Genomic DNA, 71,674 nt, shown 5'->3' on the forward strand with positions numbered 1-71,674 from the left:
TTGTCATTGACTTGTTTTCTTAGGATGAATCTCCAGATTTAGGTTTCCTGTGTTGACGGGTGTAAACACGTTTATTGCTCTTGCTGTATGAGGCTGCATTACTTTCTGAAGGATATACAGATTCCTTATCACTCCTTATCTCAAAAGTCAGCCACTGAGATTATAATTGGTGACTCTGGCTTCAGTAGAAGGGAGCCAGGAGGAGGCCAGTTCTGGATCCCATTAGGGAGGAATCTGAAACTCTAAATACCAACAATGCCTGCTCTCTTGGTATATGATGCTTTTGATTGCAAATGACAGAAGCTGCTGTAGGCAGACATGGAGATTATTGCAGGCAATTAGGCAATCCATGAATTCCTGGGTGGGTTTGCAGCTCTGCAGCAGGAACAGAACTCAAATCCCCCCTGCCCCTGGGCCCAGGCACTTCGGCTCACACCTCCGTGCACTGGAGGTTCAGCCAACATTTGGATCTGTTCCCAAATCCCCCAAGCGGACTTCCCCTCACATCTCATTGGCCACCCCAAGATTTCAGTGGGCTCACTTTCTATGAGATTCAGTGCTCTCCACTCAATTCTGGAACACAAATCAGGGTTTTATTAGCAAGGAAGATGTGAGGGAAGGTCTTTGTGTGTGGTCAACCTCTGAGCAGTGCATATACTTGGGGAAAAACAGCTGCCCCAGCCCTGACTTCACACAATCTCTTGGCTCTTGTACCCCATACCTATTAATCAGTCTTTTGTTTCTCAAGGAATTTTTTGTCCAAATTCTGTTTTCTGGGAAAGAAGCTCTGATTTGTCTAACCTGGGTGAGGGGTTCTTGTCCAGTCAGCCATAGCAGAAAGAAGGATTTGGTGACACCACATGCCACCAACATGGAGATTAGGCCACTCGGCAGGGCTGGGCTGGAGTGGGTAGCCTTTGCTGAGTTACCCAAAGACAAAAGAAAGCAGTACCAAGGGCACCAGTGAAGTAGGGACACCCAAAAGTATTTTTTTCCCAAAACGGTTTGTTATTTCACTTGAAAAAACATTATGGCAGAAGTCAGAATCCTGTCAGGCTACCTGACCCTTATCTTATGGATCAGTACTGTTTTTATTTTCAGTGCCATAGGTGGGATGAAATACTTTACAATCTTTTCAGGCTTTAAAGTTCTCAATTTGGCCCTGGCAGTCTGAAGAAATTAAGGCTCAGAGAGGTCAACTGCCTTTCCTAAGAGCATGCAGCACATCAGTGGCAGAGCTAGGACTAGAACCTGGATATCTTAACACTTTGCCCAGTGTTCTCTCCATTATATGACTGTGCCCTCCCCTTTTTTGAGAATTATTTTCACAGTCCCTGTGGAGGGGCCATTGTGCCACCTGATAGCGGCCCCCTGGCCCTTGTTATTTTGCCAACAGTGGACATAAAATCTAGACTGGCCAAATTGGGTTCTCTTTCCTGGGAAGTTGAGATTAAGAAGACAAAGATTGATTTCTTTTAAACTGGGATCTTCCTCCAGCTTACATGCAATAACCATGATATTCATATAATTTAGCATGCTTTTGGCTGCAAGTAATGGGAATCCAGACTGGCTTAAACAATAAGAAAATGTATTAATTCCTTTAACAAGAAGTGCAGAACCAAGGTGGATTTCAGGTATGGTATGATTACAGTTCCAGCTACACTGTTCTGCAATTCTGTCTAGGCCCCTCCCTCCATAATGTGTTGGCTTTGCTCTCACATTGTCTTCCTTTATGGTTACAAGAGGGCTGCCAGCAACAATAGGGGCAACATGCTTCCTTGTTCTCATCCATGGAGCTAGAAAAAAGCATCTTTCCAGCCCTGGACTGTAAGTCCTTTCTTTCTGTCTGATTAGGCCACTGTCAGTTATGTGCCTATTCCTGGACCAGTTGCAGTCTCTAGGAGAATGCTATGCACAGATTGGTTTAAAATTAGGTTCCAGGTCCAATCACTGGCAAGGAGGATGGGATGGCTGTGATGGGCTAAGAGTAATTGAGAGCTATCCTGGAGATGTGTGTGAAAATCAATTTCTTTTGGCCATGTAGGCTGAATGGGAGAGGGATGGTTACCTGAACAAATTGGGATCTGTTGGGAAGGAGGAAGGGGGAACAGATGCTGGAGAGCCAAAAATAAAACCATTTTGAGTTATTTCCAGGTGGGTTTCTGATCCTTGTTGTCCAAAACTCACTTGGACAATCAACTTCCTGGTCTGTGGCGAAATGCCTTTGCCCAGCCCCTCTGTATTCCGATTCTAATTTTCTCCTCTGTTCTGTAGACTCAGTTGTCGTCAACATTTCCCAACACTAGCTCATCATTTTGGCAAGCTGGCATCTCACTCTGCTCCAAGCCCCGCTGATGGAGCTGAAGATCCCTTTAGCAGAATTGATTCTGGCATGTTTTAATTTACAAAGCCTTGCACTTCTCTGCATGGAGGCTGCTGAAATCTGTGGCCCTAAAAGCAGAGAGTAAATTCTTCTGAGGAAAGCCTATTTTTAACAAGTCCTGAACCTAATTGAACTTAATCATTTTTCAGTCGTTGACACTTGAAATTATGAGTCATTGGGCTATATATGGAGCTGAGGGCTAGAGCAGCCCTTTAAATACCATATAGATGGTAGATATCAGCTTCCAGAAGAACTTCTCAGGTTTGGAGCTGTGGTTTCACTAAGAATTGTGATAAAGCATGGGTCTCTAGAGACAGCCCTGGGTTCATATCCTGAATCCTCCACTTACTGAAAAAGTCACTCTATCTACTTCTCAAGCCTCAGTTTCCTCATCTGTATTGAAAACAATCTTTTTTTTTTTTTTTTTTTTTGGCCACAATGCATGGCTTGTGGGACCTTAGTTCCCTGACCAGGGATTGAACCTGTGCCCCCAGCAGTGGAAGCACAGAGTCCTAACCACCGGACTACCAGGGAATTCCCTCTTCATCTGTAAAATGAGGCTGGCAACACTTGTCCCAAAACATTTTGTGTGAATCATCAAGGCCTGACATGAAGCTGCTTATGATCATTATTTATTCTACTTTTCATTAATATTCATGTTTTCTTGCAGAAATGTTAATATGTTTGATTTTGACATGTTGCCCAAATCCCATTAGTAAAATATAATGTCCCACTAACTTCCCTCATGGTTACAACATGGCTGCCAGCAACATCAGGGGCAATATGCTTCCTTGTGCACCATATCACCTTTCTGAAATCAAAAACACATTAACTTCTAAAACACATCTTGTCCCAAGAGTTTAGGTATAAGAGAATGGAGAACTTAGTAAGACTGAGCTACAATTCACTCAAGGGGTTGGAGGTAAGGTGGAAATCACAGACATCAAAATTACCCTAGAAAACCAGTACCTCTAATCATTTCCCTTCAGGATTGTGGCTGCTTCTTGAGTTTAGCCCCAGAGGAAGTGGTTGGCATATGTTGCAGGGCCATTTGTATGAAAAAATGTCTATCTTTAAACCATCAAATGCGGTTAGCCCAGTGAAAAATGCTCACGCCAGGAGTCACAGGTGATCTGGGTCAGACTGGGGTGCCCATGTCAAGCTCACAGAGCGTGGGGTGGGTGCTCCTAAAGAAAATTGATGGACAGATTCCCCTGCACCCGTGGTTATTTGTCTCAAGTTCTTTCTTTCTTTTTTTGCAGAGCAGAAAGATCTGGGTTCTGGACTTCCCTGGTGGTACAGTGGTTAAGAACCTGCCTGCCAATGCAGGGGACACGGGTTCGAGGCCAGGTCCGGGAAGATCCCACATGCCGCGGAGCAACTAAGCCCGTGAGCCACAGCTACTGACCCTGCGCTCTAGAGCCCATGAGCCACAACTACTGAGCCCACGTGCCACAACTATTGAAGCCCGTGTGCCTACAGCCTGTGCTCCACAGCAAGAGAAGCCACCGCAATGAGAAGCCCACGCACCGCAACGAAGAGTAGCCCTCACTCGCCACAACTAGAGAAAGCCGGCGGGCAGCAACAAAGACCCAAACAGCCACAGCCAAACATAAATAAATAAATTAATTTAAAAAAAAAAAGAGAGAGAGAGAGAGATCTGGGTTCCTTTGTAGTGTATGTACCCAGCAGCATTGCTGTAAGTACGGGTGAGTGTGAGATGGGGAGTAGGGAGACAGTGAGAGGACATGCGGGTGAGTGAGAGAGGAGATGGATCGGCGATTGAATGGCAGTGTGAGTGGCCGAGTCAGGGAAAGAGAGCAGTAATTGAGTTAAGAAGTTAGTGGCGGGCTTCCCTGGTGGCGCAGTGGTTGAGAGTCCGCCAGCCGATGCAGGGGACACGGGTTTGTGCCCTGGTCCGGGAAGATCCCACATGCCGCAGAGCGGCTGGGCCCGTGAGCCATGGCCGCTGGGCCTGAGCGTCCGGAGCCTGTGCTCCACAACGGGAGAGGCCACAACAGTGAGAGGCCCGCGTACCGCAAAAAAAAAAAAAAGAAGTTAGTGGCTTGAGGGTTAGTGGCTAGTCTGGTGGGGGGTCGCCGCGGGGGAAGAGGGGTCGTTGAGGAGTCTGTCGTCCTCCCCCTCCCCCCCCCAAAAAAAACCTTTCCTCTCACCAGCTGCTCTGGTCCTCTCTTAAGGGCCCTGGACCCTCTTAGCACCTTCCAGGGGGAAACGCCCCGTCTGTGCGAGTCACAAAGGCGCCCATTCCAGGGTTCCGAGAACGCCCGGACATGAGAATGGGGGTTGGCTCAGCGCAGCCGCGCAGCAATCAGTCCTCCCGGCGCCGTCGAACACCCAGCTGCTGTGGCCGGTGGACAGGCGGTGGGAACTGTCCTGCAGGGCGTCCCTGGTAAGTTTCACCGCGCGCGCAGCCGCGCCTGCTGCTCCACAGCTCCCCCTGCTGGGGAAAGCAAAGACGTGGCGGCTGCCCCTCTCCCCTTCAGACGTTTAGCTGCCCCTAAACCTGGAGAATATCTTGGCCCCCCTCAATTAAACGTAAATAAATTACAGTGTGTAAAATAACTCCAAGGAAAGTACAACAAACTTCCATTTCCCCCCGTAACGATCCCAATTTTTAAAAATCTGTGGGTGTTTCTGCACCTCTGCTTGATTAGTGCTCCAAGCACGTTTAAACCATGTTATGCACACAGCCTTGGCTTCATTTTTTTTACAGGATCCTCCTCTCTCAGACTTGGCATTTATAATCCATGTAGTGGCCTGTCCCAGGGGCCCTGCAGAGCCCTTCAGGGGTCAGGATTTTCTTTTAAGGTCAGATTGTTAAAATTCAGCAGCAGAGGAGGATCCAGCCTCCTCTACCCCAGCTAATTAAATATTAGACAATAAAGTCTTCTCCCGCCTGCGAGGAGACTTTATTCATTTAAATTGTATTTGCTAAGAGCTTATCATGTGACCAGGACTACAGATACTGTAGCGGATAGACTGAGGTCCGGGAGCAGGAGGCATGTTTGTGATGCTCCCTGACCTGGACCTCTAGATTTCTTAGTACTTTCCAGCTCACACAAATGGGCAGCTTTGAGATTCCTCCCAAGAACTGCATACTCAAATTCCTGCTGGCTCCAGGCAGTTACAGGAAATGTGGGAATTGGGGGGAGGAGGAGTTAGGAAATGGGGAGGAATGGAGCCTGCATCCAGGAGTGTGAGTGCATGACCCATATTCACATCTTAAAACACTGCCTGCTAAAAAGAACTGAAGGCAGGTTGAATTTGCCCTGTGGGCCTCAAGTTTGAGACCCCTGACTAAGAGGGTGGTGTGCCAGGGCCCAGGACACCCTGCAGGTGCTCTCTGAAGGCCCAGCTGTGAGAATGGGGGTCCATCTGTTCCCAGGGAACAGAGTGGGTCCAGCCCACAGAGTACAGAAAGGGAAAGGCTTGTGTTGGTGTCTGGAAGCCAGAGAAAAGCTGGTATCCCAGGGGGAGCCTGGTTCTGGGTGTGTGTATGTATCAGCGAAAAGGTAAGAGTTGATGGAGCCTCTAGCTCCTGGGGAAAAACACACAACACAACCAGTTAACTCAAGGGCAAGATAAACTGACACTTGAAAATCCTAATTCACAGACATGTTACATTCATCAAACACCTGTTATGTGCTAGGCAGTGCACTAAGAGCTTTATATACATTATTTTATGCTGAGTGTGGGGGTGAGTATCCCCATTCTATAGATGAGGAGACTGAGGATCAGAGAGAGAAATCACATTGTCAGTGAATTTCAAGTATACTTCATTTAGTCATGCTTTTAGAAGGGTGCATTACAGATCCACTTAGGATCAAAAGAGCCCTTAAACATAGAGAAGCCCCTGCACCATATGAAATCGAGCTGCACAAAATTCTAGAATTGAAAAAGGTCCTAAAGTGAGTATCCTTTGCCCAAACCTTGTCAGTCTAATAAATCCTGCCATACTCTCTACCTGTACCTTGAGGGCTCTTCCAGAAATAATCAAGCTATGAAACCATAGTCTTTATTCCACTTCCCTGCCTGTGGGAATTTTCCAACATTAGATATTTTCCTTCAAATATGATTTACCAAAAATCAGTTAGTCCTCGAACCCTCTAGAAACCCTCTAGAACATATTAGGGAAACGCCAGAGGTCTTACAGTCTCAGCCACTATATTCTTATCACCCAGCAGCTTGAGAATCATTTTCAAGATAGTGGATCATGTAGGGCAGGAATGATCTAGGCTGCAATGAACAAAATACTTGATAAGGGTGCCTGAAACAATAGTGACACTTAGTTATTTCACTTAACAAGAAGCCTAGGGTAGGCGGTTCCAAGGATGGGGCAGTGGCAAACAGTGTCAGTGAGGCCCTAAATTTCCCCCCCATATTTCTTCTTTGTTCTCTTTAGTGTGACAGTGATATTTCTCCTCCTGGTCACAGGATGGTTGCTCCAGCACCAACCATTATAACCTTCACAATAATTTCCAAAAGCAAAAGAGAAGGGAACATGGACAAGCTCTTTTTATCACAAAGGAATAGGAATAGACATCTCCTTATGTCTCATTGGCTAGATCTGAGTCACATGTTCATCTTTCAACCAATCATTGACAAAGGGAAATGGGTTACTATGATTAGTGGGAACCAATCATGATTCATCCTCTGGAACTGGGCAGATTGAGGAGGGACAAGCTCAGAGTCCTGTTAGGAAAGAAGAAGTCAGAGTGTTCTTAGAGTCATACTAGCTGCTGTAGCAAAGATGCCCCCTCATTTCACTGGTTTAACACAACAGAAATTAATTTCTCTTTTTTGTAACAGTCCAATGAGGATGTTCGTGGTTGGCAGGTGACTTCTTCCATAAGTTGATTTAAGAGACCTGTCTTGTGGCTCTGCCCATCTATGGCTGCGCCTCGCATAGATGTCAGATGGGGAAGAGAGGATGGAAATGTCACATCCACTTCTTAAAAAGTCATGGTCTGGAAGTGACACACCTCTCTGCTCACATCCCATGGATGAGAATTTGTAGCTCTGCCTGGATTCAAGAGGAGCTGGGAAGTGTAACCCCTGGCCAGGCAACTACCTTGGCAACAACTCTTCATGAAGGAGAAGTGACTGTTGGGAGGCAATTAACTCGTCTCTTACAGGCTGATCTTCTTACATCCCTGCTTTTAAGGAACATCTTGGCTTTTCCAGACCTCTTGGCCAGTCACTTCCCAGTGGGTACTGCCCCTCACACTAGACCACACATCAGTCTCTGAACGCTCCTTTTATTCACTTGCTCTCAGCCTTTGCCCAGGCAGTTCTCTTTACCCCAAATTCCTTCCCCACTTTTCTTCTCTGCATGGTGAACTCCTATTAATCCTTCAAAACCCAAATTGAAAATCATCTCCTTTTTGCAGCCTTTTCCACTATTTTACCCTGGGCAGGGTTCATACCACCTTGAAGGTTAACTTATCCCTGAATTCCCTACAATGTTTAGCACATAGTAGGGGCTTAGTTTGTATGCTAAAGAGATTTAGGTACTTCAGGCATGAGAACGCATTTGGTTGCAAGCAATGGAAAACTCATCTTGGATTGCTTTAGGAGAATATGTTGGTTCATGTAATTGGACATGACCCAGAGGTATCTTCAGGCTTGGCTATATCCAGGGGTTCAGATGATTCACCTACGGTTCAATTTCTCTTGATTTTGTCTTCTGTCCTCAGTGATAGCTTTATTCTCATGCTCCCTGAAGAGGCAAGATGGCTGCCAGCCACTCCCGACCTCATTCACATAGGTTAAAGTGCAGCAGGAAACAGAGTTTCTCTCTTCCTGTGTGTGCAAGCTTAAATTCCACTATTCACTCTGCTTGGACTAGCCAAGGTCATGTGCCCATTCCTGAACTGATCACTCAGGCCAGGGGGCTGGGATTATGCAGATTGGCCAGGGATCTGGCACTCTGATTGACCCATCCAGAGTCATAGGTTGCAATCCAGAAGCTGATGGAGTGGGGTCAACCTCAGGGGCGCAAAAAATGACCAGGAGTAAGGGAGGGAGTGGCTTCCCACTGGCAATTCCAGGTATTGCTACCAGTTGACAGAGGAATGCTGGATGCCCCATAAGCCCGCATAAATATTTTTTACGCTGAACCTTCATCCTATGAAAAGACCCATATCGCACCACATTGTAACAGCCACTGTTTACCGAGGACTTACCTTGTGCCAGGCTTAGTGCCTGACATGCTGAACAACCTGTGAAGTGGCTTCTAGAATTTCTCCTATTTTCCAGATGAGGAAACCAAGGCCCAGAGAACTGAAATGACTTGCTCAAAGTTAACAAGTGGCCAAGGAGGAATTTTTGCTGAGATCTGATGGTTGACACAGCAATGCTTTAAACCACTGCACTGTAGGACCCCTCAGTGCGTGACAAAGCTAGAAGTTTCTTGTTTAAGGATCTAGCTCCTAAAGCCTGGGAATTGGGGTGCAGTGGATCTTACAGCCCCATAGGGCTCATAGGGTTAGCATTGTCCCCTTCTTTGAATACCTAATGTCTCTCAGTACTACTGGCTCCTGCTTTAAAGGGGGGGGGGCGGAGTGTCCCTACAGCTGAAGCTGGGTGAATTTCGATGTAACCCCATCAGAGGACACACTGCCCTGATGCCATCTTGCCCCTCTTCTTTGGGAACACAAGGAGCAAGAGGGTAACAGACATGCCAGAACCATCTGCCTGGCTCCTAATAATAAATCATGAGAGGAACAGGTTTCAGGCAAACATTGCTTTAAAAAAAAAAAAAAAGCCTCTTCTCACACCCGGGCAGCCATCTGCCGTGTCCTGCTCATGTGCCAAGCTGGAGGAGGAAGGTCTGCGGGGGGTGGGGAAGGGAGAGGGTGCTGCCGGGTCCTGCACCACCAGCAGGGGTGGCTCACAAGTTCTCTTCCTTTCGCCACTGTGGACAGGGTATCGCAGAGAGAAAGGAGCACTTGCTGGCTTTGACCTTCCTGGATACAGTGTCTGAGCAGAGGGAAAGCACAATTCCTTCAAGATGCTGACGGTGGGTAACAGTAGCTCCTACATACAGAGGGCTTACTGTGGGGTCAGACATTGTGCGGTCCTCTGTACACATATTAACTCATCTAATCCTGACAACAAATCTATGTGCGCCCATTTTATAGATGAGAGACTGGAGACTCAGAGATGTTAAGTGACTCACCCAAGGTCACACAGCAAGGCCACCTCTTCAGTATGCAATAATGAGGCCCAGCTTCCTCTCCACCCTGGCAACCCAGGGTGGGTTTTCCATGCAACACCTAAGCAGCTGACATCACCCAAGGGTGGTCTTCCTACTCCAGCCCTGCCGCAAGCACTCTTCTTGCCCTCCATCCTTAAGCTGAAATGTGGGCTTTTCTAGTCATCTAACCTGTTGCTTAACACTCACCCTGTCTCACTCAGAAGAAGCACAGAAGAAAAGACCCTGAAAATTCCCAGGAACCTTCGGAGAAGACCAAAGAGCAACTGGCCGAGGCAGAGCTTCGGAAGCTGAGGCAGCAGTTCCGGAAGATGGTGGACAGTCGGAAGTCCTTTAACTTCTGCTCCCAGCAAAAGATCACAAACCAGCAGTAAGTGATGCTCAGAGTTCTGTACTGAGTGAACTTGGAGAAAATTTTGGGTTTGGTTTCATGGGGCTTGCCTTCTGATGGGGCCTCTGGGGCAGGGACCCACTTGCAATAGCTTCAGTGGGGAGAGGAGATTTATTCTCAGAGTTCAGGGTGTCTCAGGGACTCCAAGGGGAGCAGGGCACCCGTGTCTCAGGGAAGGACCCAAACAAGAAAGCGATTCTGGTTCCTGTTTCTTTCAACACATGGGTTTTGTTCTTTCCTCTCTGAATCTCAGCAGTGGCTGGTGGGAGATGGCTGCCTCCAATTCTTTAGCAACCAAAGGCCACACAGAGAGACTGTCCTTAGTCAATTCCAATCCCAAAATTCCCAGGAGAGGGAGAATCTGACTGGCTTAGCTTGGGTCTGGTGTCTACTTCTGGCCCAATCAGCTGTGGCCAGGGCGGGTTGAGCCATAGGACAAAAAATAGCTATGGGTATCCCCAGCAGTTCTAGCAGTAAAGGTGGGGAGTTCCCAGAGAAGAGGAAATCACCAGTCGGTGGATACCCCAAATGACGTTTCCTGCTTGTGCATCATTATGGGATCTGCAGACCTGAATATTTGAAATTGAGTTGCCCTAGAAATTATGGTGTGTATAGTTTCTTTGGGCAACAGAAAGGTGTTCCCTGAGGTTGAATAAACAAACATTAAACAAGCATTCTTAGATTCCGTCCAAAGAAATGTGATTCCTTAACCACATCCATAATGTTTATACAGGCAGTAACTGCCTATTGTTAGAAAGAAAATTTTACTGTTAGGTGATGTGTGAAGTTCAGAGGATAGGGAAAAGGGGTGGGGTTCTTTAGATTTTCCATGGATTGGTTCACTCAGAGCCACTGCTAGTCCATATGGGATCATTACGTGAATTAGAAAAAGGCACCCTTTCTCAAAGACCCTTTACTGCCATCTGTTGGAAACATTGTCATTATGTAGGGATTTTGTTAAAACAAGACAAAGTGTCTCTCAGAAAAGTGTAGTAAATCAACAAATCAATGATATGTTTTCAAGCAGATGGTGCTCCCTTGGGCTGTGCAGTCCACAACCTGCACATCTGTGCTGGTGACCCTGATTCACAGCCTATCCTTGGTGGACTTCAGGAAATGCCTACTTCTTGGTGTGGCTTCAGTTTTTCTTGAATCTTACTTACCCTTCTGCATCTCACTCTACCCCGATCCATTTGATCTGGTTTCACTGTGGTGGAACTGAAGGGGAGGAGAGTGGAAGAGAACTGGGGTGAGGTGAGTGAGGTGCTTAGGGCGTAATATTTAAGGAGGTGCGTTTCCCCAGCGCAGGCCCTGAACCTATACCACCCTGAAAATGAAGACCTCCTTAAATTTTGGGGCACCTCACTCCCCTCACTGCAGTCCCAGCCCTGCCTAAAGATGGACAAACCTTCCTTTTGTTTTTCTGACCTCACCGCGCCCCCGAAAGCCTAACTCTGACTTACTATCCTGCTCTCTCTCTCTCTTTTCTCTGCACCTTAGCAAAGACTCCTCCCAAGAGGGGCTTAGGGGGAGAAAAGTCCCAAGGGCCAGGTTTAGAAGACAAGATGCTCTAGAACTGGGCGTGCACCCCAGTGGTTGTTAGCAACATGTGGCTATTTACATTTGCAATTAATTAAAATAAATAAAATTAGAAATTCAGTTCTTCAGTTGCACCAGCCACGTTTCAAGTGCTCAATAGCCACACGTGCCTGATGGATGCTGTTGGACAGCACAGATAGAGAACGTTTGCATCACTGCAGAATGGTCTACTGGACAGCGTGGCTTTAGAACATCAGTCAGCAAACGGTGGCCAATGGGCCAAGTCTGAGTGGCTGCCTGTTTTTGTAAATAAAGTTTTATTGGCACACAGCCACACCTCTTCATTTTTGTATTGCCTATGATTGCTTTGTTGAGTAGTTGCAACAGAGACCCTCTGGCCTGCAAAACCTAAAGTATTTACTCTTTGGCCCTTTATAGAAAACGCTTTGCAGACCCCGCCCTTGAACATTCTTTGCTGTTCTAGAGTGGCGCTTCCAAAACTTTAAAGTACGTACAGGTAACCTGAGGATCTTGTTATAAAGCAGATTCTGATTCAGTAGGTCCTGGATTGAGATCTGAGCTGCTGCATTTCTCCAAGCTTCCAAAGGGCGTTGAGGAAGCTAGTCTGCAAACCGCACTGAGCAACAGGAATATGCTGCCCAGACTTTGCCAGAAACTCGGCCTCTGTACCATTTCCTGTTACTCAGTTGCTGTGCAGTCACCTGAGTCTTCTTTTCTCTTTTAGAAATCCCTGGTTGCTCACGTCCCCGACACCCTCTCTTCTCCAGAGCAGACAGAGGAAGAGAAGGAGACTCATGTCAGCCAATTTCATAAATCAGTAGCCCCCGAGTAGAAAAGTTGGTGGGGGTTAGAGGTTCCTGTGCAGCTCTGTGTTGATGCACACTTGAAAGATCATGCCTGATGGGTTTGCCTCTTATTACCAGAGATAATTGGCTGTAAAGCCGGAAAGGAAAGTCTGCAAAATCAGACAGATGTCAGTGAGCTGCTGGCAAAAGAGAACTTGGGGGCTCTCACCATGTCTAGGTAATGGGTTTTGACAGGCACAGCTGCAAATTGTTCTGAGGAAAAAAAAAATGCCGCTCAGAGAAGGGTGGAGCAGTGGAAGTTGCAGTGAACTGGGTCAAAGGACATCTGAGTTCTGGACCTGGGTTGGAGACCTTGGGTGAGTCTCTTCCACTTGCTGGGGTGGGAAGTACCCCTCTGAGTCTCCTTTCAGGACCAGGGGTCCTGGAGTGTCTGATCCAGGCAAACTCAGGGGTTCAGGGTTAATCATATGCTGCTTTCCCAACAGCAAGGAAATCAAGACCCTGCAGGAGGAGCAGGAGGAGATCACCCTGCTTTTGAATCTCATCAAGTCCTCCAGGAACTTGGATCTGAATGAGAAAAACTACATGGAGCTGCGTTTCCTGCTGCAAACTAAGGAGGACTACGAGGGCCTGATTAAATCGATGAAAGTGCTGTTGGCTGAACTGGATGAGAAGGTGTGGTCTTTCTCTTAAAGGGTTAACAAAAACACGGAGCAAGGGGAAGGAGTGCGGGAGGTGTACTCCCCACCATACCCCCACCGTTGGCTTTTCTAAACGTGAATGTGGTCACTGTCTCCACCACCATTTTAACCCCTGATCTCTCAGCTCTATTGATCCATTTCCTCACTGTGGTCTCCACTGCCTCCCCATTACGGTAAGAATAAATGCCCCAATCCTTACTGTATCAGTCAGGAGAGGTTAGGTTATGCTGCAGTAACAAAATTCCCTCTCCCCAACTCAGTGGTTTAAAACAACAAAGATTTCTTTCCCATTCATGGTTCATGTCTATCGTGGATTGGCTAGGGGCTCTTATATCCTCTCATCCTGGGGCCAGGCTGATGGGATAGCCCCCATCTTGAACACTGCCAGGTACTGTGGTAGAGAAAAGTGAGTCCTGAGGGTCTCACACTGGCAGTTGAATGCTCCAGTGACATGTGTCACTTCTGCTCATGACTCATTGGCTCAAGATAGTCTTCCAAACCCGTAGTTTGGTAGACTATCTTGATCCAAAATAGTCAACTCTACCCATTCACAAAAGGGCCTAGGAAGTGCAACCCTCATGGATGCAGAAAGCAAAGAGCTAGAGACATTTGCTATACAGTGTTAATCCCTTACTATCGTTTGAAAGACCCTGCCTACCCATCTAGGCTCATCCCATGTCATTCCTTCCTTAACTCTTCACACTCCAGCTGCAAAAGACTTTTTTTTTCTTTCAAATAATGCTGAGCCTTTTCTCACCTCAGGGCCTTTGCACATGCTCCCCACACTGCCTTACCCTAGTTGCTTATCTTTATGTCTCAGCCTAAAAGTGACTTTCTCAGGGAGGCCTTCTCTATGCCCTCTCTCTGGTTTAAAGTATATGCCCCTGGTATTAGTTTCCTGGCCAGGAACAAATAGCACACTCTGTAGGGTGCTCGGAGGAGTAGGGCATTCTGGAACCTGGAGTAAATACCGCAACCTCTCTTTCTTCTCACCTCTGACCCCAACTACAAGGGAGCCATCGTGGATCCTTCCCGGTTAGCTTCCTGGGGCACAGAGCAGGGTGGAGAGTAGATCTCGGGGGGCAAATAGAAAATCCCAGCACACCCCCTATCCTCTTTCATGTCACCCCATGGCACCTCCTTCACAGTACCTTTCACGGTGGTAATTATGCCTTAATATGGGTGTTGTCTAATGTCTCCCTAACCTGTGACCTGCGTGAGTCTGTTTTGTTCCCTACTGTACCCCCTGTTCCTATCCCAGTGTCCAGCACCTAGCAGGTCCTCAATAAATATTTACTGACTGAATGAATCTGGAAATCTCATTACACCTTTCCTCTGCTTCAAACTCTTCAGTAATTTCCGACTCTTGCTGCGATAAGGGCCCAAGTCCCTGGTGTAATTTGCCGGCTCTGCTGCCTCAGCCCCTCCTGCCTCTTCCACCTTCTCTCCTGCCTCCTTCTCCTCTGTGCTCCATCCATACTGGCTGCCTTCATGGATCCACAGTGCTGTCTCTCACCTCCAGACCTTTGCACATGCTGTTCCCTCTTCCTGGAGTGCTGTTCCCCATTCTCTCTGCTTGGGGGAGTCTTATTCATCCTTTGCGTCTCAGCTCAAATGCTATTTCTGCAAGATAGTTGTCCCCTCATCTTTCTCTGCTACATGCCCCTACTGTGTGTGTGCAAATTATCTCCCCTCTCCTAGGGCTCATCGTGCTTCCTGGCTTGTTTCCAGTCCTAGATTGTAGGTTCCCTGAGGGCAGGGACCACTCTGTCTTGGTTACCATCATACCCCTGTTGTCTGGCACCAAGCAGGGGCTTAATAAAACTGATGAATGAGTGAATGAATGAATGAGTGATCAAACATATGAATGTATGAGAAAGGAGGCAATAAAAGTGAAGAAGAAAAATGGGGATGTGGATCCTCAGAAACATTAGAAAAGGCAACCTAGTTTTGGAATCCTCCAAAGAGTACGGCACTCACTGCCCAACACAAAAACCCTCTTGGTCTAATTCCATCTCAGCGCAGGCAGCTCCCAGAATCCCCTCCTGCTGTGTCCACCACAGAATGCCCAGAGCTTTGTCCTTTCAAGGGGTCACTGGAGGTGAGGATATCACTGGGCCCTGCTTAGCCTCACAAAATAATTAATAAGCTGATGCCTTCCTGCTGAGCATCTAGTGTAGGCAACGTATTTCTCCATCAGCCACAGCCTTGGATAATGTCTCCCATTGGGCTAAAGCCTAATTACTTTCAGCATCACAAAAGCAGCGTCTGACATAAAGGTGCCAAAGGGAATACAGCTCTGAATTTAATCACAAGAGCTGATGCCACAGCTTCCTTTGGCAAGGAGGTGGAGCCCTAGGACTCTGGGGGTCGTCAACTCAGGCTGGGGCAGGCATCCTCAGAGCATGTGATGCCACACCTAATATATGGGGGAGGATGCTGCCCTCCCATATATCAAAACAAGTCATTTGTTTTATTTCATAAGAGAGCTGGAGAGGGTTTGTGTTGAGGATGCTGCCTTGTGCATAGAACAGGAGAGGAGAACAGAGTAGAATAGGAACCTGACTTGACTTGAATCTGACTTTGTCAGTACTGATGAAGTAATTTGCTTTTGCTGTGAGGGAGTTTGTGGGGGAGTGTGTGTGTGTGTTCCAGCTAACGTCCAAAGCCTGGCTAATATCTATCATAAACAGCATTCATATACCTTACCAGTTTTGTGTGAGACCCAATGGTTCCCTTGATGTCTGATCTTTTGCTTGAGAATGTGTTGGGCTGCAAGTATTGATAATAGAATTCTTGACTGGAAGCAACTGGGAGAACAGAGGTTTGTTTTTCTCACTTAATATGATGTCTGACTAGAAATAGGCCATCCCAGGGATGGTTTAGCAGCTCTACAATGATGGGTTCTTCTTTGTCTCTATGACTCTCTTGACCGGCCTTCCCCTCATGGTCACAAGATGGCTGCCAAAGCTTAGCTAGTACAACGTCTCATATAATTGCATTCAAAAATATGAAGAAAGGATGGGAAGTTTTGTACATGATATTCTCTTCTTATGAGAGGGAGACTATTCTACAAAATTCCTCCAGCAGATTTTCTCTGATTGGCCAGGGCTAGGGTATATGCCCATTCCTTGGCCAATTACAGGCAAAGGGAAATGGAATTTCTGTAATTGCTTTGGGGTAGACCAGGGGCAGCAGATTACAGTGCAATCACCAAGTCTGGTCTCTTTGTTTATGGCCCTCCAGCAAAGAATGGTTTTTACATCTTAAATGTTTACTTTTTTTATTTTTTATTTTTTACGTTACACGGGCCTCTCACTGTTGTGGCCTCTCCCGTTGCAGAGCACAGGCTCCGGACGCACAGGCTCAGCGGCCATGGCTCACGGGCCCAGCCGCTCTGTGGCATGTGGGATCCTCCCGGACCGGGGCACGAACCCATGTCCCCTGCATCGACAGGCGGACTCTAAACAACTGTGCCACCAGGGAAGCCCTTAAATGTTTACTTTTTAAATGGTTATGTGAGTACCTACATACTAATCTCTTGGTCCTTGAAGCCTAAAATATTTACTATTTAGCCCTTTAAGAAAAAGTTTCCCAACCCCTAGTTTAGACCAATGATGATTTAGCCCTTGGGTCTGGGGGCAGAGCCCACCTTCCCTAAGTAGATTACTGGCAATAAGAAAATGTTTTTATCTCATATAACAGGAAGTATAAAGATAATGCAAGCTTCAGGGTTGGTTGATTCAGCAGCTCAATTAGGTTATCAAGGTATTTGTCTTTGTCCTTTGGGGACAAGACAGCAGCAGAAGTTCCAGGCACCACATCCAGATGGAACAATACCTTCAGGAGAAGACAGACCATCTCTTCCTATGACTCTCTTAGGAATGAGGAAACTTTTTCCAGATGCTTCCCTACCAGACAGTCAGAGGCTCCAACTGGTTTAGTCTTGCCCATCCCTGAATAAATAAATCATAAGAAGAGTGATTAGAGTTACCATGCTTGGCTTGGATCAGTCTTCTGGGGTGGGATGGGTATTCTTCCCCAGAACACCCATGATGGGTCAACCACCCACCGTGTCCACCACAGTACAGTTCTGGCTGTTGTCACCTCTGCCAGCCTCCAGGTTCTGGAACATTCTTCTGTCTTCTGTTAAGCATCTCTTGCTGCCTAAAAACCATCGTTCATCACTTTTCTGTGGGTCTTCCATGACCCTAAACGTATGAGTAGACCAGTGGCCTTCAGAACAGGCTGAGCCTGACAACATGAAGGCTTTGGCCTAACATGTTAAAAATCAGGAGATTTCATGTAAAAATTCAGATATCTGGCTTCTCTTTTAAAAAAACTGGAAGATCTGGCAATATTGGGCCTGAATTTCCTTGAAGCAACTGTAACTACATAGTGTTGTGGGTAACACTGCCAGCTGTTTACCCATTCTTTATGTTTTCCTCTCTAACAGATTCCTGACTTTATTCAAGGTGAGCATGTGCCCAGCTAAAAAGCTACATTTCCCATCTTCCCTTGCACCTAAAGGTAGACAATGAAATGTAAGGGGACATCTGTTAGGGGTGTCTGGGAAAGTTTTGCTTTCCAGATATAGGTCATACCCTTCATCCATATTGCTTCCTCTACTTTCCTCCCTGGAACATAACTGTGTGAAGCCTGGTGCAATGGCAGCCATCTTTTGAGGGAGAAGCCAGGTGAATTACAGAGATCTTGTTTTTACCTCCTTGAGTTACTGAACTTAAGCCAGCAGTGTATTATGAGAGAAAGATAAACCATAATTTGTTTAAACCACTGTTAGTTGGGCTTTCTGTAATTTGTAGTTGCATATGTTCCTAATTGATACAAGCTGCTGCCCCTGAAGGGAGGCTGCTGAGATCTGTGCCCATAAAGGCAGAGAGAGTAAATTCTTCTGAGGAAGCATATGTTTTTTAAAATGCTTCACTTTATTTTATTTTTTCTTTTTTGGCCACACTGCACAGCTTGTGGGATCTTAGTTCCTCCACCAGAGATTGAACCCGGGCCCTCAGCAGTGAAAGGGAGGAGTCCTAACCACTGACCTCCAGGGAATTCCCAAGGAAAGCATGTTTTTAACAAGACCTGAACCTAATTGAACTTAATCATTTTTAGTTGTTGACACTTGAAATTATGAGTCATTCAACTGCCAATGCCCCTTTTTTTTTTTTTTGCATTACGTGGGCTTCTCACTGCTGTGGCCTCTCCCGTTGCGGAGCACAGGCTCTGGACGCGCAGGCCCAGCAGCCATGGCTCACGGGCCTAGCCGCTCTGCGGCATGTGGGATCTTCCCAGACCGGGGCACGAACCCGTGTCCCCTGCATTGGCAGGCGGACTCTCAACCACTGCGCCACCAGGGAAGCCCAATGCCCCTTTTTAACAGCAAATATTTGGTAATACCTCCTTTACAATCCTGAAGTGAAATTCATAGATGATATAATCCTTTATCCTTCTTCTTTTAAATCAATATGATGCCATAACTATAATGCAAAGGAAAAATAAAGGAAAGCGGGGCTTCCCTCGTGGCGCAGTGGTTGAGAGTCCGCCTGCCGATACAGGGGACGTGGGTTCGTGCCCCGGTCTGGGAAGATCCCACATGCCCCGGAGCGGCTGGGCCCGTGAGCCATGGCCACTGGGCCTGCGCGTCCGGAGCCTGTGCTCCGCAACGGGAGAGGCCCCAACAGTGAGAGGCCCGCGTAACGCAAATAAGTAAATAAATAAATAAATAAAGGAAAGCTACTTACACTAAAATTATATGTATTTTGATACATGCATGTTTTGGCCTGACTTATCGAGACCGGGGCCAGCAAATTGCTCCGCAGAGGCCCTGATAGTAAATATTTTGGCTTTGTGGGCCACACTACTCCACTCTGCCTTCATAGTATGAAAGCAGCCATAGACAATGCAAAGAATAGGCATGGCTGTGTGTCAATAAAACTTTATTTATGAAAATAGGCAGTGGGGGCTTCCCTGGTGGTCCAGTGGGTAAGACTCTGTGCTCCCAATGCAGGGGGCCCGGGTTCGATCCCTGGTCGGGGAACTAGATCATGCATGCATGCCACACCTAAGAGTCTACATGCTGTAGACCAAAAAAAAAAAAAAAGGATCTTGTATGCTGCAATGAAGATCCTGTGTGCTGCAAGTAAGACCCAGTGCAACCAAAATAAATAAATAAATATTAACAAACAAACAAACAAACAATAAACAGGCAGTGGGGCAGATTTGGCCCAGGGCCTTAGTTTGCAGACCACTGGTCTAAAAGATATAGTCAGAGGCTAGTATTATTGATATGCAGAATCACTGAAGATTCCACACTGCAGACTGATTTGGGCTTGTTGTATCCACAACTCAAAGATGATGATCCAGGTTGTGCTGGTGTCATGATTTCCAAAATGGCGGCCAACTCTTGGTAAAGTTCCAAACAAATCAACGAACATTCTCTTGATTTATACAGTGACTACATTCCTGGATAATTAAGTGTCTATTAAAACCTAATGAAAAATACTGTGTGTATATGTAAAAGACAGTTTGATTCTAGGTACAGAAAATTATAGAGAGGTTCTTCACCTGCCTAACATCCAGAGGGGCACTGGAAAGTCAAAAGGGGTGGGGGACAATTCTTGGATGTTTGGTGCTGTCTTACATGTTGCAGGGTATGTGACATCTCATGACCTGCCACTAAGTGCCACTAGCATCCTCATCATTGCAAGAGCAAAAAACAAAACAAAACAAAACAAAACAAAAAACAAAGGTTACAGAAGGCTTCTTGGGGGAATAATGCCATTTCTTCTGGAAACCGTGGCTTTAGGGTCAGGTGAAATTTTTGCCCACGGGTGAGTGAAATTTACATGCACGGGTGAGAATAAAAACCCTAAGTTGCCTCATTTTGCCCCAAACTGGCTAAGGTTAAATTGAGTTGAGCACACACCCAAGAGAGAATTAAAATTCCATTCATGGGAAAAGAAAGAACATTGCAGTTTTTGTTTTACCACACCTGAGTTAGTAAACTGTCGCATTTGTACCCATACAGATGTTAACACAGCTGGGTTTTCTCTCTCTCTCTCTCTCTCTCTCTTTCTTTTCAGATCGTTCAGATGGATAAAAAAATTATAAACCAAAGACAGATCTTCTCAAAAATACAGGAGGCCAATAACCCCTGGAAACTGCAAAAACAGATCCACATTTTGGAAACCCGTTTGCATCTCGTACGTAAGGTGTTCTCTGGGGGAATTCCCTGGTGGTCCAGTGGTTAGGATTCCGTGCTTCCACTGCAGAGGGCATGGATTCTATCCCTGGTCAGGGAACTAAGATCCCACGTGCTGCAACGTGACCAAAAAACAACAACAACAACAAAAACTCTGCAAACAACTCTGCCTCCCTTTGCTAAGAGGGAAGAATGATGTCTGTGAAGCCATTAGCTGAACATACTCATCTCATTGGTTGAGTCGGGAGAAGGTGAACGATGGTGTGCACACAGGCCAGGCAGCACTCCAACCATTGTTCTGTGGGCCTGGGGTGGGAGGTGAGGGGAAGACCCTTCAACCCTATGGCTGCCTTCTGGAAGCTTGTCTCATGCCCCAGGAGTGAGCCTTATTTTGAAGCAGAGCCCTCCTTGCAGGTCACTGTACACTTTGACAAGATGCTGACCACCAATGCGAAGCTCCGGAAGGAGACTGAAGACCTACAGTATGAGAAGGCTGCTTATGACAACGTCTACGAGCAGATTCATCAGTGCTTGTTGATGCAGAAGAAAACAATGAATGTGGCCATCGAGCAGTCTGCACAGGCCTATGAGCAGAGGTGGGCTGGGGGAGAGACCCTGGGGGCAAAGATGTCTCAGCCCCCTGCTGAGCTTCCTACTCTGGGCCACCTCTACCCCCTGTGCTTATGTGTTGAGGAACCTGAAATCATCATCATAATAACTCTGAGTGCTGACTGTGTGTCGGCCAAGCATGATGCTAGATGCTCTGGGTAGTATTTCAACCTTCACGACAACCCTAGGAGTTGTTATCCCCATTTTACATACCAGAAAATGGAAGCTTAGAGATGCCAAAATACTTACCTGAGATCCAGATAAATGGCAGATGTGGTGGAGCTGAGATTCAAACCCCTATGCTGTACCATCTCCCCCAGGTGTCCCTGCCTCTAGTTCTAGGGGTCCCTCTCAGTCTGGGCTGTCTCCCGGCTTCACACCTAGAGGAACAAAAGGCATGCAGTTTAGTGGTGAAGAGTGCAGATTTGGGAGTCAGAGAGATTTAGGTTTGAACCCTGGCTCCATCACTACTACATTGTTGGAGGACCCCTTCAGGTGGTAGTGAGGATTAAATAATATGTGTATATAAGCGAGTGGCTGGGACATAGTACTTGACAAGTGGTGGTGATGATGGTAATAGTGATAATGGTGATGTGTGATGATGCTGATGGTGGTGATCCTGCTGATGGTGATGATGATACTGATGGTGGTGGTGGTAGTGATTGTGGTGAAGATCATGATGGTGGTGGTGATGCTGATGGTGATGATGTTGCTGATGGTGATGATGATCATGATGACGGTGGTGATGGTGATGATGGTGATGATAGAAAATCATTTCCTGAGGGTGGTCTAGAGCTGTCAACTGCTGTCATTCAGGTGAGGAAAGTTGTTCCTCTACTTCCAGAAACCTCCATGGTTAAAAGGAGTGATGGTCATTGACCAGGCAGAAAGTCTGTCTGGACTGGTAGGGAGAGGGGAGAAGAAGGAAGGCGCCTCCGGACACTCAGACTCTGTCATGTCCCCCTGCCCAGGCTGGAAGCCATGGCTCGAATGGCTGCCGTGAAGGACCGCCAGCAGAAGGACATCTCTAAGTACAAGCTGGAGATCCGAGAGTTGGAGCGTCTCTACGATCATGAAACCAAGCTCAAATCCTTCCTGCTCGTCAAGCTGAATGATCGCCTTGAGTTTGAGGAGCAGTCCAAAAAGGAAGAAGGTAACGCTTTCCAGGTGTCCTCTTTTCTCTCTCTCTCTCACTTTCTCTCTCTCTCGCTCTCTCTCTCTCAACTGAAGGTGCCCGAGTCTCCTTGTAGTAGGTTTGTCAAATTTAGCAAATAAAAATACAAGATGCAGTTAAATTTAAATTTCACATAAACAATGAATAAAATTTTAGTCTCATGCAGTATTTGAGACATACTTATACTAAAAAATTATTTGTGATTTATCTACAATTGGGACTATTTATACTGTTTAAAATATATCATTTGTGTCAGGACTACCCTGGTGGTCCCATGTTTAAGACCCTGTGCTTCCACTGCAGGGGGCAGGGGTTCGATCCCTGGTTGGGGAACTGAGATCCTGCATGCTGTGAAGTGTGGCCAAAGGAAAAAAATATATATTGTTTGTCTGAGATTCAAATTTAACTGGATGCCTTGGGTTTTATCTGCCACCCCTAACCTGTAGGATGTGTCCTCACCCCGTGGCTCTCCTTCCATTATTTAGAGGAGGAACTTGTGTGTCAGAGGTCCCCAAGACCACCCCCGGGCTGGGTGATTCTCAGAGAGGACTCACAAGACTCAACAAACATGGCTATGATGTAGGGACACAAAGAAAAATCAGCAAAGAGAAAAGGTGCATGGGGCGAAGTCCAGAGGAAACCAGGCACAAGCTTCCAGGATCTTCTCCCAGTGGAGTCACACAGGGCATGCTTAATTCTTCCAGCATCTAATTGTGACAACACATGTGAAGAGTTGTCTGCTTGGGGAGCTCATTAGAGACTCGGTGCCCAAGATTCTTACTGGAGGCTGGTCACGTAGGCACCCTCTCCCCAGCACATACCAAAATTCCAGCTTCCCAGAAGGAAGGCAGGTGTTTGGCATAAAGCACACTGTCCTTACAGCCTGGGCTCAGTAGCCACACTTAACGTTTAGGAAAGTTTTATATCAGTGTAGGGAGCTGCTCACCATTTAAGTTCCCAGATGAAGGCCAAGGGCCAACCTTGCAAGCAGGTCTTTCTAAGGAGAGCAGTCTCAGGTCTGCTATGTTAACTCTATCCTCAGCAGATTGAAGGGAGAGGCCCCCCTGTGCAGCTGCATTTTTTTTTTTTTTTCTTTCAGCCCCTTCTGTCCCTTCCTACCTTATTTGCAACTGTATGGCTGGAAGTGTTTTTCTGAGAAATCCCATCTCTCACTCTCTAACATTACAAAAACCACCTTTTGGACCTTCTGTCCATCCATCCATCCATCCATCCTTCCATCCTCCATCTATCCATCCATCCATCCACCCATCCATCTTCCATCCACCCATCCATCCATCCTTCTATCCTCCATACAGCCATCCATCCATCCTTCCATGCTTTGTCCATCCATCCTTCCATCCTCCATCCACCCATCCATCCATTTACTGAGCCACTAGCTCATGGCAGCTTCCATTCTCCATGCTTGGCATGCATGGCTTCCATTTAGCCTTCACAACATCTCCAAGAGGCAGACATTATTATTAACACCCCCAGTTGACATATGAGGGCACTGCAGCTGAGAGAGGATACATGGATATAGCCAAGGTCCTCTGCAATGTAAGTAACAGATCAAGGACCCCATCCCAAATGTGTCTGCCCCCCAAAGCCTGAGGTCCTACCTCTATCCTCTTCTCTCTCCTAATCCACTGAGCAGCCTCAAGATTCCACTAGGCATCCAAGACCCAAACTGTGCAGTCAATAGGAGTTCTCCCATTCACTGCCACTCCAGTTGGCTTGTGCGTCCATCCTTCCTCTTCTCACTGCCTCAGCCTTGTCATCTTTCTCGTCACATCTCTTCTAGCAGCTTCTGCTGGGTCTTCCAGCCTCCAGGCTCCTCCTGTTCCTGTGACACTGCAGGGGTAAGTTCTTCATGATCAGTTGACTCCTTCCTTCATCCATCCAACCACTGCATTCCTGGTCTTCCAACAAATTTTAACGATCACCTATCCTGAAACAGGCACCATGTTGGGGACCAGAGACAGAGCAGTGATCAAGAAAGTGTTAGTCCTTGATGTCACGGAGCTTATGTTCTAGATATGGAGACACAGAAAAAACAAGCAAATAGACAAATACAAACACTTCAGGTTGTGATAGAACCTTTGAAGGAAGAAAACAAGGGATTGAGATGGAAAAGTAACAGGGAGACCTCTCTTGGATAGGATGGCCAAGGAGGGGCTGTTCAGACCGTGATCTAAAGGATGAAAAGAATCCAGTTGTGCAAGGGTGAGGAATCCAGGCAGAGACAAAGGCCCAGAGGCAGGAATGTGTTAACTGGAGTGTAGATGCAAAGCTGGAGAAACAGGCAGAGGCCACTCCTGCAGGACTGACCATGTGCCAGGAACTGGGCTATGTGTTGGGAGACAGTGGGGAATAAGACAGAGGTCCTGTCCTCCTGGAGCTGACCTTCTGTCAGGGGAGATGACAAATTGGCAAATGTAAAAGTTAATCTGGGGCTTCCCTGGTGGCGCAGTGGTTGAGAGTCCGCCTGCCGATGCAGGGGACACTGGTTCGTGCCCCGGTCCGGGAGGATCCCACATGCTGCGGAGCGGCTGGGCCCGTGAGCCATGGCCACTGAGCCTGCGCATCCGGAGCCTGTGCTCTGCAACGGGAGAGGCCGCGACAGTGAGAGGCCCGCGTACCGCAAAAAAAAAAAAAAAAAAAAAGTTAATCTGATCTCTTGGGAACCCATGAGCATGATGAAGAAAACAAAACAGGGTGATTGACAGAGAGTAATCAGGGGCTGCTTTATCTAGGGTGGTTAGGGTGGGCTTCTTGGAGGAGGTGCCATTTGGGCAGAGACTTGAATGATAGGAGAGAACCAGCCACATGGAAGCCTGGGAGAAGCACATCCCAGGAAGAAGGAATTGCAGGTGCAAAGGCCCTGAGGTAGGCATATTTCTAGAACAGAGAGGAGGCCAGTGTGGCTGGAGTGAGTTGATGCCAACAGGAGAGTGGTAGGAGATGAAATTGGAGGGGTGAGGAGGAGCCAGACCACACAGGCCCTTATAGGCTGCACAGGGAGCTCACACTGATTCTAAGCGTGGTGGGAAGCTATCAGAGGATTTAGGCAGACTAGTGACTGAGTCTGATAGTGACCAGGCACTGAGGGGTGGAGGGGATCAGATCTTAAGCGATGCCAAGAAACTTCAGCTTCCTCCCAGGGACAGTAGGGAGCCACACACGAAAAGGGATCACGTGGCCAGATGTGCCTAGGAAGATCTAGAAAGGTCCTTCCGATCGCCATGTGGAGGCCAAATCAGAGAGACAAGACTGGATTCAGGAGCGGTGGGGCTATTGCAGGCATCAGGCTGGGGAGCAAGGCTTGGAGAAGTTTCTTGGTTCTAATGCCTTGAATCTGCCAAGCTCTGAGCCTGCTTAAGGCCCTCTGCCAAGAGGGCTTCCCCGGCCTTCATCCTGCTCATGTCACCTCCTTCCCTGGCCATGCAACTCCCCCATCACAGCACCTACTACATCTCCTCCATTGCCTGGGCCACAATGGTAATTATTGGATTTCTTTTTCTGTTTACTTGGCTATCTCTTTTTCTTTTCTCTTTGTGGCTGATTCCTCCACTAAAAGCTCTGTGGGGCAGTGATTTTGTAGCAACAGAGCCCAGCACAGTGTCTGGAACATAGTAGACGATCAATTAGATATTTGTGAAGTGGCTAAGGAGGGAAGCTCCCACTCCATCTCATGGGAAAGTCTAGCCCCCTCCCCAGGGCACAATGATAATGCTATGGAGCATATCCCTCCCCTGGGCACTACTCTGAGCGGCTTCCCTTTCAGACTCATGGTTGCCGGTTCTTCCTTTTCTAGCTCTCAAGGCAAAGAAGCATGCAAAGAAGAACAAGGGTGAGAGTTTTGAGAGCTATGAGGTGGCTCACCTCCGGCTGCTGAAGCTGATGAAGAATGGCAACTTGAATCAGCTCATCGAGGAGTTTCTGGCCAAGGAGGAGAAGAATTTTGCTCAGTTCATGTATGTCACAGAGCTCAACAATGACATGGAGATGATGCACAAGAAGACTGAGAGAATCCAGGTCAGGGCACCTCTTCTTTCCCAGGCCAGGGGCCCGCCTGCTCCCACAGCAGCCTTCCCCAAAGCGGGTTCCTTGGAACACTCCTTGAGATACTCTGCAGAAAAAAGGGCTTCAAATCAAAAAAGTTTAGGAAATACTATATTCCCCCAGTGTTCTCCCCTTACATTTTAACCTTCCTGAAATTGGTATTTGTCTTCCAGTTGATACATACACTTAATGTGTTCATGTCCCCTCACCCCCAATAAGTGACATTTAAAATCCATGGTATGTCTTATAATCCAGAGTTCAGTAAACTATAGCCACAGCCAGATATGCCCTTTGGCCTGTTTTTGTACAGTCCACGAGCCAAGAATGGTTTCACATTTTTAAAGGGTTGTAAGGAAACAAAATATGCAAGACAGACCATATGTGGGCTGCAAAGCCCAAAATATCGACAATCCGGCCCTTTGCCTTAAAAGCTGGCTGACCCCTGTTAATCAACAGCTTCACAGAATTGAGGAGAGATGGTAAACTAATCTTGGAGAGAGTTGATGTATATGAGCATAATAAAGGCTCTGACAAATCCTACAGTAAAGAAACTATTTACCTTGTTGAATCCATAATTTCCCAAACTTAATTGGCTCCCTGGGCTACTTACTCTGCAGAAAACACATAACCAGCCTTTGGAACTGTCTGCACAGGAGAGAGTCTAAACTCCTTAGTGTGACACTCCAATACCTTCAAAATTTGGCTTCAACCTGCCCCTGCATGCTCAGCTCCCATCACGACCCCCAAGGCACTCTCATCAGCTGCCAGTCCCAGCTTCCCCCTGCATTTCCCTCCTCTGAGGCTTTCCTCATGCTATTCCCCACCCCTCCCACTTTTCTTCTGATGCAATACCACTCATTAGTCCTGACAGATGTCACCTCCTCTGGGAATTCATTACTCTTTCCTCTGAGGTCCCTGTGCTTAGTGGGGACTGAGGGGAGCCCTTCCTTTTGCAATGTCACTGTTTCCTGAATGTGGGGCCATGTGCAAGTAGATATGCCTGTGGGAAAATGTAATTCAGAAAAATATAAGGAAAAAGTACAGGTCACCAAAATATCACCACTCAGAGATACTGCCAATAAATATTTTGGTGACATTGCTTTATGAAGGAGGTGAGCACTTAAGCATGTGTCCGTGCGTGCGCATACACACATACACACACACACTTCCCTAGATGCCCACTTATAGTACTGGGTGTATACTAGATAGTTCATGCTGTTTAATACATTTTTTTCTTCAACAATTCATCATAGATACTGCCCAACATCTTCTATGTTCTTTTTAGAGGCTTCTGGAGACCCTAGATGCTCTGTGGTAGTATCACAAAATACTTCTTAAAAGAACAGATTCCCCAGGCCCTATCCCATACCTACAAACCTAGATTCTCTGAGAATAAGCCATGAATCTGCATTTAAACCATATATTTAAAAAAATTATTAATTAATTTATTTTTGGCTGCACTGGGTCTTCGTTGAGGTGCGAGGGCTTCTCATTGCAGTGGCTTCTCTTGTTGCGGAGCACGGGCTCTAGACGTGCGGGCTTCAGTAGTTGTGGCACGTGGGCTCAGTAGTTTTGGCTCACGGGCTCCAGAGCGTAGGCTCAGCACTTCCAGCGCACGGGCCTAGCTGCTCCGCGGCACGTGGGATCTTCTGGGACCAGGGCTCAAACCCGTGTCCCCTGCATTGGCAGGCAGACTCCCACCCACTGTGCCACCAGGGAAGCCCTAAACCATATTTTAATTTGAGATCCTTTCCCCCCCAACGATGTAAATGTACCATCGTTTACTTAACCAATCCCCAACCGGTAGACATGTAGGTTGTCCCTAACGGAGATTACAGATAATAGCACAAGGGACAGCCTTGAGTGGCCACCTTGTCCACATGTCTTATTGTTTCCATGGGACAGACTCCTAGAGATGGTATTGCCCCATCAAAAGGTGCTTGCCTTTTACATTTGGACACACTGTTCTAGCCCAGGAGTTCTCAAATCTAGTCCCTGGACCAGCAGCAGCAGCATCTCCTGGGAACTTGAGAGAAATGCACATTCGTGGGCCTCACGCAGACATACTGAATCAGAACCTCTGGTGTGGGGCCCGGATATCTGTGTTTTCACAAACCCCCAGGTGATTCTGTTTCATGCTAGAGTTTGAGAACCCTTGCTCTGGAGCTGCCCGTCCATTACCATAACCATCAGCCACGTGGGGCGATTTAAGTTTAAATCAATTTAAATTAAATTAAAAAATGAGTTCCTCAGTGGGACTAGCCACATTGCAAGTGCTCTGTGCCCGTGCGTGGCTAGTGGCTGCAGTGCTAGACGGCACAGAGAGAACATTGCCACCATTGCAGCAAACCCTACTGATTATACACAATTCTCCAGAAAGGATGAACGACCCAGCTGCTCATGCCTGCATCCTCCTTTTAATTCAGAAACATCAGAAATAACCTCCATGGACATAAGAGGGGTCCAGGGGTTCCGGGGCTCCTTGAAATGGATAATTTAAATCCTCACCAACACCTCGAGGCATTGGCTTGTTTTTAGGTGTGCTGGGGAGGGGAGCATTTGCTTTTCCTTATGGTCTGGTTCTCTCCTGAGCAGAATGAGGTTATCCGCTCGCAATCCCAGCAGAAATCATCACATGAGGACAACTGCTCCATCCTGAGACAGCTGGAGGTAAGACCAGGGTGGGGAGGGAGGGATGCAGGAGTCTCCATTGTCTGTCAGGTGACCTGTCAGTTGGTTCTCAGGAGGAGGAAGATGTCTGCCCCATGCCTATCTACTGGCCTGGGTCATGTCTTGACATGTCCTGACTTTTTGTTACAGGCAGCCTCTGCTACAGATCTTGCTGCAGACTTTTGTCCCTGAGGCCCTCTTTGTCTATTTTAAAGACTCTCCCACTTCAGGGAGTCTATCTCAGGCCCTTGTGCCTATAATGTCATCCCAGGCTGGTAAATTCCAGACAGATCTCTGCCTCAGTCTTTTCTTTTCTCTCCCCCTTGTCCTGGCTGTGGCCTGTTCTCAATCAATAATAGTAATTACAAACATTTCCTGAGCCATTACTACGTACTAGGCACTGGGCTAAGTGCTTTGCTTGCATTATCTCATTTAATCCTCACAACAGCTCTATGAGGTAGGTGATATGATCTATTTTACAGATGAGGAAACTGAGGTTCAGGGAAGTAATCGCCAACATCATGGAGCTGGGATACTGCATGAGCTTTGCATTGCATTCAGCTGCTAATAACAGGGACCCAAAATAACAGTGGCCTAAACAATAGAAGTTTATTTACTTTGTTAAAACATAAACCTGGAGATAAACACTTCAGGGCTGGTCATGATGTCATCAGTAACCCAGGCTTCTCCTTTCAGTTTTGCCATCTTTAGTGTGTGGCTTACATTCTCAAGGATGCCTCATGGTTGTATCATGGCTGCCAATGGCCCAGCCATCACATACACATTCCAAGCAGAAAGAAAGTAGGGAAGGAAAAAAAGGCCTTGCTAATTGAGTTAGTCAGCTTAAAAGTTTTTTTCCCTGAATTCTAAGCCAGTGACTTCTGTATCTATGTCTCATTGGCCATCCCTATTGCAAAGGAGGGTTGGAGATATAACTTTTAGCTGGCACATTGCCACCCCAAATACAATCAGCATTTTGCTATTAAGGTATAAGGGGAGAATGGATAACAAATGTCTGACAAACATATGAACCAGAGAGTTTGACTGCAAAGCCCTGTTCTAATCCAGTAGTTCCTGGCCCAGGAACTACACTCCTTGGTCATTTCCCTTCCTTTCTCTGTAGCTTATTTCTACTCTTGGCACGCAGGTGGCAAAAAGGGTTGGCCATACCATTCTCTCATGCGCCACTGGAGGGCAGCAAAACACCTCTCAGGCTCAGCAACCTCTCCCAGGACTCGGGAATGGGGAATGTAGACTTGCAGGCAGGGCCCAAGTTCAAGGAGACTCTCCCTAAGTCGGACACATTCTTGGGGTCCCACATCCTTGGCTTTGAGCCATCCAGTGTCCAAATACTTCCTTGGGGTTGGGACTGGTGCTGTTCTGCCTCTCGGCGTTTTGAAGGCATAAAGGGGGACACAGTTTGGGAAGGCTGACCAGGCAACACCAAGCATCTCCCCCACCTCTGCCTGAAGTCCTCCAGCAGCTCTTTGTTCCTTGGGCTTTAGTAGGAACTCCTGGAGCCTCTTTTCAAATGCAAATACTCTAAGCAAGAGAATTTGTCTTAATAGCAATGGGCTCACTTAGAACCCACTTTTCTTACCCCCCTGCTAAAGATCGCTTCCATCTCCTCTACTCTTGGAACCTTTCCACTTAACTTCCATTTCATCCTCCCCTCTGGGAGAAGTGGTGGAACCAGTCCTTTAATGGGAGGGTTTTGCATAAGAGTTAAGCAACCTGGCCCTGGGAACAAATGCTTAGGTATGACTTCCAGAAGAGTCTCTTCCTGGCTGTGTGACTTTGAGAAAGTAACCTAACCTCTCTGAGGCTCCGTTGTCTCACCTGTAAAATGGGGATAAAAATTGTACTCACTTTGTAGGGCCATGAAGATTGAATAAAATACTGCATGTACACGCTTGGCACAGTGCAGGGCAGAGAGCTATAAACATAGCTATCATTATTGTTGTTGTTTATCCCGTAAGTCAATAAAACCTCAAATCACCATCATCTTGTTACCAAATAATTGTCCAAATAAAGAGTTGTGCCCATGGTCAGGTATTAGACAACTCAATACAGAAGAGCTAAACACAAGTTCACTTTTCTTCTCTGACCTCAATATTCCTCATCTGAAAACTGGAGCAGTTGTGAGGATAAGTTAAGATGATGTGTGTAATATGCCTGGAACATTTTAGGTGCTGGACATGTGTTGTCACTGTCGCATCAGGCTTTAAGAAACTTTTTTTTTTTTTTTGCGGTACATGGGCCTCTCACTGTTGTGGCCTCTCCCGCTGCAGAGCACAGGCTCCGGACGCACAGGTTCAGCGGCCATGGCCCACGGGCCCAGCTGCTCCGCAGCATGTGGGATCTTCCTGGACCAGGGCATGAACCTGTGTCCCCTGCATCGGCAGGCAGACTCTCAACCACTGCGCCACCAGGGAAGCCCCAAGAAATGTTTTTAATCATGTGATCTTTTTTTTTTTTGGCGATGCCGCGCAGCTTGTAGGATCTTAGTGCCGTGACCAGGGATCAAACTCGTGCCCTCTGCAGTGGAAGCACAGAGTCCTAACCACTGGACCTCCAGGGAATTCTCAACCACATGATCTTTTAATGCACCTTTAGAATGGGGGGGGGCTCTTGCTGTCATATGAGGAAATGCAGCCCTGGGAACTGAATATTCCAGTGTTTGGGACGGAGGAAGCTGTGTGGTGGTTGAGAGACAGTTCAAACCATGGCTTCCCTCTCCTGGCTGTATTCCTTAGAGCCTCAGTTTCCTCACCTGGAAAATGGGGGTGTGAATAGGGCCCTTTGGGATCCTTATTTGGAATGCTCCGTATGGAGCTGGCGGGAACAAGGCTGGTCCTTCCAGGGCCCAGTTCACCTTTGCAAGCTGAGAACTCAGAGGGAGAGGCAGGAAGCCACTGAAGCACTCATCCCAGAGCAACGATTCTCAGTCTGGGCTGCAAGTCAGAATTACTTCGGAGGCTTTAAAATTCCTGATGCCCAGGCTGTATCCCAGACCAAGATGTCTAAATCTCTGAGGCTGGAGTTTGGGCAGCAAATGTTTTAACACTCCCAGGTGATACCAATATGAAGCCAAAATTGTGATCCAGTGGACTCACAGAGGTTCTCAAATTTTATCATGCATCAGGATCACCTGCATTAAATACAGATTGCCAGGTCCACCCCCAGAGCCTCTGATTCAGTCAGTCTGGACTGGATCCCAGGAATCTGCATTTCTAACAAGTTCCCTGGTGAACCTGATGCTGCTTGTCCTGGAACCCCACTTTGAGAACCACTGTGCTCTAATGTGATTTAAACTGAGTGGTGAAATTGGTTTGTTGGATTGCAACTAGCATTTAAAAGTAACAAGATAGAATAGAACAGAACAGAATGGAAAATACTAGAACACACAATAAGAATATGATTTGTGAATCTATAATTTCATTTGATTAGATAAATATATAAAAATACACACACATATATAAGTATTGGGCTGCAATGTAAAATATATTTCTTCCTGTGGGCCATTTTTTAAAAATGAGTCACCAGCTTTTAAAAAATACTGTAATCCAGTACACATGTAGACACACATACACATATGTAAGTAAACAAAACTTACATTAAACAATATCTACCCTCACTACCTGCAATGCATGTTAGTATTTTCTCTTCCTTTCTTTTCTGATCATTTTATTTCATTTTTTTAGAAAATGTGGATTGAGGCCCATTTAATGATTAAATTGATCTTGCACCCCTTTAGAGGTTTGCAAACCTGCACTTTGGAGATCCTGGCTCCAGAGGGTCCTAAATCCTCATTACCAGTGAAAGCTCTCATGTGAGGGCTGAGCCCAGGGTGGTGACCTGGCTGACCTGAATGGGAATTGGGGTCTGCCACAGGAGAAACTAAGGAAGACCACGGAGGAGGCAGATATGTATGAGAACAACTACAAGGAGATCAGCAAGACCTTGGAGTATCTCAAGAACTCGGTTGAGAATCTGTTTAAGAAGATAAATTGTGATGCCACCAAGATCCTGGTACAGTTAGGGGAGACAGGGAAAATCACCGATACCAACCTCCCACAGTACTTTGGTGAGTTGAGCTGGGGTAGCAACCATTTCCAGAGATTTCTATGACCAGGCCCAAGGACTTGTTCTTTTGGAGGTAGTGAGCCTGGTGGTGAAGCATGTGGGCACTAAAGCCAGCTTGGTTGGGTTCAAATCTTGGTTCTACTCTTACTAGCTGTGTGACTTTGGGCAACTTTCTGAACCTCTCTGTGCTTTAGTTTTTTCATCCAAAAAAATATTGGGAGGATTAAATAAATAAGTAGTTCTTAGAGAAATAGTACATGATCATCTCAATAGATGCAGAAGGAAGTATTTGACATAATTCAACATCCATTCATGATAAAAACTCAACAAACTAGAACTAGAAGGAAACTTTCTTACCTGATAAAAGGCATCTACAAAAACACCTACAGCTAACCTCATACTTAATGGTGAAAAAACTGAATGTTTTTCTTCTAAGATCAGGAACAAGGCAAAGATGTTTGCTCTCGCAACTCCTATTCAATATTGTGTTGGTGGTCCTCGATAAGGAAATAAGACGATAAAAAGAAATGAAAGGCATTTAGATTGGAAAAGAAGAAATAAAGTGCTCAGAGCAGTGCCTGGCATGTAGCAAATGCCTATTAACTATAACACACATTTCTAGGCATAGGCCTTGAACTCAGGATAGAGAGGGAGGATGCACCTACAGAGATCATGACAATTTAGAATGAATGGCTTCCACTACTCTTAGAATAAAATCTAAGGTTCTTAATATAATCTGTTTTTGAGAGGTTCCTAAAACACCTCCCTCCCACTGGTTTCAGTGATTCACTAGGAGGGCTCCTGGATTCAGCATATAGTCATATTCATGGCCCTGATTTATTATAGCAAAAGAATACAAAGCAAAATCAGCAAAGGAAAAAGGGGCTTGGGGTGAAGTCTGTAGGAAACCAGGAGCAAGCTTCCAAGGGTCCTCTTCCAATGGGTTCACACAAAATGAGCTTAATTCCTCCAACAATGGGTTGTGACAACACAAGTGAAATGTTATCAACCAGAGAAGCTCATTGGATACTCATTGCCCAGGGTTTGGATTGGGGGCTCATCATATAGGCACCTCCAGCATGACACATACCCAAATTCCAGACTCCCAGAAAGAATAGTGAGTATTCAGCATAAATCACATTTTTTATACCACAGTTTAAGCATTATGAGCCACTCTTTTAACAGATAATGGTAGTGGGGACCTTCCTGAAATTCAAGTTCTCTGATGCTATCCAGGGGCCAATCTGGTGAGCAGCCTTTTCTAAGAGCAGTCAGGCTTTGCTGCGTTAACTCTTTCTTACCCACAGCCTATCAGGTTCTTTATAGCCTGGCCCCTACTTACATTTTTCATCATCTCTTGTCCTGCTCTCCCTCCTTTCTCACCACATCCAGCCACAGTGCTCTCCTTTCTGTATTTTCTTTCTTTTTTTCTTTTTTTTTTTTTGCGTTACATCAGCCTCTTACTGTTGTGGCCTCTCCCGTTGCGGAGCACAGGCTCCAGACGCGCAGGCTCAGCGGCCATGGCTCACGGGCCTAGCCGCTCCGCGGCATGTGGGATCTTCCCAAACCGGGGCATGAACCCACGTCCCCTGCATCGGCAGGCGGACTCTCAACCACTGTGCCACCAGGGAAGCCCCTCCTCTCTGTATTTTCAAATCCTTCCCCCAACTCATCCCCGCCACAGGGCCTTTGCATGGGCTGTTCCTGGGATACTCATCCCATGCCCAATTCCTCCTCATTCTCAGATCTCAGTTTAAATGCCCTCCCTCCAGCAAGGCCTCCCTCTGCTGCCCCATATGAAGCTGGTCCTCCCCCACCCACTATTATTCACTCTTATAGCAGTCCTATTATTTAATACTCACCCAGTTTGTCTCTATGCACAGGTAATTCTCATTATCTGAATCTATGAGGTTCTTGAGATCCAATAGCAAGGTTCAGATGCAAATCTTTTTGGTTCCTGATTTTCAGAGAGAATAGAAATGGTATGGGTTGTGTGAGTTTTTTTCAAAAAATTATCCAGATCCAGTAGTTACTGAATTCAGATAATAGGCTTCTGGATAATGAGGGATACGTGTATTTATTTGCTGAACTTGCCTTTCTCTCTGTCCCCCCATTCACACTGAAGTTTATGAGCTTCATCAGGACAGGGACTGCATCTCTGTTATTGTTTATCGTCATTTTCTTTTTCTTCCATGCATTGTAGCACCATGCCTGGCATGATAGGCATCCAATAATAATTTGTGGAATGAATGAATAAATAAATGAATGAATTATTCTGGTGCCTCCATGAGGCTATGAAACACGGTGGGAAGGGCAGCTCCCTCAAACTCAGAGATAGCACTGAGGAAAAAATCCATAGTTTAAGGCAGAGCTTGCCCAGCGCTCCCAATTTTTAGTGTAACCCAGTGTTCCTCAATCTTCTTTTCATTATTGTCCCCTAAGGAGCCTTTTTATTTTTTTATTTAATTAAAAAAAATTTTTTTAAAAATAAATTTATTTATTTATTTTTGGCTGTGTTGGGTCTTTGTTGCTGCACGCGGGCTTTCTCTGGTTGCAGAGAACAGGGGCTACTCTTCATTGTAGTGCGCGAGCTTCTCATTGCTGTGGCTCCTCTTGTTGCAGAGCACTGGCTCTAGGTGCACGGGTGTCAGTAGTTGTGGTGTGTGGGCTCAGTAGTTGTGGCTCGCGGGCTCTAGAGTTCAGGCTCAGTAGTTGTGCTGTATGGACTTAGTTGCTCTGCAGCATGTGGGATCTTCCCAGACCAGGGCTCGAACCCGTGTCCCCTGCCTTGGCAGGAGGATTCTCAACCACTGTGCCACCAGGGAAGCCCTAAGGAGCCTTTTTAGACATTCTTTTCCCAACTGCTCTGCCTCGTGGAATACAGTTCATATACCATATAACTGTTTACGTCTTGTATGTATATCTGTACTTTATATATTAAAGAGTCAGATTATTTTTGCTTCTCAAGAACCAAATTGTGCCCTCTAGGGAAAGTGTGATGTAACCCAAGAGAAAGCCTTGTCCTTATAGGAGCTCATGACCTGCTCCACTTCCTGTTGCTACCATTCATGTCCAGCAGGGGGCGCAACCTCTAGCTCCCCCCGGGACTCCGGTCTCCCAGCAGCCCTCTTGGTTCTGCTTATTTTTTTCCAGCCATCATTGAAAAGAAGACCAACGACCTGCTGCTGTTAGAATCCTACAAGCGGATCATGGAAATGGAAGTGGCGGAGACGGACGTCCCGCCACCCTTCATCAACCCCTTCTGGGGCGGCTCTGCCCTCCTCAAGCCTGCAGAACCCATCAAGGTCATCCCCCCAGTGCTCGGGGCTGACCCCTCTAGCGACAGGTTGGATGAAGGTGAGTTCTTTCTTCCCGGACTTCTCTTTCTACTGCGCAATGACTCAGCCACAGATTCTGAAGTTTAGTTATCCTGGGTACTTTTTAAAAATTGCAACAAATTTGTGACCATTTCATGAACCTTAAAATGAGCAAAATTTCCAGGTTGTCAAGTTATGGGCACAGGAGATTCCCTGATCCCGGCTCCCACCCTCACCCTATGCTCTTGAGACTCGCTCCTCCATCTGTGACCTCCTTTCCGCATCCCCATCCACATCCCCCAGCCCCGTGGTTGAAGCGCCCGAGACGGTTCACGCCAGAGCTGAACTGTGGCCCTGCGGGCGCCTGCGCATTGATCCTTGCTTTTGGAGGCCGAAGCTCATGATACTCCCCCTCGTGGGGGTCTGCCCTTCTCTCCGAAGGTGGGGATATAATCGGCCCCACATGGGTTTTGGAGGGCAGTTTGGCAACACGTTCGGGAAGCCTGAGAAATGGTATGTTACTGAGCCAGGTTCGGTTTTTGCGATACGCAGCAAGCCAAACGCTGAGACGTGGAGGGTTGCAGCTGAGAGGGGGGTTATTCACAAGGCAGCGAAGCGAGGAGATGAGATGGGAGAACAAACCTCCAAAATCCGCCTACCCGAAAGCAAGGGGCTCAGGTATTTATGGGATAAAGAATAAAGAAGCACAAGGAGGAGCTGGTTAGTGATCTTGAAGAGACAGCTGGCAGTGTAAGTCTTACCAAGAGGAAGAAATCTTTTCCCAAAGAGGAACCAGATAGTGACCCTGAAGAGTCAGGAAACAAGAGGGTCCCCAAGAAAAAGAGGGAATTCTCTTCCAAGGAGGAGCCTGTCAGCAGTGGACCTGAAGAGGCTGCTGCCAGCAAGAGCAGCAGCTCCAAGAAAAAGAAAAAACTCCGAAAGCTATCCCAAGAAAATTAGAATGGACATTTCCCTAGTAGGGCATAACTTACAGAGATATTTCCCAATCCATCCCCTATAGCCCAATAAAAATAAAAACAAATTCACAAGTAAAAAAAAAAAAAAAAAGAATAAAGAAGCAGGGTGGTCTGAGGCGTGGGGAGTGTGAGGAAAGGCAATTGGAAAACGGTGCGGTAATCAGGGTTCTGTGCCGGTGTAACTAAGCTGTGGGCCTCTGCACGTTCAAGAGGTCATCCAGTGACACTCGCACGTGCCCAGTTAAAGGACTGGTGGTTCCTTCCAGTGTTAACCAGCTCACCTGGAACTAGACATAGCTGAATCCAAGCTCCTGGAAAACAACTCATGCAAACACATTGTTTAGGCTACATACTGCTTGGAAGACAAGCAAGTCTTTTGTAGCAATAATTAAAACGACCTTGCTTAGTGAAGGCAGGTTACAGGTGAAATGGGGTTGACTAATGATTACCCACGGTTTCAGATACACACGTTGAGTCTGTAATCTTGCTTGTGGGGATTGGTCCTTCAAAGAAAAACATTCAAGGGTTAAAGATGGAAGTAGGAGGGTGATTGAACTGGAAGTGACTGAAATGCTCACCCGTTAGAGATTGGTTAAATAAGTTATAGTTCACCCATGCATGCCACAGAATACTATGCAGCCACTAGAAAGAATACAGTGGGCCGACATGAACTGACATGTATATATGGCATCTAGTGGCCAGGGATGCTGCTAAAAATCGTGCAGTGTACAAGACAGCCCTTCACAACCTGATTTATAATAAAGGGAGGGGGAGAGAGAGAGAAGGAAGGAGGAGGAGGAGGAGGAAGGGAAGGAGGAAGTTATCTTGATGATACATATAAAAACAAAGAGGATGTATACTGCTGACTTACAGTGGGTATTTCTGGGTGGTGGTTTGCAGAGAACTTTGCATTTCTAAGTTAATTCTGTATTGCTTAGAATTTTCTTTTAAAATGACCTTGCATGACTTGAGTAATCAGAGGAAAAAATTTGGTATTTTAAAAAGCTGCCCCCCTTCTGTGAGCAAGGTTTCAAGTGTGCCAAGGATGGAGGGAGGGGGCGGCCAACAGGCGCTTGTGCACAGGTGCACAGGCATACACACCTCCTGTTTGATTTATTCAAGGCACCTGAGAATTAGCAGGAGTGAAAACTGGGGCTGATGTCAGCCACCTTAGCACAGCTTCCCTTGGCCCTTTGAGTTCTTAAAGGAGGAGGGTGGCAGGGCACAGCTGTTGAGAACACTGTCCTCACAAGGTCAGGAATGTACAGATGATGTCTTCATTTCTGTTCAAGGGAATGTTGATAAACATTAGTTCCTCTTAGCCCACTAGCCTCTATGGCTTGTATGTGTGAATTAGAAGAGGCAACCCCCTCTGGGCAGATTAATTAGGAAAAGGAGCCCCTGATGGGTAGACATGGCTTGGCAATCAAGTGGGGGGCTGGATTTCAGCCCTGTAGAAACAGGTGTCTTTGTGCAATCTACATCCTGAGCAACTGCACATGGTGACCCTAACTCCTTGATACTAAACCAAACTCATCTTTACATCCTCATCTTGGAGGAAAAAAACAGTTATTGTCTGGCCATCCCTGAGCAGTACATCTCTGCCTGTCCTCCCTCTCACTGGACTTTGAGAATTTTTACACTCCAACCCCCAGCACTATGGAGGGACACCAAACCAGGCTTGGACATCCTTGAACAGGGCAGAGAGGCACTGTCCCTGGGAAGGAAGCCCACCCCCTGCTGTGCTGGGTTTGATTTCCAAACTCCTCACACGAGTCCCATCTTTGGCACAGTGGACCAACCCCTGGACCACAGCAGGCTTCGGCAAATGGTGCTCGGCCACTACACCGCAAGAGAGTCTAGAAACAGGGATTTACACATGGACAGCGTGCCTGAAAAGGGGGATGATCTGAGGCCCAAGAAGAAGTTAACGGTCTGAAGTGGACATGGCCATGCTTGTACCACAACCAGAGAGAGTAAATGTTTTGTTCCGTAACCCCGGTGCCTCTTCCCATTCATTACTAAGAGACTGGGGTGCTGGAGCCACCCCAGGACGGGGTAGAGGAGCAAGAGGGTCGAGTTCCAAAGCCAGCAAGGGGGCAAGAGTGGTGTGAGGTCACCACGGCTGGGAGCCAAAAGACTGAGTTCACGTCCTAGAACCACATGGGATGCGGCAGACGCTCATAGGTGGGAACCAGGAGCCTTGGAGGTGTGTGTGTGTGTGTGTGTGTGTGTGTGTGTGTGTGTGTGTGTGTGTGTGTGTGTGTGTGTGTGTGTGTGTGTGTGTGTGTCACTGTGGAGCTGTGTGTGTGTGTGTGTGTGTGTGTGTGTGTGTGTCACTGTGGAGCTGTGTCCAGGGTGTCTTGCCCAGAAACACAAACTCCACTCGAGCGCTCTGAGCTGGGGCCTCTCCCGGGCCTGGCCGTGTCTCTGTAGGAGCCCCAGGTCACAGGTTCCGGACGTGGGGGATATGGGTTGTTGTAGGGTTTGGATCATGATGGGTCATCATGGCGTGGGGGGCCCATGAGTCCCTGCCTTCCCAGCTTGCTGTTGGCTTTGAAAGGGACCCCCCCTTCCCAGCAGGTGATGTCATTGGAGCTGACCCTGAGCTCCTCCTCTGGGGGCTCTGGTGTTGTTCTTGAACCTTCAAGACTCGCTCCAGTTCTGGCTCCTTCAATCACCTGGACCCTTCATACCCCCTGGTCGACCCCAGCTGCCACTCCCACCCCCAATTTCAGCCCTTTGTTTCCATCACATCATTCGCTTTGGCTGTGTCCTGGGTTCTTGGGGTTCTCTCGAAAACTTAGAGTGCCCGGCATCCACTCCCCTTTCTTCCTAAAAGGCATTTGGATTTTCCTTTGGGGAACGGCCCCTCCCACCCTCAGGCCATGTGGTTTGGAAGGGGCTAGTTTCAACCCCAACGCAAGGGTTAATCATGTGACCAAGTCTGCCAGTCAGAGCACTACACCTGTTTCGGGGTTGGTTCAGGTATCCCATAGCCCTGTTCTGGGATTTGTGTGGAGCTGGGAGAGAGGGAGGTGCCCTCTTTCCACTAGGATTGCTGTGGGGATAGGCAAGAGCTAAGAACTGCTGGTGACCATTCTGTCACTACTGAGAGCAGAGCAACATGAAAGAAAGCAGAGCAGTGGAGAGGCCTCCTCAGGTTCTGTTGGTACTGTTTGAGCTCCTGGATGCAGCTATGCCTGAAGCCCTCGGACTTCTCAGTTATGTGAACTCATTTGTCTCCTAAGTTGGGATTCTTGCAGCCAAAACAGACCTCAGTGTTTCAACAATGATTTTGGTCACTCAAAATCAAGTCAACTCACACCTAGGCCTAGTTCCTAGACCCCAGGCAGGGTCAGAAGTCATTATCTATGTATGTCTGTGTCCCTCCCCCAATTTGCCAGGAGACAAATACAGACAACTTCTACTTTATCTGAAATTAGAAATTAACCTCTTACAATTAATGGATGTGATTTTTTGGCCAAATGAACCATATTTTTAGTGTGCATGTGAGGCCTCTTCTTCTTAACTTATCCTGGGGCCTAAACACATCTATGGGAGAAGCATTCCAGTGGCATCCTAAAGGAAAGTACGCCAGGGAAGCTAGGCTCTACCAGTGCTCGAACTCTTTGAAAGAAAGGTTTGTGGTCCTCTGGTTAGCATTCCAGTAAAATGTGGACTTTCATAGAAATAGTCCTGAGTGGCTGTGAAGGTCTATTTTTTTTTTTTTCCTGGCCACGCTGTGTGGCCTGAGGGATCTTAGTTCCCCGACCAGGGATGGAACCCATGGCCCTGCAGTGGAAGCGTGGAGTCTTAACCACTGGACCACCAGGGAAGTCCCTGAAGGTCTATCTTACAGAGTCACTAAGATTCAATAATAATGACAGCAGGGCCATCACTAGCTCATACACCACCTTCATGGGAACTAGCAAAGGGTCTTCCATACTCAAGGACACACCATAAACACAACCTCCTGTTTATTTGAACATGGCCTCTAGATGGATTTCCATCTGCCAGCTATGTGGCCACGTGGTATCTCTAAGGCACCCAGGCTGCGGAGAAGATGGAGGTAGATAAATGAGACGGCCACACAGCCAACAGGCCAGGGGCAGGGGTGGTGGCATTACTGGGCAAAGTGAGAAGAGGGCAGGGACGCCCCCCATCCACCCACCCAAAGGCAATCCCCTCCCTTAGTCCTTCTCTTCTCCGTGGGTGATGATGTGCACCAGGTTCTTATAGTCCAAGTTGCCAGTCACGTCAGGGGGGAAGGCGGCAAACATCTGTTCGACCTGCAACAAACCAACAAGACATGCTGAGGCCATGGGGAGGGGCAGTGGAGGGGGGAGGGCTGTGTGCAGGGCGGCCCGAGTGGAGAGGCAGCTGGGGGCCTGGAGGACATGTGTTGCGGTGGACATCTCCCTCCGTGCCCTCCTGCTTCCTTGCCCTTTGTAGCTCTTCCACAGGTGCCAACCCCAAGGGCCATCCTGCAGGGATGTTCCCAGGAACCAACCTGCGACGGGGAGAGAAGGGACTGCAAACTCAAGTGTGCAAAGGGGCGGGCAGGTTATGTAGGGGAGCAAGGTGGGCCTGGTGGGGACTGTGGCTAAATGGAGACTAGTCCATCTACAGAGGTCGCAACTGCTCAGGGCCAGCCAATGTGTCCACATGGGCAAGGAGGTCAGACTCTTTGAGGAATTTGTTTCTTTGAGGGAAACTAGAAATTAAATTTTTTTAAATGTGCAATTTCTACATTTAAAAAGTATTGGCTAGTTATTTTTTTTAATTTGGGGTTAATAATAGATAACATTTATATTGCCCTTATCACATATCAGCACTTTATACATGTGAACTCATTTAATCCTCACAGTGTACTATGAAGTAGATTCTATTATTGTCCCCACTTTACAGATGAGGAAATTGAGGCACAGTGAGGTTAAGGAGCTTGTCCAAAGTCCCAAAGCCTGGTGAGAGTTGAAAGGCAGGCTCTTTCAACTGCTTGAGTTTTGAGGGGGAAATCCAAATAAAATTTTTAGTAAAATGTGAAACTTGATGGAATCAGGCCAGAGAGGCTATAAGGGACTATTTTAAATACACTCATTAAGGTTCATTAGTAACGTTGACAAGGCAGTTGCTTGTTTATACAGGGCCTTTGGTGAATTAGCAATAGTGCCCCTTTTTCCAGGCACATTACTGCCACCTGCCAGAACAAGTCATATATTCTGATTTCTAAAAAATTGTAACAAGACACTTTACTGCCATCTGCTGGAAAACTATTGCAACAAATAAATACTCTGCAGTATATATTATTAAGGGCATCCAGGAGGATTGTGCAGTGTACAACCTATACAACTGTATGCGGTGACCCTGCATGCCACCTTCACTTCATCAGGAAATTGATGCTCTCACCAGGTATCCATGCATTATGAGGAAGACAGAACCTGGAGTCAGACAGACCTAGGTTTGAATCCAGGCCCTGGCATTTCTCATTAGTGTTGTCCTTTTAGTCAAAGCAAAGTGACTTTGCTTCCCTAAGCCTCAGTTTCCCCATCTGTAAAATGACCATAATACTAGTCCCTACCTCACAGGGTGATTGACAGAGTGAAATGAGATAAGGGCTTAGTAAACAAGAGCAGATTCTCTCTCAGTGTGGGGTCAGGGGTGTTTTATATAAGAGAGTCTGGAGAGGGAGTCCCCAGAAGGGTGAGGCCAGGAGCTGGGGTGCAGAGAGTGTCCGAAGGGCCCTGTTACCTCCTCCTTGGAAAACCTCTCCGCCTGCGTGGTCAGCATCTCCTGTATGCTGCAGAGAGAGAAAAGCAGATATTGCAGCCGGCTGTGTGGAGAGGGCTAGGGGGAGAAGCAAGGAACCCCAGGTCTTCCCCCATGGATCCCACTCACTAATCAGCCCTGAGCACCCCTTTGCCTTCAGGGTCAAACACTTTGAACGCGTTGAGAATGGTCTCCTCGGGGTCTGCCCCTGAAACAGAAAACAGGGTTAAAATGTGCCATAGGTGGCTGGGAACCTCTGGTAAGGAGGAAAGGTCCTGTTGCCTCCTGAGCACTGAGCCTTGGCGTTTTGAAAGAGTGGGCTGAGAATCCAGTTCTTTCTTTCTTTCTTTTTGGCTGCATTGGGTCTTTGTTGCCGTGTGCGCGCTTTCTCTAGCTGTGTCGAGCAGGGGCTACTCTTTGTTGCGGTGCACAGGCTTCTCATTGTGGTGGCTTCTCTTGTTGCAGAGCACGGGCTCAGTAGTTGTGGCTTGCGGGCTCTAGAGTGCAGGCTCAGCAGTTGTGGAACATGGGCTTAGTTGCTCCACAGCATGTTGGATCTTCCCGGACCAGGGATCGAACCTGTGTCCCCTGCATTGGCAGGCGGGTTCTTAACCACTGCGCCACCAGGAAAGTCCTGAGAATCCAGTTATTTCTGAGGAAACCCAAGCTCAAGCATGGATCTAGACTTAGAAAGACTCGGATTCAAATCCTGACTCCAGCATTTGGTAGCTGTGTGGCTGCAGGCAAGAGACTTTCCGTCTCTGAGCTTCAGTTCCCCATCTGTAGACTGGGATAAGAATAGAAACTACCTCCTAGATGCTATTAAATAAGGTGATGCATATAATGTGTTTAAAGTGCTTAGCATGAGGTCTGGATCAGGGTAAGCCTTGGAGCACTGTTAACTGCTGTTTTTATTGTTTTTTTCTTCCCCCTGACATTACTCTGCCTTCATGTGCCAACCCCAACATGTTCTCCCAGTGCTCTAATTGATGCCTAAAGATGAAGACACATAAAGACAGACAGACATACACAGATGCACAGAGACACATATACACAGATATACACACATAGATGCACAGATATACACGTGAACTTACCCTTAAGTTTCTCCCCAAACATCTGTAGGAACACAGTAAAGTTAATTGGACCTGGAGCCTCCTTGAGCATTTCATCAATTTCCTCATTTTTCACATTCACACGCCCTAGGGCAGGAGACACACACTTAGCAACTCCAAGCTGGGACAGAAACAGCTGTCATGACACTGACATTTGCCCTTGTAATCCTACTTCAAGGAATCTAGTCTAGAAATAATCAGAGACGGAGTGGATGGGGCCAAATATTCACGTGAGAAGATGTTCTCAAAAGTGTTATTTATAAAAGTCAGACAACTGGAAACAACCCAAAGAGGGTTTAGTTACTTCTTAAAATAGTGCCTTCAGAACCTGGAACAATTTATACAGATGTTTTAATATTTTACTCAATGGGAAATGCTCGTATTATAAATTAGCCATTGTTACTTGGAGGTGGGAGAGACATCAGAATTACCTGAGGGAAATTTTTCAAATTATACCTGCTATAACCCATACAGCCTTGGAGATTCTGATGTACCTGCTCTAGCCACTGCCACAGGCCATATAGTACCTTTGTGTAAGTTAGAAAAAGCCGCCCCTTCTTAAGATAGTTTATGTTTTAAATGTAAAAGTCTACAGTGGTACAAATATGAATAGTACTCTGTATAATTGCTCACTACACAACCTGCACAGCTGTTCATGGCCCTGAGTTCTGGGGTTAGGAGTCAAGGAGCGGTTAGAGGTGGCAGGTTGGACACTTTGAAACAGCTCCACGTACTCATCCTCATCCTACTGAGATGTTAAATTTTAAAAGCTGAATCCAAAATAGAATGATTCCAGCTATTAAACACACACGTGTGCACATGCGCACGTGCGCGCGTGCGCACACACACACACAGACACACACGAGATGCCTAGAAAAAAACTTAGAGGCTGAGATGTTAACAGTGGAATGTGGCCTAATGGCCAACGTTATTTCCTCTTTATACTTTTCTGAGTTTTCCAAGTTTTCTATTGTAAACGGCTATTGCATTCAAATCCACACAAAAATTAATTTGAAAGAAAAATAAAACACATGTGAAGACACTCATAGACTAAAACACTTCTTTCCTATCCTCTGAAATTTGCCTTAAAGACCAATATTGGTTGAGCTGTTTCTTTGGAAAATGACAAGCTCTTGACCTTTTTGATGGCCCCACCTCCTGCCCCTCACAGGAGTGGGATAAGGAGACCCTCCTGCAGGCGTTGGTGGGGCGACGTACCAAGAGCAGCAAAGGTGTCCCTCAGATCGTTCTTGTCTATGAAGCCATCCCTGTTCTGGTCCATGATGGTGAAGGCCTGTGAAAGGGAGGCGGTTGTCTGGTCAGCCCAAGAGAAATTGCGGGGAGGAACCCTAGAGGTTATGCCAAGGGCTGGGGGTAGTGGGACTCTGGGGTGTTCAAGGCACATCAAAGGACATTAGATCAAGAATCAAAGATCTGAAAGAGTCTAGCAGTTCCTCAAAATGTTAGGCCTAGAGTTACTGTAGGACCCAGCAATTCTACTCTTTGGTGTGTTCCTAAGAGAAATGAGAACACACATCCACACAGACACCTGTAGGTGAATGTCCACAGCAGCACTATTCACAACAGCCCCAAACTGGAAACAACCCACATGTCTATCAACTGATGAGTGAATAAACAAAATGTGGTCTCTCCCCATGATGGAATATCATTCAGAAATAAAAAGAAGGAAATTCTGACACATGCTACATCATGGATGAACCTTGAAACATGATGCTGAAAGAAGCCAGACACAAAAGGCCACATAGTATATGACTCCATTTCTATGAAGCTTCCAGAACAGGCAAATCCATAGAGAGAGAAAATAGATCGGTGGTTGTCAGGGACTGGGGGGGGCGGGAGAAATGGGAAGTGACTGCTAATTGGTATGAGGTTTCTTTTGGGGGCGATGAAAATGTTCTAAAATTAGACAGTGATGATGGTTGCAAAATTCTGTGACTATATTAAATAACCACTGAATTGTACAGTTTAAAAAGGTGACTACATGGTAACATGAATTATATCTTTATAAAGCTGTTACTGAAAAAAAAAGCTAAGTTAAAAACTGGAGTCTGTCCCCGCCAGCTCGCAAGCCCGCATGATCTGTAAAACAGCCAGTAATCTTTCCCAGCTGGCTTCAGAGGGACTCTAAGAGCTTTGAGAATGCCCAGGTAATTTACAAATGATGTATTATATCTGTGTTTTTTAGTTCTTTTAGCAACTGGTTCCTGAAAGTATTTGCATCCCCAGGTCATACCCCCAGCAGCTGATCTCATTCCAGAGGTCAGGACAGAGTGAGGGAGAAGGGAGGGTATGGTCTTCGCCATGGAAGGAGACTATTTCAAGTTCAGATATGATATTTCATCCCAGGAATTCCTCTTTCCCCGGCAGCTCATGGGCCACGGCGTTCCTGTGATCTGAATGTTGGTGGGGACAGCACGAGCCAGTCTTCATGTCCCATTGGAAGCCCCAAACAGCTTCCCCTTTTATATAAAACAGTGTCCTCTCCAGCATAGCTTTAACGTATTTTCCTCTGAAAGGCCAGGTGAGAATGTGGATGACTCAGTGTGAGCCATCAGGACTGCTGGAAAATTAATTCAGTTTATCCTTCTGAGTCTGCGGCAGTGGCTTTTAATTTTGCCTAATTGGTACTTAGGTTTGCTTACTAAGGCACATGCCAATAGACTGTGATAGGGTTTCACACCCGGCTAGCATTCAACAACTGAGGACTGTAAAAATTAAAATCTAAGATAGTCTCAGACATCTCTCAGACGGACAAAAATAATTTTTGAGATGTTAACGCCCTATGTTGATGGAGATGTGGCGGGAAAGGCACTTTCTCCCCTTGGTACTGATGGGAGTCAGAATGATCACAGCATTTCTGGAGGGCAACTTGGACCAGTGGTGATACTTGGTTTTAGTTCCTTTTTTAAAAAGTTCCTTCGATCCAGCTGTTCTGCTTTTAGGAATTTACCCCAAGGAAATAACCAGAGATACAAGCAAAGATGTGTTATTTATAATAGTACAACATTCTGTATATAACATCCTGAATTGCTCAAAGAAAAACAGCAGGTACTGATTAGTGTGCTTTGTTTAACAAACGGGTGCATATTTTGGGTTGGCCCAAACGTTTGGGTTTTTCCATAAGATCTTATGGAAGAAAACGAAAGAACCTTTTGGCCAACCCAATGTATAACAAAAATCACTGGGAGGGTGAATACCAAAATGTTAACTGATTATCTCTGGGTAGTAGAATTGTGGGTCAGGTCTTTTTTTTTTTTTTTTTTTTTTTTTGCGGTACGCGGGCCTCTCACTGTTGTGGCCTCTCCTCTTGAGGAGCACAGGCTCCGGACGCGCATGCTTAGCGGCCATGGCTCACGGACCTAGCCGCTCCGCGGCATGTGGGATCTTCCCGGACCAGGGCACGAACCCGTGTCCCCTGCATCGGCAGGCGGACTCTCAACCACTGCGCCACCAGGGAAGCCCAGTCAGATCATTTTTATTCTTTGTGCATTTCTGAAATTCTTTCCTTCATTTTCAACAAGACATATGCTTTACGTTGATGAGCAGCAAAAGTTAATTTCTTTAAGTCATTCACACACACATTCAGACCGAATTTGGGGTTTTGGGGGAAGATAAAGACAACCTAACTGAGAGGTCCTTGCAGGGAATATGAAACGAGGGAAAGGCTCTTTCTAGCATGTGGGAATCTCCACCCAGGCGAATGATTCCACAGCTGCACCCACCTCCTTAAATTCCTGGATCTGGCTCTGTTCAAACATGGAGAACACGTTGGAATTGGCGCCCTCTGCTCTCTTCTTGGCTTTCTTAGGTGCCTAGGGGGTAAAAAAGCATCGATTAAAAAAAGTCAGAGGCTGGGAATTAGAAGACTAGGTCAGGTGTCATCTCTGGGTGAGCCTCAGCTGCTTATCTGTGAAATGAGGGTATGGTGCCCACACTCATCTCAAAATGGCGATGCTGGAAAGATAAAAGGACATGGAATAAGGTTTCTCAAAAGCACCCCAGTTCTGGTGGATGGTAAAAGACTGTGGATCTTGCAGCAGCTCCTTTGCAAACTAGGGGAGGTAGAGGTCTGTCTCCGGGGATGGAGGCCAGGCTTTCGGATCAGCCCCAGCAGGACCCAGCTGCTTTTGTTTCGATGCATTTCACAAAAAGTTCAGTAATGCACAGAAGGAGAATTGATTGGAGGCGAAAAAAAGTCAGGCTCACTAAACCATGAGGAATGCGAGATGAAATGACACATTTTCAGGGTGTTAAAACCCAACTGCTCTGTCCCCCTCAATTTTCTCTTGATCCAAATGGCAGCAAAATCTCCTCTCTAAATGTTCTGTCCTTGCACCGTGCAAACAGAGCAGAGAAGAGCGAGTTAACATTTCCCCACCCGCTTCTGACTTGAGTTACAGCAAACGCTTGAACACTGCATATGTTATTGCATTTAATCCTCATAACTGCTCTGTCAAGTGGATGCTATTATTACCATCGCCATTTTACGGGGAGGCAACCGAAGCTCAGAGAGGTTGGGTCATGTACCCAAGGTCACACAGTCACAGAAAGGCAGAGCTGGTATTGAACTTGGGCAGACTGACTCCAGAGTCTGTGCCCCTAACCACAGTCCTACACTGACCCTGATTTGGGGGCTTCCTGCTTTGGGAGGGGGACACCTAACCAAAATCATAGGGAGAAATGTTTTAAATTTGCAAGTTCAAAAGGTGAAAACAAAAAAGATTCTTTTCCCCAAACGCCTGAACAAGAGAAAAGAATTACAATTTGATCCTTAAAAGTGTTCAATCCCATTTTGCAAGCCCTGGGCGTTATTGATTCCTCGAGAGGTCAGTAGACAAGCCATAAAAAGGCCAACTCTCTTATTTTGTTTTTGCGAGTTCCCGGGAGCTGCTGTTATTTGTGGCTTATCGGGGCATTGATTGGGGTTCCTCTGTGTGCACACAGCTAGTAGTGCTTTTTCCACTAGGGTCTGGGGCCCCAGAAAGCTGCCTTTCTCCCCCTCCCCTTTCGTCCTTTGCTTGTAGGTGGTGTCCTCACCTCACCGCCCAGCATTACTTACCTCCGGGGGGCCCTCGATACTCACCATGGTGGAAAGGACACAGCACTGCTCCCCCAGAAGAATCCCACAGGCTACCCAGCTCTCCTCAGCCCAGGAACAATAAATACTTCCTCCCCAAGTTTAAAAATAACCCCATGACCACTTTTGGCAGTAATAGGTGAGGCGGACACCACCTAAGGCCCCCCCGCCCACCCCATGCCGTTCTTCTGAAGTAAGGGCAGCTCACTCGCCACGCAGTGACACGTGAGACCCGAAAAGGCATTCAAGGTTAAAGAAACTGGCGGCTGGTGCACGGGGAGAGATGTGGCTCGCTTTCTGCAGCGCTTGGGTGGTCAGCACTTGTGCTTGTCTGTTTTGAGAAGGAAAATGGCAGGGAGGGAGACTGTTAAAATTCTCTAACATTATCAGGCATGGGTCCCACCTCCGGGTCTGTGTACCTGCAGTCTCCTCTGCCTGGAATGCTTTTCTGTCAGACATCTGCAAGTCTCCCTTCCTCACCTCCTTCAGGTCTTTGCTCAAACGTCACCTCAGTGAGACCTCCCTACCACCCTATTTAAAATAGCCGTTTAGCTCTGCCCTGCAGAGACCTTTCTCTGCTTTGCTTTTCTCCCCAGCATTTACCACTTTCTAACATACCGTGCAATTCACTTATTTTGTTCACCGTCAGTGGACAGCTCCGGAGGGTGGATCCTCTTTATTTTCCTCACCACTCTCTCCCTGGCTCCAACCTCGTGACTGGCAGGCACACAACAGCTGCTCAATGAGTATGTGTTAATTGACTGAAGAAATAACCGCTCTCGGGCTTCCCTGGTGGTACAGTGGTTAAGAACCTGCCTGCCAATGTGGGGACACGGGTTCGAGCCCTGGTCCAGGAAGATCCCACATGCCACGGAGCAGCTAAGCCCATGCGCCACAACTACTGAGCTTGTGCTCTAGAGCCTGTGAGCCACAACTACTGAGCCTGTGTGCCACAACTACTGAAGCCCGTGTGCCTAGAGCCCGTGCTCCGCAACAAGAGAAGCCACCGCAATGAGAAGCCCGCACACTGCAACGAAAAGTAGCCCCCGCTCGCCACAATTAGAGAAAGCCCGCGTGCAGCAGCGAAGACCCAACACAGCCAAAAATAAAGAGAGGGAGGGAGGGAGGAAGGAAGGAAGGAAGAAATAACAGCTCTCATGGAGTGCCTGTGTACACGTCTCATGTTCCAATTTAAATTTCTAATCACCCTGTGTGGTACAGACCACCTTGTTTTCAGTGTCCCCGTTTCACGGATGAGGAAGCTGAGGCTGAGAGGCAAAATGAGCTGCCTGGAATCAGGCAGTGAAGTTGGGAGTGGATCTGAGGCTCATTTGCCTCCAGAGTCCAAGCTTTTAAAGGGCCTTGGGAAAGGCCGTTTGCTCTCAGAACGCCAGGCGCTGTGGTTGTTAATCTCCCTCAGGATGGTTTTCCTCCTGTGGCCTCACAGGCAGCCTTGGGATCCAAGGAGTGAGAAGTCAGGGCTTGGAATCAAGTCATGGCCTTGTTTAGTGGCCGTGGGTGACAGGCTCCAGAGTCCACGCCTCTAAGAAGCAGGACATTCTCTCAGCTGTCCTGTCCCTGGTGGTGTGGCCCCAGGGCCGATGGCTGGGCCAGCAGTCACCCACTCTGTGTAGCCTGCTTTGCGCCGTGCACGGAGCTAGTGTGGGAGACTGCCGCCGAGTGACAAACTCCACACCCTCATGATGCTGTGTGCAACGGGTAGATGGATAAAAATAAACAAATGCACAACCCAGAGAATTTCAGGTAGTGACACATATTACAGAGAGATGAAATAGAGAGGTGGGTAGTGCCGGGCAGTAGTACCGAGCAGAGACTGGGGGAGAGTGCTTCTGGCCACAGGATGGCAAGGGCCTCAGAGGAAGATGGATTGGGAATCTTTGAGGAGCAGAAGGACCGTGTGATTGGAGCTGAGTGTGGGCCAGGGCACAAAGTGAGGCCAGCAAGGTGGGCAGGGCAGATCATGTGGTATGGCCTTGGGATTTCATTCCAGAAGCAAGGGGAGTAATAGGGAGTTCCCAGCAGGGAGACCCTTGGTCTAGCCAGCCCCCGGGCTGCCCATGCCAGGGACAATCTGATTCAGGGGCAAGGACAGCAGGCAGCACCCCGGAATGAGATCCTATCAACCAAATCAATCCACAAATATGTGCTCAGTTACTCTGATGTGCTGAAACCTTTGTGGATGTTGCTGGAGAAAACTGGAAGATCCTTGGCCCCCAGGAATGAACAAAGTAGTTAATAAACAAGTCACACAGACTTTGCTTTCCTTGCCAAGGGCCTGAGTAGGGATTGTTAGAACATCTTCATTCAACCTTAGGCAGTTTGAGGCAATGGAGTGGAGTGATTGAGCCCTCAGGCTTGGAAGTCAGACAAAATTGCATTTGAACTGGTGGGCTCTGTGTGACCTTGGGCAAGTGACTCTACCTCTCTGAGCACATAAAGAAAACCTTCCTGATGAGATTTTCCAGAGGGTGAGTGGCGATGAGGCCCAGGCAGGTCCTCAGTAAATGGCAGTGATCACTTACTTCCTTTCTCAGGTGAAAAAAATTTTTCAATTTTGGGGGTGCAAACCCAAGAATCATTTATTGCCATGACCAAAAAAAAAAAAAAACGGTGTGAGTTTTTACCTCTCTAACATGGGTTAGAATTTCCCAGGAGCCTCTTCTAACAGAATCTTTAATAACAAAAAATGTGTTTTCCTGTATGGGCACAAGCACAGGTACACACACTTGAGTGGGCACACACATACACACACACATGCCCACACGTCTGTGTGCGGACCAAAACACACCCATGCACTCGTGCACATACACAGAGGCACATATTACACACAGACTTATGCACACTTATACACACATGCACGTGCACACAGACAGGTCAAAAAGAGCGTTTCTCTGACAACACCAGAATAAATGTTTCCCTAGCTAATAGGCACACCATGGATTTTTGTTAAAACGCTTGTGCGAGCAGTCAGTAGCTATAAATGGCCAAGCAAAAAGGTTGTTGCAGCCACAGCGGATGTGTAGAATGCATGGTGAGGGTGGAGGATCCCTGGTTCAGGGGTGAGGATGGGCTCAGGCCCTCCAGAGGTGGGTGGTGCCCCTGAAGGGCATCCATATAGCTGGGCCCTCTGAGAACATATTTTATTCAACTGAGCCTTTGGGAGAAGGTGCTGGGGGAGAGTTCTGGCTCCATAGCTAGAGGTGTGGGGTCTCAATAAGGGTAATAAGTCTCTCAGGGCCTCAGTTTCCTCATCTGGAAAATGGAGACCATAATAGTACACAAACCCCCATAAGGCTGTTGAGAGGATTAAGTGAGATTGCGTATGTCAGGGAAATTCTGGGAACATGGTGGCCTGAGTAGGGCATGGAGTCACATGGCTGCCAGGACTTGGGCCCACAGGCTGGGTTAGACCTTAGGTTCTGTTGTTGGAGACCCAAATACTCCCTCTGGTCAATGAGCTGGGCCAGCATTGGGGAGTCCCCCAGAGCCCTGGGACAAGGCCCTGGGAGTGGCAATCAGGGAAGACTTGGGGTTTGGGTCTGTGTAGACATTCAGGGGTACGATTCAGCATCAACCTCAACCTGCATCGGGGGAGGGAGCTTCGTGGGTGGTCTGAGGCCTCTCTATCCTCGAGGCTGGCTTGGCTAAGGCACCTTGCCTGGGAACACAGTCCCACAGGGCCTGAGAGCTTTCTACTGCTGGTGGGATTCCTACAGCTAAGAAGTGTCCATTAACCAGACCTAAGTTCCATGCAGCCAAAGAGAAAAATAACTGCCCACCTGAACAGAAGCCAGAGAGAAGAACATTGGGCAGAACAATCAGAATAGCAAATTCTAGAACAATCAGAAAACAAACCTAGTGGATTCGTTTCTTACTGCAGCTATAAAAATATTGCCATGGGCTTCCCTGGTGGCGCAGTGGTTGAGAGACCGCCTGCCGATGCAGGGGACACGGGTTCGTGCCCCGGTCCGGGAAGATCCCACATGCTGCGGAGCGGCTGGGCCTGTGAGCCATGGCCGCTGAGCCTGCACGTCCGGAGCCTGTGCTCTGCAACGGGAGAGGCCACAACAGTGAGAGGCCTGCGTACCGCAAAAAAAAAAAAATTGCCATAAATTTGGTAGCTTAAAAGAGCACCAATTTATTAATCTCACAGTTCTGGAGGTCAGAAATTGAAAATGCAGGGCTGCATTCCTTCTGGAGGCTCTAGTGGAGAATCCATACTTGCCTTTTCCAGCTTCTAACACCTGCCCACACTCCTTGGCTTGTGGATGCATCACTCCAGTCTCTTGACTTCAACCTCTCTGATCCTCTTGCCTCCTTTCTGTCTTCTGAGGACCCCTATGATTACATTGGGCCCACCTGGATAATCCAGAGTAATCTCCCCACCTCCAGATTCTTAGTCACATCTGCAAAGTCCCCTTTGCTATGTAAGGTAGCATATTCACAGGTTCCAAGGATTAGGACATGGACACTTCTGGAGAGTTTTATACTGCCCCCCACATCTAGTGAGCACAGGAGGAAACAGAGCAACAGCTGAGTAATATTAATTACAACAATAAAATTTAAGTGTATTAAAATTCATGGAACTGTACATGAAAAAAGGTCAATTTTATTGAATAATAATTTTAAAAATTACCCATTGACAATTTTTTAAAAAGGCATGAGGAGAGGGAAAAAATATAAGTAGTGCAAATAGATGTACACTATTTTTAAGCAAGAATGATTTTGACCCCAGTTTCAAAGGACATGAATTACTTAAATATTTATTGGTGCCCCCCTTTGTGCAGGGTCCTGTTCTTAAGGCCTGATGTATGTCAGTAAAACTTCGTTCGGGTAAGGGGAGAGCCATATATACTAAACTTCAATTTGAGAAAAGTAAGAATTTATGTTCAACTGCCTATGGCACAATAATCTTCTGTTTTGAAAATGTATCAATGTGTTAATTTGATTATTTTTTAAAACCCACATATTGGCTTACTACATAAAACAAAAACTGAAACAAACAAACATAGAGAAGTACCAGTGAAACCCAAAAATGACATCCTGGAGCTTTAAGACCTGATTTCTGAACTAAGAACTTAACTAGATGAATTGTCAACAAGGAGGGTCCCTGTTGCAATCCACATAGTGGTTTGGAAGATGGTGTGCAGGGAATATCTTGGAGGAAAATAATGAAGAGATGCAAACCATAAATATTCCAGAAGGAGGGGCTGAAACTAAACAAGTAATACAAGAAAATTTTCTTCAGCTGAGGAGAGAACGAAATCTGTAGATTGAAAGGACTCCCAAGCTCCATGTGGTATGGATGAGGAAAAGAACACACACCAAGGTATATCCTGGCAAAATTCACAAACTCCCAGGATTAAGAGAAAATCTGACACATTTCCAGGCTCCTGTGGAAAAAATATGAATGGCATCAGACTTTTCCTTGACAATGCTGGAAACAAGGAGCCAGAGAACGGGGGGCTGCAGCCTACAAACCCCAGGTCCCAGGAATTGGTCATCTGCCAGATTGAGGACAGGAAGAATATTTGCTTTTGATTCTCCTTGAGATGGCCTAGTGTGACTGCTCAGGGTTTTGGAATCAGATAAACCAAGGTTTGAATTCAGGCCAGCTGTGTGATCTCAGGCAGGTTTTTTCCTCCTCTCTGAGTCTGTTTCCTTATCTGTAAAATGGGGAAAATAACAGCATCGCCTCATAAGGTGGTCATGAGGGTCAAATAGGTTAGAACATTGCGAGCCCTAGATAAACGTTAGCCACTGTGATCGTTTTGGGGTGCTTAGCTGTTAGACCTGGGAACACCTTTCCCCAGGCCTGGAAAACATGGTCTAACCTGGGGGAGGGGAAGTCCTTGAAGGAAGAATAGTCCTTTGCCACTGACCCTTTGGAGCCTTGACATGGAGTGTCTCAGGGTCAAAGTCCCCATTTGAACTTGGATCCAACACCTTTGCCTGGGTTGACTGTGTTTTCAGTGGGCAAAAGGGGGCTTGGAATGAGAGGAGATAGGTAAGGAGACTTTGGATTCCTATAAGCCTTTGATTCCCACTTTGCTGATGATCGCTGCTCCTCATATTTTTCTAAGGTAAACATTAACATTTTAAATTTCAAAACAATATATGGCTGAACAGGCAAAATGGATCTGTGCTGTTAGGGGTCAGAACAGTGGGAGTTTGTAACTGTGAGGGGCCTCTAGGGGTGGGTTACTAGGTTTAGCCAAAAAAAAAAAAATATATATATATATATATATATATATATATGTAGAATGCCCAGTTAAATTGGAATTTGAGATAAACAGTAACTGGGGGGTCTTTTGGGACACTGGGAATGTTCTGTATCTTGATCTGGGTGCTGGTTACACAGATGTGTTATGTTTGGGAAGATTTATTGAGCTGCAGTTTTATGATCTGTGCCCTTCTCTGTGTGCATGTCCATAAAAAGTTAAATTAGTACAATGTGAATAATACATTCTTACTATAAAACAGTTTGAAATGCTACAGAAATATTTTGACTAAAAATCTTCCTTTCTGTCACTTCAGCCAAATCCTCCCAGAGGGAACCAGTGTTTGTGGTTTGATGTAAAGTCTTTTTGACTATATTTTTAATTCTTTGGTTTTTAAACATTGGGATACACCTGTAATAAGGCGCATGCCTCTTCAGTGCCCAGTGCGGTGAGTTTTTCATATGCCTATACCATGTCACCACCACCCAGGTCAAGACCCAAAACATCCCAGCTCCCGGAGCCGCATCCCTGTCAACACCTCCCACAAGTAACTGTTTTTTGACCTCTAGCACTGGAGATTAGCTTTGCCATTCTAGAACTTCAGGAAATTCCTTCCAGACTTTTTAAAAATAAAATTTTAATTTTAAGATTTACAGAAAAGTTGCAGAGTTCTCATGTCCCCCTCACTCAGTTTCCCCTAATGTTAACATCTTACGTTACCATGGACATTGGTCAAAACTAAGAAACTGACGTTGGTGCATTACTATTGACTCAACTCCAGACTTCATCTGGATTTCACTGGTTTCTCCACCATTGCCCTTGTTTCTGTTCCAGGATCTATTTCAGCATTGCATCTCAGCTTCTCCTTCTCTCTCACTCTCTCAACTGCTCTCATTTGCACACACAAATATACAGTTTTTGCATTAATATATCACGCACATACATGCACATACTAATATACTTTTTCACATTAATGATATTGACACACACACACACACATACACACACACACACAAGCCACCTGGACCTTTCTACTCCACGATGCGCCTTGGAAACCTTTTGAGAAGTCCTCCACCCTGGCCTCACTGATGGGGATGGGATGCATGTCTTCCCATCTGTGGCCAAGCAAGAGGCTGGTGGCAGAGCCAGGTCATGCAGCGGACATACTTAATACATGCTCAGAGCACCAGCTGAGCAGTGGTGTTGACAAAAAAACAAAGGAAAACCCAACAAACTTTTTTTTGGAAAGGATTAGATATATTTTTTAAAAGGATTAAAATAGTCACCCCAGGGAAAATCAGAACATCGCGAGATGTTTTTATGCCAGTTTGACCATTTCATACTGTTTTTATCTTGCATTTCATATGAGGTGGTGGGAGTTGGCGTCTTTGCTGTTGTTGAGTCATGTAAAGGTTTTAATCCAGCTCCGGTGGGGGGTATTTTTTAATTTGTTTCCTTTGTAAGTGCTTTTTTCTCTTTAGCTCCTGGAATTCAAGTCTAAGCCTTTATATCCCTTCTAAGGTAAAAAGGAAGCTCTTCTCTGTATGGTTGTTTTATAAAACTCTTCAGTGGATCAAATGAGTACATATATTAATATCAGTAAATTAAAAAGTTAATCTAGTAACACGTGAATATTTAAGACAGAACCTGGCACAGGAAAGTGCCATGTATGTGCTCACTGGAAGCAAACTGGTTTAGCGGTCGCCTTGCCTTGGGCGTGATGCCCCTTTAAGGCGGGTGGTGAAGTCAGCCATCTCCCAACAGAACAAAGGCATACCAGGCCCTGCCATCCCAAAGCCAGCTGGCTGATTGGCTCTGTCACCAAGTGATAACGCCTATCTTGCTGTGTCAGGGCCCCCAGGTGTCAGCGAGAGCCACCAAGTGGGGAAGGTGGCTTTTCCAACAAGTCAGACCTGGGTAGGCAAGCTTTGTGCCCAGCAGAGATGGGGCAGCCACAGTGATGGGGCACCCACTGTGTACTGTGTACAACTTGGGCAAGCAGCATCAGCAGACTGTGCCTCAGTCTCTTCATCTGTGAAATGCGTATAATAGAGGTCCTTATTTCCAGGTGTTCCCAGCATTCTTGTGAGGTTTGAATGACTTAACCCATACTTGCAAAGTGCTAGAACACTCTGGGCACACAGTGAGTGTTCAGTAAATGTCAGCTTTTATTCTAGAGCACTGGCTGTCGGCCGTGTCCAGGGAGATGGGGTAAAAAAGGTAGTATGTTCAAGCATGAATTCATTCTTTCTTCTCGCTCTACCAAACTCTTTGTCAATTAAAACGACCAGACCAAAATCCTCAGCCATCTTGATTCTGCCCCACTGGCAAAAAAGTCTATCTATTCTGCCCCGTCAGGTCTTTCAAATCCATTTCCCCTACGTCCTGCCCCAGGTCTGGCCTATGGTAGTAGATCTCGATTTGTTTGAGGCTGCTCTTCTCTTGCCTTTCCACCCCTGCCTTCCACGTACCCCCCACTCCAATACTTTCCCCCATACCCAGCTCTGATGATGAGCTGTACATGTTCCCGAACTCTCAGTGGCTCCCCACTGCCTGAGGGGGGACTCTCCCCTCCTTGGTCCAATAGTTCAGATATTTTACCACTTGACCCTGATGTACCAGAATGGTACATCAGGGTCCATTGAAAGCTGGGTTCCAGGTCAGCTTCTTCACTTCCTTGACTGTAGGGCCCTGGACAAGTGACTTAACTACCCTGAACCTCAGATTCTTTACTTATAAATGGGGGAAACAATAGTGCTGACCTTAGAAGCTTGTTTTTAAAGTAAAACTAGATAATTGTGATGCTAATGACAGCAACTATCATTTATTGTGTGCTTGCCCTGTGCCAGGCACTGTCCCAAGTACCATCCATTTAGTCACTCATGCAATTCGTGTGAATGGCGTTGCATGGTGCCAGGCTCAGCACAGAGTATGTGCACCATGAGTGCACGCATGCATGTGTGTGTGTGTGGGGGGAGTTATTACTGGTTACCTTTCCAGCCTCGTTTCCTACGCCAGCCCCAACCTCACCCTCCAGGCCCCTCGGGCAGAGCTCTTGGGGGAAGATGATCTGTGACACTTGGACATGTTTGAATTGTTGAGTTGTTCCTGCCTTTAGTGACAACCTCATGGTGTAGGAAGGACACACATGAGCTGTCTGAGTGAGAGCAGGCATGTGCTGGGCCTGGAGGGGACATTAAGTCTTGTGCTGGATCCTTGGGGGTAGGTAATAAGGCCCCGGGGAAAGCAGGCCTGCCCACTGGGGCCACCACCCAGCCACTGTATCGTGAGCTCACCAAACTGAGGTCCCAAGAGAAATCAAATCATTATTGTCCCACTTATCTAGAGCTCCCTGTGTGACAGGCACTGACCTAAGAGCTTTACCCATCATCTTATTTCATGCTCACAACACTGTGAGGGAGGCACTAGTGTTAGACCCATTTTCCAGATGAGGAAACTGAGGCTCAGAGGAGAGCAGTCACACCTCAGGGCCTCACTGCTACTGCTAGTGCCTGGCAGATTTGAACCCTGAATGTGAGACTCCACCACTGCAATTTTCCTCACTGCTGTTCCAGTTTTGGGCCTTAGGGATCCAGGTCCCAGCTCTCACCACCTCCAGGGAGCCCAGAGGTCAGATCCGGTCCCAGGCAGCCAGACAACCCTCTGGTGGCTTTTCCTCTCCTGGTATTTTTAGCCCTCAGTCATCTGCCTTGCCTGCGTGGGGGGACTGAGGCACCCAGACAATTCCATTTTTACTGGTGCCCTTCAGATGCCCGCTGCCCACGCCTGCTCGCCCCGCAGGCTCAGCTGTCTTGGTGGCGTGCCTGGCATTCCGGGGGCATTGTTCCTCTTGGTGAGGCCCAGATTCCAGCAACAGCTGCTGCCCCGACCTCCCCCACTAGCTTTTCCACACTCCTCTGCCTGCCTGTCTGAGTCCCCCTTGCTGAAACTGTGGCATCATGACAGCCCAAACTGTCACTAACGCCCCGCTCTGGAGCTGTGTTAAGGCCGCGCTCCCAGCTCATTAGTCATCCTACCTGGGGTTCTTGGGTGAAGGACCTTTCAACATGTCTTCAGCTCACACAGCTTGGCAGGGCTGGGGCCCCTGCGCCTTCCTGACATAGCCACGGGTGTTCACAGGGCTTTGATTCTGGACCAGGATTCTCAGCCTTGGCTCTGTTGACATTTGGGGCCAGATCGTTCTTTCTTATGGGGCAGAGGCTGTCCTGGGCATTGCATGACATTGAGCAGCATCCCTGGTTTTCACCCAGCAGATGCCAGAAGCAACCCTCTCCCAGATGGTGACAACCAAAAATGTCTCCAGACATGGCCAACCGTCCCCTTGTGGGGGGAAATTATCCCAGGTTGGGAACCACTGACCTCGAGAATTATTACTAGGATGGGTTCCCTGCCAGTGAAGAGTCTGAGGATGGTTAGGGGTGCTGAAGTCCACCGACCACCCTCTGCTTTTCCTCCTGCTGTCTCCTGGCCTGGCTCTGGGGAAGGAGGGACGCTTGGGGTCAGGTGAGATAGAATGTCACCTCTGCTGCCTGCTGCTTGAATGATGGAGGGCAAGTGACTCTTCCTTGCTGGACCTCCCTTTTCTCATCTGTGAAATTGGGTGAGTAAGAACACCAACCTCGGGCTTCCCTGGTGGTGCAGTGGTTGAGAGTCCGCCTGCCAAGGCAGGGGACACGGGTTCGTGCCCCGGTCTGGGAAGATCCCACATGCCGTGGAGCGTCTGGGCCCGTGAGCCATGGCCGCTGAGGCTGCATGTCCGGAGCGTGTGCTCCGCGGTGGGAGAGGCCACAATAGTGAGAGGCCCGCGTACCGCAAAAAATAAATAAAATAAATTAAAATAAGATAAAAAAGAACACCAACCTCATGGGACGCTGCGAGGCTGGATTGAGATAATACTGAACAAAATGCAACTTGGGTTTTGCCTTCCGATGTCTTCATAAATCCTATTTCTCAGGGTAACCTATGCCCACCCTTGGATGAAAAGTTGACTTTTCTGTGCATGGCTTTTCTGTTCATTCTTAGGTAAAAGACAGTCCTATGGTCATTTAGTCCTAAATACAATCTTACTTCAATATTTAGAATGTCTAGCCCCAAATGGCAACCAAAATTCAAAACTTCTTCCTTGAATTCATGTCCAGTCTTCTGTCCTCCCTCAGCTCAGGACTGCAGGGAGTGCACAACTGTCCTGATCAAATCCCTGTAACCACTCACCTGGATGACTCCAACAGCCTCCCTGCTTCCTGTCCTTGACCCTCCACAGACTGTTGCCACATGGCAGCCAGAGAAACCTTTTCAAAGTCGGTTGTCTTCACCCATGCTTTTTTTTTTTTAATATTTATTTATTTATTTTTGGCTGTGTTTGGGTCTTCGTTGCTGCCCACGGGCTTTCTCTAGTTGCAGTGAGCGGGGGCTATTATTCATTGCGGTGTGCGGGCTTCTCATTGCGGTGGCTTCTCTTGTTGCCAAGCCCAGCCTCTAGGCGAATGGGCTTCAGTAGTTGTGGCACATGGGCTCAGTAGTTGTGACTCGTGGGCTCTAGAGCGCAGGCTCGGTAGTTGTGGCACGTGGGCTTAGTTGCTCTGCGGCAAGTGGGATCTTCCCGGACCAGGGATCGAACCCCTGTCTCCTGCATTGGCAGGCAGATTCTTAACCACAGCATCACCAGGGAGGTCCCTTCACCCATACTTTTAAATTGCTCCCACTCTCTTAAGGTAAAGACTCTTCCATCCTTCTAGACCCTACTTCCCTCCCCTCTTTATCTACATCAGAGTTTCTCAATGTCACCATGCAAGGTCCTAGAACTTTCTGTCTCAGGTCTCTGAGGATACCTACAAAGGAGGAATAGCAAATACAAGGCACATGGCATGCACACACCACTCTCTAATCCGGTGCCCATGGCAGACATTGCTAATCAGTCACAGCTCTCTCCCTCATTCAGTCATGCTCAATTGGAGCTGGCAAGGGAGATGAGCTGACATCCTTGACGTCTCTGACATGGTTGGAGGTGGGGGATAAAGAGGGATGCCATCAGTACTATTGACATTTGGGGCCAGATAATTCGTTGTTGTTGGGGGCTGACCTGTGCATTGGAGGATGTTGAGTAGCATCCCTGGCCTCTTCCCACTAGATGCCACCCAGTCATAACAATCAAAGAAGTTGCCAGACATTGCCACTTGTCCCCTGGAGCAGGGGGGCAAAATTGTCTCCATTAGAGAACCACTGTTCTACTTAACTTGTTCTTTCTTCCCCAACTCCCCAGATGAAGGTTGCTAGCACTGGGCTCCTCTCTCTCTCACTTACCACAGTTGCATTTTGCATTTCTTTGTCATTATTTGATGAGCATCTGACTCCCTGCCTGGGTTATAGCTCCACAGTGTAGAGACTATGCCTATCTTGCTCACCATCTTCCCCTGGTACCCAGCACTGTGCCTGGCACATAGTAGGCACTCAATCAATATTTGTTGAATGGCTGAATGATGCTCTATTGCAGCATTCACTGCACCTGCTTATCATTTTGTCAGTCTGTCTCTCCAGAACCTTCCAGGACAGAGACCAGGATTCATTCATCTTTCCAGGACCCTCAGTCCTGGCACATAGTAGGTGATTGCTATAGACTTGTTCCATGGAACTGAATTCAAAAGGGACTGAGGATGGTCTTGGGAGTGAGTCCAGAACACATGTGTAAAAGGCCTGGGCAAACTTCTATGCAGTTCTTTGGGGGCTGAAGTCAGTGGTTCTCATGCCCACCTCTACCTGTAGGCTTCAGGCCTGCTGGGTCCCCTCTGGCTCACTAAGAGAGCATCACGGTGACAGGCATCAGGGGAATCTTCTTTGAGTTGAGGGTGGACATCGCTCTTTATCTCTCGCCACCATCCATGTCAGAGAGGTTAAGGATCTCCCCTACCAACTTCAACTGAGCATGGCCATCCTGGCTTAGTAAGAAAGAGTGCTGGGACTGATTAGCAATGTCTGCCATGGGTGCCAGATAAGGGAGTGGTGTGTGCATGCCATGTGCTACACATTTGCTATTCATCCTTTGTAGATATCCTCTGAGACAGAAAGAAGGTCCTTGAGTTATGTGTGGTGAGGAGAACAGGCGAGAATTTGGGGGTTGGGACACACAATGGAGCAGTTCTGTTTCCCCAGGAAAAGTCAGACAGAGAAAGCTAAGTTTGCCCTGTTCTCCTGGGTGACTTTGGACAAGGGAACAGGAGCCTGAGGGATTAGGGGGCAGTGTGTGCTAATATTTCTGTATCCTGGCCAGGAGGCAGGGCATTTTACAAAGGACAAAAATAGACAGGAAAGATGAGGAAGATAAAGAGGGATGGATCATGGAATCCACTCTGGAATTAAGGTGTGAGGCCAAAATGAGCCTCTGAAGTGAGTCATGGTTTTACAAGGTGAACAGGCCCCAGGAAAGGGAATGGTTCTGCCTGGTACAATGCCCAGAGACTGTCCTCAGGGTGAAAGAGCGAGTATTAATACAAATGGAAAAAAACAGGTTGATCTTAATTCTGAGCAGAGAGCTGGGACCCCTGGATCCATGAGGTATGTTTTGGGCTGCAGGTGACAGAAAACCATTAGCCGGAGCTTAAACCAATGGGGGACTGTTTTTCTCTTTCAACAAGGAGTTTGGGAATCGGTAGTTGCAGGGTTGTTTGGTAGCTGGACATGACCAGGATCCTGATGTTCTTCCCATGATTCTATTGACTTTCCTTTCATGTTCCCAAGATGGCAGCCACAGATCCAGATACCTGTCTACTTCTTATCAGGGAAGGAAATATGTTTCCCAGAAGCCCCCTAGAAGACTCTCTATACACTTCATGGGCCAGAACAAAGTAAGGTGCCCATGTCTACATCAAGCCTGGCCTACTTTCTTTGCGATCAAAGTCTCTTTGGCCAAATCCTGAACATAGTCGGAGTTCTGTTAGCAAGAAAAAAGATGGCAGATGGATCTGGGGTAGATGATGAATAATGTCTGCTCACCACTCCTTCCAAAATAACTGAAATAGTTTTCCCCTCAAATATATAGTGGAATACAAAATACTCTACAACAAAATTTTCTATAGCAAAAGAGTGAGTCTAGTTAAATAGGTTTCTCAGTTGCAGAGCTTCTCAGAGCCTTTAACAATAACAATTGGTATTTTTTGAGTACTGACCACTTGCCAGGCACTGTATCAGTTGCTTTATTTCTACTATCTCATTAAATCCTTGTAATAACTCTGTGGAACCAAGAAAGTAGAAACTAAAGAAGAGGGCAGAGCCAGGATTTGAACCCAGAATTCTGATCCTAGACCATTGTGCAATACTGTATCCTGTAGAGCAAAGAGTTAACTAAAATGGGCAAATAATTCTTCTCTGGGGAGATAATTTGCCAAGGTTGAAAGACTGGAAATTTCCTCCCACCCTAAATGGCCCCTGACTACTGGCAGCAGAATTCAAATTTAAATATCATGTTCTTTTGTGGATTTCCCAAAATCGAAGTCTACCCCATTACTCTTCTTCACCATGTTCTCTTTTCAGAGCACTTTACCACAGTTTTAAATTAGATATTTAAATTTATTTATGGGTGAAGCATCTGTCTCCTCCCTAGAATATCAACTCCATGACAGCTGAAATTTTTATCTTTTTCTCTGCTGTATCCCCAGCACCTAGAACCCTGCCTGGGTAGCAGTAACTGCTCCATAAAAATGCTAAGTCAGTAAGCAAACTTGACCAATCCATTTCCTCTTTCTGTAACTGAACTTGCACATTCATTTAAAAGTCTGGGTAAAAACTGGATTTGAAGTTCTCCTTTTGTGAGGTGGGTTGGATAAAAAGAATACAGGGTAAACACAAAACCTAAGAAAAACCCTGTACTTGAACTGGCTCCAGGGAAGCCAGAAGTTCCAAAAAAGATCCCTAGAGAGTTGACTCTGAATTGTGGCTGATATCCATTAAGGTCAGTCTGGGCCAAATTTCTCATCAGGAGCAATCCTTCTGCTGTGAGAGGTGAACTGTGCCTGAATCAGGACCCCTCAGGACCCCGCAGCTGAAAGAGTGGGCCCCATTTCCTTCTCAGCCCCTCTTCCAGCCTGAAAAAGCCTCCACAGACCTATCTGGTTGCCCAGAGGAAAACACGGGGGCTTCATCCCCATAACCTTTCCACCTGGTTTCTTTGCAAATTCCCAGGTTTAATCATTTTTCAAATGTTATCTGGGGCCACAGCAGAGCACTGCAGTTCTTCAAATTTCCCAGCAGGGGGCGGTGCTATGTTAGGGCTCAGCGCGGCTACGTTTGCTCGCTGGCAAGTGACGGGAGCAGAAATCTGGAAAGGGAGAGGACATCTTTTCTCCCACCTGTCCCTCACCAAGCCTGCCAGATCCATCTCATCCATAGCACTTATGAAAACCAGAAAGGCGAGGACTAAAGTCTTCGTGCAGGAAAACCATTTGTTTATATTTCATTCATTCCTCAAGTATTTATTGAGCTCGATTCTGCTCCAAGCCCTGTTCTAGGCTCTGGGAATCAACAAGGAACAAAATAGACAAAATTTTTTTACCTCCTGGAGCTGGCCTTTTGGCTGAGGATGAGGGGTGAGAGATCATAGATGATAAACATAATAAATAAGCAAATTACAAATTCGGTTAGAAGTTGATAAGTTCTCCTATGAAAAGAGGGAAATACAGCATGTTAGGAAGGAAGAGAGGGCTTCCCTGGTGGCGCAGTGGTTGAGAGTCCGCCTGCCGATTCAGGGGACGTGGGTTCGTGCCCCAGTCCGGGAAGATCCCACGTGCCGTGGAGCGGCTGGGCCCATGAGCCATGGCCACTGAGCCTGCGCGTCCGGAGCCTGCGTTCCGCAACGGGAAAGAAGGCTCCTGGAGAAAATGACATCTGAGCAAAGACTTGAAGAAATGGAGGATATTTGGGGAAGAATATTCCAGGTAGGGCGAACTGCCAGGGCAAAGGCCCTGAGGTGGGATCGAGCTGGTGTGTTATTTCGTTGTTAGTTTTGAAAGTAAAACGTAATATTCACTTATTGTGGAAAAAATTAGATATTGAAAAAGAAAAATATCACTTGTAATTCCTCTACCCAGGAATAACAATTTAACATGTTGGTGTATATTTTTGTGGTCTACTTTTAGACATACACATGTACAAATACACATATATATTCTTTTTTTTTTTAACAGATGGGAGTCATTCCATACATATAGTTTCATAACCACTTATTTGCTTAATAATATAAGACCATTCTGTGTCAATAAATATTGGAATGTCCCCCTGTATGGATATGTCCCATATTTTATTCAACCATTTCCCCCTTTAATGGGCATTTAGGCTGTTTTCTGTTTTTCTCAATTATAAATGGTGATGTAGTCACCATTCTTGTAACATTTTTACATTGTCCAAGCATCCAGTTATTTCATTAAGATGCACTTCTACAAGTGGAAATGCTGGACTGCAGGTTGTACACACTTTGAAAGTTTTTATTTTTGAGACCTGGGTGTTTCTTTCTTTTTTTTTTTTAAATTTTATTTATTTATTTATTTACTTTAATAGATCTTTATTGGAGTATAATTGCTTCACAGTACCATGTTAGTTTCTGTTGCACAGCAAAGCAAATCAGCCATATGCACACACATGTCCCCATATCCCCTCCCTCTTGAGCCTCCCTCCCATCCTCCCTATCCCACCCCTCTAGGTCATCGCAAAGCACCGAGCCGATCTCCCTGTGCTATGCTGCTGCTTCCCACCAGCCAACTATTTTACACTCGGTAGTGTATATATGTCGATGCTACTCTCACTTTGCCCCAGCTTCGCCCTCCTACCCCATGTCATCAAGTCCATTCTCTATGTCTACCTTTTTATTCCTGCCCTGGAACTAGGTTCATCAGTACCATTTTTTTTTAGATTCCATATATATACATTAGCATACGGTATTTGTTTTTCTCTTTCTGACTTACTTCACTCTGTATAACAGACTCTAGGTCCATCCACCTCACTACAAATAGCTCAATTTCGTTTCTTTTTATGGCTGAGTAATATTCCATTGTATATATGTGCCACATCTTCTTTATCCATTCATCTGTTGATGGACACTTAGGTTGCTTCCATGTCCTGGCTATTGTAAATAGAGCTGCAATGAACATTGTGGTGCATGTCTCTTTTTGAATTATGGTTTTCTCAGGGTATATGCCCAGTAGTGGGATTGCTGGGTCATATGGTAGTTCTATTTTTACTTTTTTAAGGAACTTCCATACTGTTCTCCATAGTGGTTGTATCAATTTACATTCCCACCAACAATGCATGAGGGTTCCCTTTTCTCCACACCCTCTCCAGCATTTGATGTTCGTAGATTTTTTGATGATGGCCATTCTGACTGGTGTGATGTGATACCTCATTGTAGTTTTGATTTGCATTTCTCCAATAATTAGTGATGTTGAGCATCTTTTCATGTGTCTCTTGGCCATCTGTATGTCTTCCTTGGTGAAATGTCTATTTAGAGATCTGGGTGTTTCTTAAGAGGGCCTTTCGGAGGGTTTCAGGGCAACCCTACAGAGGCTGGAAGGCATGCTCTTTGGTATGAAGTTGCCTTTTCTGAGGAGAAATAAAATCCCTACCAGAGGGCTTATCTCTAGGGGCTGGCCATCTGGGCAGTTTTTATTTTAATTTTCTTTTTTATGCGTTTCTATATTAGATTTTTCTGTATTGGGCATACATTGCTCTTGATAATAATTTTTCTCACAAAAGCAATATTTGCTTTTTATAAAAACATAACACAAGAGAAATCTGTAAAGTAGAAAGGGAAGGTCCGCATTGCCCCAGAAGCTGCAGCAGTCTATTTTGTGTGTCCAGCTTTTAGACGTGGTCTGGCCCCCGTCCACATTTCTTATTTTATCAACACGTCTCTCTTCCCTGTGCTCACTATGCTCCAGCCACACTGGCCTTCCTGCTGTTCTTCAAATATAGCAAACTCATTTGGCCTCAGGGCCTTTGCACCAGCTATTCACACTGCCTGGAGCCCTTCCCCCAGATCTTCAAATGGTTGGCTCTTTGTTCTCTCTCTGTCTCAGCTCAAATGTCCCTTCCTGAGAGAGAGGCATCCCCCAGCCACCCCGAGTAAAGAAATTCTTCTCTCAATGTATCACATCATCCCGCTTTACTTTTTCCTTAGCACTTACCACAATCTGAATAGATCTTGTTTTATTTATTTGCTTCCTTTGTTCTGTCTTCCCTATTAGACCAGAAGCTCCTTATAAGCAAGCATCTTTAACTGCCTTGTCTACCACTGTAGAGTGATTGACCCATAGTAGGTGCTTGATAAACATTATGAATGTTTGAATGAAGGGACATACATAAACAGGCATATCCTTAAAACCCAAATGGAGAACTCTTACAGCTCAATAATAAAATGACAAATAACCTAATTAAAAAATGGGTAAAAGGGGCCTCCCTGGTGGCGCAGTGGTTGAGAGTCCGCCTGCCGATGCAGGGGATACGGGTTCGTGCCCCGGTCCGGGAGGATCCCATATGCCGTGGAGCGGCTGGGCCCGTGAGCCATGGCCACTGAGCCTGCGCATCCTGAGCCTGTGCTCCGCAACGGGAGAGGCCACAACAGTGAGAGGCCCGCATACTGCAAAAAAAAAGGGTAAAAGACTTGAATAGACATTTCTCCAGAGAAGATATACAAATGGCCAACAAGCACATGAAAAGATATTCAACGTCATTAGTCATTAGGGAAATGATACTGCTTTATACTCATCAGGATAGCTATAAAGAAAAAATAGAAAATAAAAGCGTTGGCAAGGATATGGAGAAATTGAAACTCTTGCACACTGCTGGTGGGGGTGTAAAATGGTACAGTCACTGTGGAAAACAGTTTGGCATTTGCTCAAAAAGTTAAACATAGAATTTCTACATTACCCAGCAATTCCACTCCTAGATGTATACCCAAAGGAGGTGAAAACAGGTACTCAAGCAAAATGTTGTACACGAACATTCATAGCAGCACTACTCACAGCTGCCAAAAGGGGGAAACAACCCACATGTCCATCACCTGATAAATGGACAAACAGCTCTAACCAGGCAATGGAATATTATTCAGCTATAAAAAAAGAATGAAGTTTGATACCTACTACGACATGAATGAACCTTGAAAACATTATGAGTAGTGAAAGATGCCAGACACAAAAGGCCACATGTTGCATGATTCCTTTTCTATGAAATATCCAGAATATGTTAACCCAAAGAGACAGAAAGCAGATTAGTGGTTGCCAGGGGCTGGAGGAGGAGGGAATAGAGAGTGACTTTAATGGGAACAGGGTTTTCCTTTTGGGGTGATGAAAATGTTCTGGAGCTAGATAGAGGTGATGGTTGCACAACATTGTGAATATGCTAAATCTACTGAATTTTTCACTTTAAAATGGTTAATTTTGTTTTGTGAATTTTACCTCACTAAAAATACTGTCACAACAATAATCAATCAAATTAGGATGTTACACACTTTTTAAAAATCAAATGGGCTCACTTAAAACATGCCTTCTCGGGCTTCCCTGGTGGTGCAGTGGTTGAGAGCCTGCCTGCCGATGCAGGGGACACGAGTTTGTGCCCCGGTCCGGGAAGATCCCACATGCCCAGAGCGGCTGGGCCTGTGAGCCATGGCCGTTGAGCCTGCGCATCCAGAGCCTGTGCTCCGCAATGGGAGAGGCCACAACAGCGCGAGGCCCACATACCGCAAAAAAAAAAAAAAATGCCTTCTCTTCTTGCTTTCTCCACTTAGCACTATATCTTAGATATTGTTCTCTGAGGGGCTACTTTGTTCTTGGTAATGGCTGCAGAGATTTCCACTGTGCAAGTCACATGAGTTGTTTATTCGGTCCCCTGTGGATGGATAGCCCATTGTTTTGCCACTATACACAATGATGGATGGAACATCTCCAAGCTCTAGTCTGTGGCCTCCTTGAGGGCAGGATCATACTGAGCAGGGCTGAGAGGGTGCACAGACGTCAACAGACCCCTGCTCTCTGCACCTTCTGCATGCCCAGCACAATGCTTCACTTTAGGGTTTGTGCAGGAAGGATGAACAAAAGGAAGAAACAAACCAGAGGAAGGCATGAAATGGGCAGTGAGGAGGGAGAGGAAGGGCAAGCAGAATGTGGTACCAGCATGGGCATGGGAGACAGGCAGCTGAAGCTTCAGCCCACTCTGTACTGCCTCCTAGCTGCGAGATATGGGCAGCTCACCTAACCTCTTAGAGCCTTAGTTTCCTCATTTGTCAAGTGGGTAAAATTTCAGTCCCCATCTCGTGACATTGTGAAGATTAGCTGATTGATGTCTGCAAGTGTATCACACAGGGCTGGGTACATAGTAGGTTCTCAGAAAGTAGCAGCTAAAATAATTCTTGTTGTTATGATTTCTATCATTGTTGCTATTTCACCTCTATGAATAGCTAGATAAAAGTCCAATATACCCCTTTCGCAGGTAAAGAAGTTGAAGGAAAAGGTCACCAGCTGGGTTGCATAGCTCGTAACCCACACGTGGCAAATAAGAACATGTTCTGGGATGCACCACATTTTCTGGCTCCCTGAGCCAAGCTTCTCCTGTGACATCCTTGATGTCCAGGATGGGAACTCCCAGCTTTCCCAGGGCGCCAGCATTCTGGTATCCAGAGAGCAGAGAATCAGACTCTGCCCAGAGAAGGTTGGCATCTGGGGGCCATGATGTGACCGTCTCTACTCAGGCTGTCATGTGTCACCAGCTTCAGGCATGAAGAAGCAGAAGAAAGCAATGAAGCAGGTGCTCCAATGGGAGCCCAAGGCCATGGAGAGGCAAGGGAAGGGGTTGAGAGTGAGAACCTGGGTCCTTAGGAACTTAGCTCACATGCTCCAGGTGATGGAGGACCTGTGGAGTGTTGGTGAGCGAGTTGTGTGGGAGGATGGGGATCCACGACTCTCCTCCAGGAGACTCCCAGGCAAGGCAACTTTGACCGAGACATCTTCAGGGTCTGCCAGGACCTCAGCAGATGTTTCATGATGTGTTTTGAGATCCCCAGATGAGAACAGTGGTGGGATTCATAACAGAATCTTCGGTTTCCAGCCAGGACCACAGCTGTGCTTTTCTGTAGTTGTGAAAAAAAAAGGTCTTTCTAAAATTTTCTGATGGAAGTAATATATGCTCATAGCCAAAAACAAGTTAGAAAACGCAGACAAGTATAAAGAAGAAAAAAATTATCTGGAGTTCCCCCAGCCAGAAATGAGCATGGTTAACATTTCTTCTAGACTTCTAATGTATTCTGACACATGCACTCCCCGCCCCCATACTAAACATATTGCTTCTTATTCTGCATTTTTTTACACTTAAAATATGTCATGAACACCTCTGCATGTCAATAAATATAGCAGAACGTCATCCTTTTTAAAGGTTGCACTGTAGTCCATAGATGTACCAGCATTTATTTACAACCCCCCTCTTCTTGGATCTCTATGTTGATTCAAATTTTTGTCGGTATATAAGCCATTTTGTATTGCTGTCCTTGTATCTTATCTGACTACTTCTTTAGAATTAATTCCCAGTAGTGCAATTGTAGGGTACATTTTACAAAGATATGATGCATAGAACCAAATTGCCTTCCAGAAAGATGCTAATTTACACACTCACCAGCTGTATATGATATTATCCCATGTACTCACTAAAACTGCTTACTTGAGAGATTGAATATATTTCCAAAGTGCTTTTTGGCCATTTTTTATTCCTCCTCTTCTTCATCCTTCTTATTTGGTATTGCATGTTTCTATCATTTTCCCATGCTTAAAAAACTGGAAATATATTACAGTTATGTTTGCAAATATATTGCAAATATTTTTCCAGTTTTCTAATTGTCTTTGTTATTATATTTCATTTTTTTGTGGTAAAATACACATTACATAAAATTTACCATTTTAACTGTTTTTTTTTTTTTTAATTTTTGGCTGCACCATACAGCATGCGGGATCTTAGTTCCCCAACCAGGAATTGAACCCACACTCCCTGCAGTGGAAGCATGGAGTCTTAGTCACTGGACCTCCAGGGAAGTCCTCGTTTTAACCATTTTTAAGTGTACAGTTCAGTGGCATTAAGTACATTCACGTTGTTGTGCAACCATCACACCCATCCATCTCCAGAACTCTTTTATCATCCCAAATTGAAACTCTGTACCCATTAAACACTAACTCCCCATTCCCCCCCCACCCAGCCATTGGTAACTTCTATTCTTCTT

At 46.6% G+C, this 71,674-nt stretch overlaps 2 protein-coding genes across 3 annotated transcripts; one reads left to right on the forward strand and one right to left on the reverse strand.

The window, feature by feature from the left end:
* Window positions 1-9,829: 9,829 nt before the first annotated feature.
* Window positions 9,830-39,131, forward strand: CCDC63 (coiled-coil domain containing 63; the record flags this gene model as incomplete). The annotated part of the gene is made up of 10 exons (XM_079717881.1): window positions 9,830-9,990; window positions 12,863-13,052; window positions 20,179-20,298; window positions 20,712-20,893; window positions 21,878-22,059; window positions 25,895-26,115; window positions 28,738-28,812; window positions 32,707-32,899; window positions 36,052-36,255; window positions 38,986-39,131. The coding sequence occupies exons 1-10, from the start codon at window positions 9,932-9,934 to the stop codon at window positions 39,129-39,131; spliced, it is 1,572 nt and encodes a 523-aa protein (XP_079574007.1). The 5' UTR covers window positions 9,830-9,931.
* Window positions 39,132-41,385: 2,254 nt separating this feature from the next.
* MYL2 (myosin light chain 2) lies at window positions 41,386-47,903 on the reverse strand (the record flags this gene model as incomplete). 2 transcript variants are annotated; one of them, XM_079717981.1, is made up of 6 exons in its annotated part: window positions 47,820-47,903; window positions 45,295-45,370; window positions 44,059-44,163; window positions 43,091-43,169; window positions 42,944-42,992; window positions 41,386-41,484 (listed from the first exon to the last, which is right to left on the reverse strand). In XM_079717981.1, the coding sequence occupies exons 1-6, from the start codon at window positions 47,853-47,855 to the stop codon at window positions 41,386-41,388; spliced, it is 444 nt and encodes a 147-aa protein (XP_079574107.1). In that variant the 5' UTR covers window positions 47,856-47,903. The 2 variants fall into 2 exon arrangements, with proteins under 2 accessions (XP_079574107.1, XP_079574108.1); XM_079717982.1 differs by lacking the exon at window positions 45,295-45,370 and having other exon boundaries at window positions 44,059-44,197.
* Window positions 47,904-71,674: the final 23,771 nt, after the last annotated feature.

This window comes from Hyperoodon ampullatus (genome assembly GCF_949752795.1).
Source record: "Hyperoodon ampullatus genome assembly, chromosome: 13".
Classification (NCBI taxonomy): domain Eukaryota; kingdom Metazoa; phylum Chordata; class Mammalia; order Artiodactyla; family Ziphiidae; genus Hyperoodon; species Hyperoodon ampullatus.